The 61,173-nt window shown below is 45.8% G+C and overlaps 1 protein-coding gene across 1 annotated transcript; it reads right to left on the reverse strand.

Annotated features, from left to right (window-relative positions):
* Positions 1 to 5,241: 5,241 nt before the first annotated feature.
* On the reverse strand, positions 5,242 to 48,550 carry LOC142214315 (uncharacterized). Its single transcript, XM_075283237.1, has 6 exons — positions 48,485 to 48,550; positions 29,645 to 29,730; positions 11,270 to 11,593; positions 10,846 to 11,148; positions 7,722 to 7,802; positions 5,242 to 5,814 (listed from the first exon to the last, which is right to left on the reverse strand). The coding sequence occupies exons 2-5, from the start codon at positions 29,691 to 29,693 to the stop codon at positions 7,723 to 7,725; spliced, it is 756 nt and encodes a 251-aa protein (XP_075139338.1). The 5' UTR covers positions 29,694 to 29,730; positions 48,485 to 48,550; the 3' UTR covers positions 5,242 to 5,814; position 7,722.
* Between the last annotated feature and the right edge of the window lie 12,623 nt (positions 48,551 to 61,173).

The following is a 61,173-nucleotide window of genomic DNA, read 5'->3' on the forward strand; positions in this document are numbered from 1 at the left end:
ATCCTGAAAACAATAAGGACATCATGGCTGGTTATCAGGAGGACACTACATGTATGAGAAGATACCCGACCACAATAAGGACATCATGGCTGGTTATCAGGAGGACACTACATGTATGAGAAGATAACCTGACCACAACAAGGACATCATGGATGGTTATGAGGAGGACACTATATGTATGAGAAGATAACCTGGACACAATAAGGACATTATGGCTTATCAGGAGAGGACACTATATGTATGAGAAAATAACCCGACCACAATAAGGACATTATGGCTGGTTATCAGGAGGACACTATATGTATGAGAAAATAACCCGACCACAATAAGGACATTATGGCTGGTTATCAGGAGGACACTACATGTATGAGAAGATAACTTGGACACAATAAGGACATTATGGCTTGTTATCAGGAGGACACTATATGTATGAGAAAATAACCCGACCACAATAAGGACATCATGGATGGTTATCAGGAGGACACTACATGTATGAGAAGATAACTTGGACACAATAAGGACATTATGGCTTGTTATCAGGAGAGGACACTATATGTATGAGAAGATAACCTGACCACAATAAGGACATCATGGCTAGTTATCAGGAGGACACTACATGTATGAGAAGATAACCCGACCACAATAAGGACATCATGGCTGGTTATCAGGAGGACACTACATGTATGATAGATAACCTGACCACAATAAATACATCATGGCTGGTTATCAGGAGGACACTACATGTATGAGAAGATAACCTGACCACAATAAGGACATCATGGCTGGTTATCAGGAGGACACTACCATACCTCCCAACCGTCCCGATTTCCACGGGACATTCACGATTTCGGTGACATGTCCCATGGTCCCGGTTGGAGGGAGGCATGTCCCGATTTCAACTCAGATCTGCGTCATCAGTGCATAGGTTCTGTAAAACCCCTTTAAATGTAACAATCATGTATCAGCTAATAATTACAATATTATTTTTAAATATATTTTTATTATATGAAGATAAAAAGTAAAGAAAAGGAAAGACACACTACATAATAACAGCAGATCTATGACCAAGAAAAAAAACAAAAAACATAAGCCTTTTATTGAATCCCTCCCTCCTCACTTTCCTTCTCAGATCATGATAGAAACAGTGGTGTAACGATTGTGGTGGCAGAGAGTGTGAGTACAACCAGACCCGGAGGGGTACAGGGATCATTCATTGCCAGTCCAGGGGGGTGAATAAAAACTTAAAAATATAATAATAATAATAATAAATACTTGTGCTCACCTATCCTGGGCTGCATATTTGCCCCAGGCCTCCTTCCTGCGGTATAGGCTAAATCCTACTAATCCTCCTAGCTAAAGGACCTTTGATGAGGTCATCAATGGTCCTTTAGTTCACTGGGATATGATCAGACTTGTGTGGGTGGAGCTAATTGGGATTGTACAGGACAGTATGCAAGCTGCAAGGAAGAGACTGATGGAAAGTAAAGAAGAAGAAAACATGTGAGCAAGAGGGGGACATGGAGGTGCAGGCTGTGTGAGCGCAAGAGGGGGGAATGGGAGTGCAGACTGTATGTGAGCAAGAGCAGGAATGAGGTTGCAGGCTGTGTGGGCAAGAGGGGTATATGGGGGTGTAGGCTGTGTGGGAGCCAGAGGGGTGAGCACATAATACTGTGCATGGGCCAGTATGAGCATTTAATGCTGTGTGGGGGCCACTGTGGAGCATATAATACTGTGTGGGGGCCACTGTGGAGCATATAATACTGTGTGGGGGCCACAGTGGATCACATACTACTGTGTGGGTGATACAGGGAGGCACGTAATACTGTGTGGGGGCCATTATGGAGCATGTAATCTGTCCCAGTATTGTTTACATGCCAGAAGCTGTGCCGCTCACTCACTGTATTCTTGATAACTGTAGTTGTGGGTACTAAAGCTGTACCCCTTTCAAGTATCTGAGATATCGCTTCTGTGCCCGTAACCGCCACTATCAAGAATTCCCTCTACAAAGGGGTAGGGGACCCTGGACAAAAGTTTGCACTTAGGCCAACAAGACTTTAGTTACACCACTGCATGGAAATCATAATTCTAAAAATATAGGAAGAAACAAAGTCATAGGCAGTTATATTGGCTTTATATGGGTTCCCAAGGCTAGATTTTCCCAGCCTATACTGCAGATAGGTTATCAGATTGTGGAGGCATGATGCTCATGTAACACTCAGGAGGGCCAGGGCTGGTATCACGTGTAATATATCAGAGGTGGCCGGCTTTCAGGGGGTCCCTGGGTCCAAAATGTGCACAAAATCTCCTTTTTGATGTCCCCGACTACCCACCCCCACGTGATATCTGACAATGACAACAGACAACCAGGTCTCGGGGGTAGCTGTTGCTCTTTTACTAGCAGGACAAGGTAATACAAATGTACGTATGGAGTGATTCTTCACATACAATACAGCAATCTTTGTAGGTAGTGTCCAATTGAGCAGGTGATGGAGCTTGGAGCAGGAATGCTTTGGATAGTTTAATTAGTAGTTGCTTGGGTAGTTAAACTTGTATATACTTGTAAAGATGGCCTGTATCCAGGGGGTTAGTCCTCAACAAACTGGGTACACATATGTAGAAGAGCAAATAGAATTGTCAGCAGCGGGAGACCCTCAAATTCTGCCAGACTAGCTATGGGCTTCTTAAATATAGATTTTTCCCAAAGACTTACTTGAATAGAGAGATACGTGTAGAAGTCCCAGATGTATGGATAAGACAGGTCCATCAACTTTAGTGCTTGTAAGCTTGGAGCTTCAGAGGGAAACACTCTCTGAGGAGAATCTTGAGTACAGAGGAAAAGACATCTCTGTTTGGAGTGCCCTGAGACTTGGCTGCCATTTTCAGCTCCACATGTCTGAGTCTACATGTCTTCACACAAAAACTCAGAAAAAAGGTCCCCAACCCCCCCTAGAGGGGGCTGTAACTCCTCCTCCTCCAGGCCAGTCAAGGGAGCTTGATTGGTCCTGAAGGTCACCTGATCATAATGGACACACCTTCACATTGGCAACTCAAATTGCAATGGCAAGTATAGGCAGGTGTAGTTCACAAAACATCCACAAGATGGCGCAGTAATAGACCCTTATGTGTGCTGGCACTGGTAAAATAGAGAAGGAATGAAGGGGAGGAAACTCTTTACCTTATATGCAAATGTCCATACCATCTCGGTCTGCAAAGACTATTAAAGGGAATGGGACGAGCAGTGTCGGGACATTACATTCAACACCACAGTCGGCTAAACAGAGTATAGACCTATAAACAGACATGCTTGTACACTGTGTAGTGGCTGTCGGGGTACTACCATATCATGATTTGGTCACTATACAGTGTAAGGAGCCGTCTGTTTCCATCTCTATATGTTATGCAAATCCAGAAGCCACAGAAGCTGCTCTGACGACCTATCTGAAGGATAAGCCTAGTCTTGGACAACTCCTTAAAAGAAACCAGGCCAAGAAATGGTCTAACAAGCATCGTCACACATCAACATAAATAAACGTATTGCAGCACAGGAGATGAAATGTTTGTTTTTTTTTTAATCCCATAAATAAATGTCCTAAAATTGGAATAAAATGCCATTTAGTGAGGTATAGGATAATGACATTGAATCCTTCCAAGGACAGTATCTTTAAGGAGTTTGTATGTTCTCTCCATGTTTGGTGGGTTTACTCCAGATACTCCGGTTTCCTCCCACGCCCCAAAGACATCCTGATAGGGACTGTAGATTGTGAGCCCAATATGGGACAGTGACTGAATGTCTGTACAGGGCTGCGGAATATGATGGCGCTATACAAGTAAACAAAATAAATAATATATCAGCCAGTCTTCTGTTATATAGCAGCTTTATACAGCAAGTCCGATACTCAGGGGAATTGTCAGTGACTATTAGACTGATCCACGTGTGCTGACACTCCATGCACTGATCTGAATCGCACTGTCGAACCTCATTTCTCTAATATCCACCCTAGACACCTTTTGTAAACCATTAACCCCATATCATCTGCACAAGAATAAATATCCAGCTACGACAGTCTCGAGAAACAAACAAATAGAAAAATCGCTCAATGTGAAGTCAAGAACGGGAAGTATATCCAGCTTCCCAGTACAGTGCAACAGTAATGTATGATAATCTCCACGTTATACCGAGTAAAGCGGAGTGAGTACAGTGCACAATATTCTAGTACCTGGCGGGATCTGGAGCCACAGACTGCCAGCAGAGGTTATTGTCCATCTCAGCAGTGTTATAACAGAATGTCATCTATTTCTAACAGATTAGTAAGATTATTAGAACAACATTATTAAATCAGAAGAAACAAACTTTTTTTTTTTTCCTTTGATAAATGAGGGAATGTAACCCATAGCATAGCAGGCAGGTTTGCTCCACCAGATGTCGGATACAGTTCACACTGGTCTGTTTTCTTAAAAGAGATATAAAAGAATAGATTGAAGGTTCTCGTCCATTCACATAAAAACTTTCCATACTGCCCCAGCCACAATACCTGAAATAAAAGTAACTAAAGTGCTCGAGAAAAAAAAAAAACTCTAGCCACAATGCAAGTAAAAACCATTGTGGAGGATACTTACTCGTGATCGCCCTCTGGTGTCTACTTGTGTGTAATGCTTTGCATTTTACAGGTAACTTCCTACACCTACAACTAGCTGTACTATTCTGTATGGCCAGCAGTAACATTACTGCCCATCAAGTCGGAGGGAATTGTGATGCCAGAAGCAATGAATCATCAGAAATGACATCAGAAATCTTCATATTAACGTGTTGGAGGCCTTTTAGGCCCCCATGCGAATGACATGGAAAAACACACTTATATAAAACTTCTACAAGTTTATTTTAAAACTGCTAAATAAAATATGACTAGTAAACAAAATTTTACTAATTTATCACAAATAAAACCAAAAAAATTATTTTTTTCCAAATTTCTCACAAACATATGAAAAAACGCACAAAAAAACGCATAGAATTCTATACTAAACTAGCTGCAGCTACATTTCTATTATGTTTCTTTTCTATTCTATTAGTCTTCCAAACAATTTTGACAAGTTATTTTTTTGGAAGAATGTTCTTTGCAGACATTTTCCTTACAAATTGAACAAAATCTCTCAGTTTTCCTTTCTACGTTTCTTGGACACATGAATCAGCGCTTTCTTTTTCTTTCTCCTGGCCCTGGAATCATCTGAAACTGTATGCCACACCGTTTCATTGCTTCTTTAGTTTGCTTTATCAAGCCTTTCACGTCACTTCGCTGTATCATGTGAGGCATTACAAGCTCATGACAAAGGTCCTTCAAAAATAGGCGTCTCCTGTCTTCCTCTTTTGAGATATTTTTCCAGGACTTATTTTTTGCAGAAGCAATACGTCTTCCTTCTAGGTTTGAACATAAAAGGACCTCTTCTGCCATATTGTCAGGAAAAAAAAGTACAGAATATGTCTTTAGGGGAAAAGTACCTGGGACTTCCCACGGCTCCTTGAGCCTGTCTCACAATATTATGGATTGCAGTACGTCCGACTAATGTAGGTTTACTGTCCCAAAAAATATTCGTTTTGGATGTTCTACTTATCACTTCTTGAGGATCCACTGTATTCACTTCTTCATCATCATCAGAAGAAGAATCACTTGAGGATGTTTGATTCTCTGGTGGCAGGTACTCGTCATCGGACAAAGATAGTTCACTTTCATCATCACTTTGAAACATAATTGCTTCAATCTCTTGGTCAGTCAGATGCTTGGTGGAAGACTGCGCCATTGCTGACTAGATGTTAGCAAACTATAAAAAAAACAATGAACACAATCAAGATTGTCCACTCTTTGCTTGTGTGTGACACACTGTAAGGGTAATGTGCCCCCTCCCTCCTCTCACCCTCAGCATTTTAGGTGGTGTACAATTCTCTGGATGTCTTTAGCTCAATAGCTTTACCATTTGCAGGCTTCTTAGAATCAGAGAAACTGAATCAGTCTTCCTCTCAACATCTTATCTTATCTCAGGTCCTTCACAATTAGCTCACAGTGTATACTGTCGTCATTACTCTATACACAGCTCATTACTGTATTCCAAAGGACCTGAGATGATGTCATGGCCTTACCACTCCCTCCCAAAATCACATGACATCCTCATATGGCATTATCCACACCCTGGCCCTCCCACCAGCATTACTGAGTACAAATAAAGTAACTTGAGACACAAACACTACTGAGAAAATGATAAAATATACATGGGGGCCTAAAAGGCCCCCAACACGTACAGATGTGGTTTTCACCAAAAAAGCATTGTTACACCGAATGCCTATGAAAAAAAATTATATGAACAACTGGATATTACCAAAAACGACATACTTGAGGATTACCTGGAGTTTCAAAATTCTAACTTAAATAATTTTGCAGATAATAGCAAAAAAGTAAGCATGGGGGCCTAAAAGGCCCCCAATACGCATTCTAGGTAAAGAGGACCCACCTGTCAATAATCGCTGCTCCACTGATTCCAGCACAGTTGGAATACTCTCTCTAGCCCCCACCATTCCTGAGTAACAAGCACAGCTAGTTTTGCTGCCTGATGAGCCATTTATGTTCTGTAATGTCAAGCCGGAGGCGTGATTCAGAGATCCAATCAGAGGCAGCCAGTGTCAGAGCTCAGAACCACACCCCTTGCCTGCTCCAGCCTGACACCGCCCTCTTGACAGTACAGAGACTGAATAGTATATCAGGGATCAAAACTATCAGCATAGATTGCTCAGGAATGGTGGGGGCTAGACAAAAAAATTCCAAAAGTGCTGGAATCGGTGGAGCAGCAGTTACTATTATAAAGTGCTGGACTTGTTGGAGGTGGTGAAAGGTTCACGTCTGTAAGCGGCTGACTCTCTAGTCCACTCCCTGTCTCTTGCTTCCAGTGATTTCCATGATGTTCTTTTCATGACATTTACGATTTAACCATCATTTTTTAAGTACACTAGTGGTACACGACCTGCAGCAAGGAATCCCATCCTGTGTGGCCTGAACTATCTGGACAGACACGGATCCATATTAATAGCTTCTAATGGGGCACTGTGTATTTGTCTCTGAGACCCTCATCCATACTTCAGGAGAATGTGGGTCCCTTGAGCTATTTGACACTCCAGAAAGGACAAGACGGGATGATGAGCTGGGTGTGTATACATGTGGCTCTCTAAATTGTAGCGTACCGAGCTGTGGAACACACTCCTGTTTCTGTATTCCGCATAAACGTCAACGTATGGAGTCTCCTCCATTGTAAAGTTCTGAAAGGGCCAGAAAAGGGCCCCACATTCCCCCACAGAGGGGGAGATCCTGAAGTGTATCATGTGCCACAGCTTTTACAAGTGGTAACTAAATTTTTGGATAACTTTTGATTTTCTGGCAGTATTTGTGTTAACACTGTATATCACAAAATGTATCAGTAACACGTTTTGTCTCCTTTCTGTGAAATCCTGCCGGTGTTTGGGCTTTCATTTGCTTCTCATTGTGTACAGTGTATGGGCTTTGTGTCAAGAAGAGACAAACGGCTGTTTCTCAGGCATTATATTGTATGATTTCCAGAGATATCACTGGTGGAAGACAGTCGGAAATTGAAATATTTAGATACATATCCCAATCCTGAAGGTCTGCATGGTTAGAACATCATTGTTAAAAGAAAGAGCTCATAGGAAAGGAGAGATCACATACCCTATGGTAAGGCAGCCATTGCGAAAACTATTCCAGCCGTCACATACTCCGCTACTACCATTTTCACATTGGAAGTGCCACCTGTAATAAAAAGGTTAAATACAAGTATTATAGGGAGTATTATAGGATTACCACCACCTCCACCATACATTGTCATCCAGCATGTGACAAGGGGGCACATGACACAGTGGTAATCCAAATTACTGTAAGTCTACAGTCATGGGCAAAAGTTTTGAGAATGATACAAATATTAATTTTTACAAAGTCTACGGCTTCAGTTTTCCTAATGGCAATTTGCATATACTCCAGAATGTTATAAAGAGTGATCAGCTTAACAGCAATTACTTGCAAAGTCAGTATTTGCCTAGAAAATGAACTTTATCCACCAAAACACATTTCAACATCATTGCAGCCCTGCCTTAAAAGGACCAGCTAACATTGTTTCAGTGATTGCTCCATTAACACAGGTGTGGGTGTTGATGAGGACAGGGCTGGAGATCAATCTATCATGATTAAGTAAGAATGACACCACTGGACACTTTAAAAGGAGGCTGGTGCTTGGCATCATTGTTTCTCTTCTGTTAACCATGGTTATCTCTAAAGAAACACGTGCAGTCATCATTGCACTGCACAAAAACGGCCTAACAGGGAAGAGTATCGCAGCTAGAAAGATTGCACCTCAGTCAACAATCTATCGCATCATCAAGAACTTCAAGGAGAGAGGTTCCATTGTTGGCAAAAAGGCTCCAGGGTGCCCAAGAAAGACCAGCAAGCGCCAGGACCGTCTCTTAAAAGTGTTTCAGCTGCAGGATCGGGCTACCAGCAGTGCAGAGCTTGCTCAGGAATGGCAGCAGGCAGGTGTGAGTGCATCTGCACGCACTGTGAGGCGGAGACTCTTGGAGCAAGGCCTGGTCTCAAGGAGGGCAGCAAAGAAGCCACTTCTCTCCAGAAAAAACATCAGGGACAGACTGATATTCTGCAAAAGGTAGAGGGAGTGGACTGCTGAGGACTGGGGTAAAGTCATTTTCTCTGATGAATCCCCTTTTCGATTGTTTAGGACATCTGGAAAACAGCTTATTGGGAGAAGACGAGGTGAGCGCTACCACCAGTCTTGTCTCATGCCAACTGTAAAGCATCCTGAAACCATTCATGTGTGGGGTTGCTTCTCAGCCAAGGGATCGGCTCTCTCACAGTCTTGCCTAAAAACACAGCCATGAATAAAGAATGGTACCAGAATGTCCTCCAAGATCAACTTCTCCCAACTGTCCAAGAGCAGTTTGGTGATCAACAATGCCTTTTCCAGCATGATGGAGCACCTTGCCATAAAGCAAAAGTGATAACTAAATGGCTCAGGGAACAAAACATAGAGATTTTGGGTCCATGGCCTGGAAACTTCCCAGATCTTAATCCCATTGAGAACTTGTGGTCAATCATCAAGAGACGGATGGACAAACAAAAACCTACAAATTCTGACAAAATGCAAGCATTGATTGTGCAAGAATGGACTGCTATCAGTCAGGATTTGGTCCAGAAGTTGATTGAGAGCATGCCAGGGAGAATTGCAGAGGTCCTGAAGAAGAAGGGTCAACACTGCAAATATTGCAACGCTGCATTAACTCATTCTAACTGTCAATATAAGCTTTTGTTACTCATAATATGATTGCAATTCTATTTCTGTATGTGATAAAAACATCTGACAAACACACATAAAAACCAGAGGGAGCAGATCATGTGAAAATATAATATTTGTGTCATTCTCAAAACTTTTGGCCATGACTGTACAGCCATCTTATCAACCAGAGAATAATTATGTGGACATTATATACATAGTGCTGAATATACTCCCAAGAATATACACCAAAAATTAGTTTTCTCGCAGCACTGGGGGCGGTCCCCAGCACTCAAACAGTACAAGGGACGCCCCCAATGCTGCTTGAAAACTAATTAGCAAATGGACGAAAAACGGGATATCTAAGGAATGGTGGCACAGAAAAGACTTCTAAAGGTAGGAGGAAGAATAGCCTTTCTTAAGGCTATTCCAATGTGGGTTTAGCTTAAAACGGAATTCTAATGATTTTTTTTTACCACTATTATGTTCTCCATGTGGATTTTTTTTTTTTTTTTTTGTATTTTTATATTTCAGGCATTTTCAGATAGGGGATGATAGGCTGATCATAGAAAGTTCTTACATTTATAGTCGTATCCATTGGCAATTGATCAAGACAACAGATGTCACCACCAAGATGGTTAGAGAAAATCCTTAAACCTCTGCAAAATGTTTAATTATTCCTACTTGCAAAAAGGTTTAAAGGGATTCTACCATTAAAAAACTTTTTTTTTCTAAATAACACATCAGAATAACCTTTAGAAAGGCTATTCGTCTCCTACCTTTAGATGGGATCTCCGCCGCGCCGTTCCTTAGAAATACTGGTTTTTACCGGTATGTAAATTAGCTATCTGGCAGCGATGGGGGTGGGCCCCAGCACTGAAAATGCAATGGGGGTGTCCTCACCACTGCCCGAGAACAGGATCCTGTGCCGCCTCTATCTTCTGCTGGATCCTCCCCTTCTTTCTTCAGCGGCGTCATCTCTGTCGGCTCTGACACTAGTAGAGCCAACTGCGCATGCGCGCAATTGCGGCCTCAGAACTACGGCCGTGCATGCACAGTCGGCTCTACTAGTGTCCCACTGGCAGGAGTCAACTGCGTAGGCGTCCAACATGATGCCGAAAAAAGATGAAGAAGGAAGGGGAGGATCCAGCAGAAGATAGAGGCGTCAGAATCCTGTTCTCGGCCAGCGGTGGGGACGCCCCCATCGCATTTTCAGCACTGGGGCCCGCCCCCATCTCTGCCAGAGAACTAATTTACATACCGGTAAAAAACGGTATTACTAAGGAACGGCGCGGCGGAGATCCCATCTAAAGGTAAGAGACGAATAGCCTTTCTAAAGGCTACTCCGACGTGTTGTCTAAAAAAAAAAGTTTTTTAATGGGAGAATCCCTTTAACTTCTAAAGTTTAATGGGAGAATCCCTTTAAGGTCTTAAAAGCTCAGTGAGCCAACTGTGAGAAGGTCAATGCTAGGAAAATTTACTAAAGAATGACAATTGTATATTTTAAAATCTTACCTGAAATGGAGACATCATACACCCGAGCACAAGCTACTCCATCTGGTGTGAATATGACTGCTCTGTAGTCTCCTTGGTCTTGGCCAAATACATTTCTTATGGTCAAGGAACCATCAGGAGATCCCTGCAGCCTTCCATTATAGTGGTCTTCTCGAAGATCAAGGAATCCTCCTGGTTTTGTTGTGGCAATAATGACCCCAACTGGTCTTTCCCAAATCAGGTTCTTAATGTGATTTTCTTCCACTTGTAGAGTAACATCCCCTCCAACTGGAACCGAGACCCTCTTGGTTGTGCCGCACTTTCCTGTTTTCATAATAACAATACATATTATAGACGGTGTTATTGGACCAATAACTTCATACAATAGTCTTGTCCACCACTGAGGTAAATCCTGTCCCTTTACATAAATGTGATAACACTTCACCTGTGACGCTGAGGTTGTAGGCTTCTGAGCAGTCTTCTCCGTCCAGTAAGTAAATTGTCGCTTTGATAATTCCACCATCTTCCATCTTAAGGTCTTCTATAATCAAAGATCCATCACTGGTCGCTCTCAATCTATCCGCATAATAATCTTCTCGGATCTCAACAAAGCCACCCGGTCGGGACGTACAGATAGCAATCCCATTGAAGGTGACCCACCGGACTTGTCTGATTTGTTCTCTCTGAACCACAGACACTTGTAGAGTCGCCTCTTCTCCATACACGCCAAACACATCTCTTGTCTCCTCACAGACTATTGCAGGTAGAACTGCCAATAGAAACATTTTATTAGGAAATCTGAAGAACTAAAAATCTAGATGTGTGGTCAGACTATAAAAGCGTTGGAGCTCATCTCTTATTACAGAAAAAATCCAGATTACTTATAGATGCTAAGCCCTTGGCAGTGTAAATTTAGAATAGATTCCCCCCATCATGTTGATTCATGAGGATGAAACTTTACTTTATTAACCTATCTAACTTTCTTTTCATAGAAAACAGGCTGCAGAGTTCGCATTAGCAATGATCTGACTAAGCACTGTCAGGGTAAGTTGACACAGAGTTTTTTTTGGCCGTATCTGCCTCAAAATCCTGACCAAAAAGACGGCTCCCATTGAAATCAATGGGAGCCGCTCAGGAGTTTTTTCGGCTACTGGAAAAAGAAGTGAGATGCTCATTCTTCAGGCCGTTTCACCTCGCGATTTGGCCTGAAGACACTCCCTCCTCCGGACTAGGTCAATTCATTGGGCCGAATCCGGGGTGGAGTGCACGGCAGGATGACGGTGCAGTGCATCGGCTTTCGGTCGCGGCTACCCGTTTTTTGGATCGGAACCTGAGGAGGCCTCCGCCTCAGGTTCGAACTTACCCTCAGGGAGACTCTGTCTGTACACCTGTACTCAATGTAATACATAGAGCTGAAGTATTTGCAAAGGGATGGGATGGTCACTTTAAATGGCTATATCTTTGGAGTTATACCACTTAGAAAAATGGTTCAGGTATCATAAGAAAGCTGAGATTGAAGTAATTAGCTAGAAAATATGTGATTTCATATGCAACATGAACTGCAACATATTAACCACTTCCGGACCGCCCATAGACTATAAACGTCCGGGAAGTGGTTGCCTTGTTCTGACCGGACGTACCGGTACATCCAGTCAGAACACAGTAGCTGCATGGAGATCGTGCAGCTGCTTTCACTGGGAGCCGGCTGTAACTTCAGCCGGAGCTCCCAGAGAGATGGCAGGGAAGGTTTATTCCCTTCCTTGCCATCTCGATCGCTGTGTATACAGCACTCAATGAGCGCTGTATACACAGCTATGGTCGCCGCCATGATGTGGCCATCCTCTGACCCGGCGGTCACGTGATCCATCAGGAGCCGCAAATTACAAGAGCTGCTGGACCCTACAGGACCCAGATCAGCTCTGTATACTGTGTATACAGTGTGCAGGAGGCTGTATTCCTCCTGCAACTGAGGCTAAATGTACCAGCCCCAGTTATAGGAGGAATCAGCCTCCAGTACAAAAAAAAAGTGATCAGATGTCCCCAAAGGTCTCTTATCACCTTATGGGGACACAATCTGGAAAAGAAAAAAAAAAAAAAAAAAAAAAAAAATATATATATATATATATATATATATATATATATATATATATATATGTATATATAATAAAAAAGTTAAAAAAAAGTAAATAAAATAATAAAATAAATAAATAATAATACACTATTAAAATGCCATTATTAAAGGTGATAGCCCCACCCCCGACGACACCATACAAAATAAAAATTACCGTAACGGAGAGGAAAAACTATTTTATAAGGTTTTTCAGTGACACTTTGTGTTATTAAATAAAAAAAATAATAATAATCGAAAACCAGACACAATTTCCCTCCTATTTTGTTTATATTTTGCCGGATATAAAAAAAATTAAAACACATTTGAAAAAAAAAACCAACATAAAAATAAAGCCCTATGTGTCCCCGGAGAAAGACGCAAAAATGTAACAGCCCTCAAAACCGCACATACAAAATAAACCTAAAATGTGTCTGGTCCTGGACCACAAATTGTCCCGGTATTGAAGCGGTTAAGTTCAAATTCTGACTGTGCTTAGAAACTAGTGAGATCACAGATTCTTTTATAACAGAAGTTAAATCCGATAAGCTCAGCTTTCTTATGATGCCAGAACCATTTTCAAGGTGGTATAAAACCGGAGATACAACCATCTGAAGTGATCACCCCACTTTGGTAAATGTTTCAGCTCTCTGACAGGTTTTCTTTAACCCCTTCCAGCTTCAGGCATGTTTTGATTTTTGTTTTTGACTCCCCTAAAACCCCATAACTGTATTATTTCTCCACTCTCAGAGCCATATGAGGTCTTAATGTTTGTGGGACAATCTCATCGCTATCTTCGGGTTCACCTATCTCCTTCCTACTCCACCCTTTACTCAGTCAACTATCCTCGTTTGTTCAGTGATCTTCGTGCCCTCTTAGATAGATGGCGCCCCCTCCATATCTCCCTTATTGGCTGTATTAATGTGGTTAAAATGACCCTCCTCCCGAAACTGCATTATTTTTTAGAAACCCTCCCAGTTCCTGTCCCATGGTCTGATCTGCGCGCTCTTCAAAAAGCAATCTTCCAGTTTATCTGGAATAAAAAAACGTCATCGTATCCCTCGTTCAGTAATGCTATCAGGCAGGGAGGAGGGGGGGTTGGCGGCTCCACACATTTTGCATTATTATTTGGCTTCCCACCTCTGGTGTATTCCGTTTTGGGCTGCCTCAAAGGCCTATACGAAGTGGGTTGAAATTGAAAAGCTTTGGCTAACACCCATCCATACCAACTCGTTTTTGTGGTCCCGCTCCCCTCCCTCCCCCCGGACCCCCTCCTAGGTCCCATTCGCTTTACACGAGCTATATGGCTCGAGTGTTCTAAGCGTTTTCCCTTAGCCTCCCCCCATTGCTCCATGATCTCCTTCCTTTACAACCCGTTTCTCCCCTGGGGACTCACTGCATCTATGGTACGGCCTTGGCGTTCCCTGGGCCTCTTCCATATAGCGGATTTGGTTGACCCACTGACCTTGGAGCTCAGGCCCTTCGACTATTTTACTTCTACACTAAAGTTGCCATCCACGGAGTGGTTCCACTACCAGCAAATTGCCCACTTTGCTCTCTCCCAGTTTGGATCCCTCACTGTCTCACAGCCTACTATCTTTGAGAGCGTGTGTAGAGCAGGCACCTCTACTGCAGGCCTCATTTCAATCATCTATAGATTACTCTCCTCTCCTGAGGGGCGTCCTTCTATTCCCCATCGTTCTATGACCAAATGGTCTGATGCATTGGGTAGGCAGATCTCACCCGGTCAATGGCGGATTATCTGGTTCCCTGCTACTAAGTCATCCACATGTATCTCATTTTGTGAAACCCAGTACAAGTTCCTTATGCACTGGTACCATACTCCTGCCCTACTCCATTCCCTTAAACCCAGCATTTTACCCCTGTGTTGGCGCTGTCAAAAAGGTATTGGTTGTTTATGCCATATTTTTTGGGACTGTCCTGACATACGACCCTTTTGGTTGGAAGTCCAATCTCTTTCTGCAGCGGTTTTTATACAGGGTGTCCCACTAGATCCCTTTACTAGAGATGAGCGAACACTAAAGTGTCCGAGGTTCGAAATCCGATTCGAACAGCTGCACACTGTTCGACTGTTCGAACGGATTTTGAACCCCATTATAGTCTATGGGGGGAAATGCTCGTTTCAGGGGTACACAAAATTCGATAAAATTATACTTACCAAGTCCATGAGTGACGGTCGGGCTGGATTCTCCTTGAAGTCTTCTCCCAGTGCAGCGCCCCCGCGTTCTCTTCCGACTGGAATTCACTCTGCCAGGCATCGGGGCCTAGGCGGAGCTGACTGCGCATGCGTGGGTATGCCCGCGCATGCGCAGTCGGCTCTGCCTAGGCCGGATGCCTGGCAGAGTGAATTCCAGCCGGAAGATGCCGTGGGGACGCTGCACGGAGAAGACTTCTAAAGGTAAGAGAAGAACCAGCGTTGATTGGCAGAATGTATAGCATTCTGCCAATCAACGCTGGTTCTGCATCAAACCTTAAACTTCGAACAGCTAGTAGTGTTCGATCGAGTACGAGTATTTCAAATACCGTAGTATTCAATCGAACACCTACTCGATCGAGTACTACTCGCTCATCTCTACCCTTTACTTATCTGCTCAACTTCCCTCCTCCTCACTTAGGTAAGCAGTCCTCCAAATTATTCCTATATATTTGCACAGCGGCCAAAACACGTATAGTAGAGATGAGCGAACAGTGTTCTATTGAACTCATGTTCGATCGGATATTAGGCTGTTCGGCATGTTCGAATCGAATCGAACACCGCGTGGTAAAGTGCGCCATTACTCGATTCCCCTCCCACCTTCCCTGGCGCCTTTTTTGCTCCAATAACAGCGCAGGGTAGGTGGGACAGGAACTACGACACCGGTGACGTTGAGAAAAGTAGGCAAAACCCATTGGCTGCCGAAAACATGTGACCTCTAATTTAAAAGAACAGCGACGCCCAGCTTCGCGTCATTCTGAGCTTGCAATTCACCGAGGACGGAGGTTTCCGTCCAGCTAGCTAGGGCTTAGATTCTGGGTAGGCAGGGACAGGCTAGGATAGGAAGGAGAAGACAACCAACAGCTCTTATAAGAGCTAAATTCCAGGGAGAAGCTTGTCAGTGTAACGTGGCACTGACGGGCTCAATCGCCGCAACCCAGCTTTCCCAGGATCCTGAATGGAATACACTGACAGTGTATTCCCGTATACCCGATATATACACCCAATCCCCATTCCAACGGTGTGCCCCCCCACCTTCACCCCAGAAATACCCTGCAAGTCCCCTAGCAATAGAATTGGGGCTATATACACCCACTATTTTTGCTACTGCCATATAGTGCCATTGTCTGACTGGGAATTCAAAGAATATATTGGGCTTACATATAACTTCAATTCCAGGGAGAAGCTTGTCAGTGTAACGTGGCACTGACTGGCTCAATCGCCGCAACCCAGCTTTCCCAGGATCCTGAATGGAACACACTGACAGTGTATTCCCGTATACCCCATATATACACCCCAAATCCCCGTTCCAACGGTGTGCCCCCCCACCTTCACCTCAGAAATACCCTGCAAGTCCCCTAGCAATAGAATTGGGGCTATATACACCCACTATTTTTACTACTGGTATACAGTGCCATTGTCTGACTGGGAATTCAAAGAATATATTGGGAATACAAATACCCTAATTTCTTGCTACTGCCATATAGTGCCAGTTTCTGACTGGTAATTCAAAGAATATATTGGGGTTACAAATACCCTCATTTCTTGCTACTGGTATATAGTGCCATTGTCTGACTGGGAATTCAAAGAATATATTGGGGTTACGTGCACCCACAATTTTTGCTACTGGTATATAGTGCCATTGTCTGACTGGGAATTCAAAGAATATATGGGGGTTACGTGCACCCACAATTTTTGCTACTGCTATACAGTGCCATTGTCTCACTGGGAATTCAAAGAATATATTGGGGTTACGTGCACCCACAATTTTTGCTACTGGTATACAGTGCCATTGTCTGACTGGGAATTCAAAGAATATATTGGGGTTATGTGCACCCACAATTTTTGCTACTGGTATATAGTGCCATTGTCTGACTGGGAATTCAAAGAATATATTGGGGTTACAAATACCCTCATTTCTTGCTACTGCCATATAGTGCCAGTTTCTGACTGGTAATTCAAAGAATATATTGGGGTTATGTGCACCCACAATTTTTGCTACTGCTATATAGTGCCATTGTCTCACTGGGAATTCAAAGAATATATTGGGGTTACGTGCATCCACAATTTTTGCTACTGCTATACAGTGCCATTGTCTCACTGGGAATTCAAAGAATATATTGGGGTTATGTGCACCCACAATTTTTGCTACTGGTATATAGTGCCATTGTCTCACTGGGAATTCCACAAATAATTTGGGGATTCATTCACCCTACATCTCAGGCTCTTGCCATATTCACCCAGGTTGTCAGTGCTGCACCAGCTCGTTCCAAGACAGCTTGGCCCGAAAAACATGTTACCTATATAGAGGATTTGGACAATGAAGACAACATGTTCTAAATCTAATGTCTGCACCTTCTCCAGAATTAAAATAAAGGCAGCGTTTAACTTTCAAATAGCACTGCACAAAGGAAGAGCTTATCAGCTTGTCTCATGACATGCTACTGAAAAGTGTCATTTGTGTATCTTAATGTAAATATAGTTGTATAAGCTTTTTGGGTTTTAGGCACTGCCAAGTTATTTATTACCACCCGCTCCCTTATAATGATGATGACGCCAAAGTCACTGTGGGTGTTCAGAGCTCACAGCTTTGGGTGACATTTGTCTTGCTCTCTGTCGGTACCAGCTGTCTTTTTGGATACCGTAAAGTTATGTTGACTTTATTAACAGCTATAGAAGCTTTAGCCAGGTTGTGACGGTGTGTAACCCTAACAACACTAAGTGGGATACACATTAATAGTCAGTCTATGTACGCTAAACGTATCACTGAAGTAATTTTTTTTCCCTCTCCCCTAATATAAGAAAGGAACAGACATTAGACCTAGACCGGGGTTCGAGGCTTGTAAAAATACAGTATTATTTGTTCTTCATGATGTGAAATATGTGTTGAAAAGCAACCCAAGATGAAGTCAGCCATGTGTGCCAGTGTGTTACTTGGCATGCCTTTGCTGGCCCCAACTGTAAGGGTCACTCTCCATTTCCTCCATTTTCCACTCCCCTTCACACCATTTGTGGTGAAGCAATGGGATTCACTGAAGTGCACCCTCTAGCCTCGTGTGGGACAGGGACATCAGATGCCACTCCAACCCCCTCGTCTTCCTCCGCCAGCCAACGGTGCGAAGATGAGAGGAGTGTGCTCTGAATGTTTTCTGCCTAGCAGAGGCTAGTTCTCACTTACGAAAATGGCCCCACTTTGACCTGTATATCAGGCACAATGGTGTAGGTTTCAAAGAAACATGGCACCAACAAGTTGGAAAACGTGGGCCATGCGTGGACCGTGTTTGAGTCTGGCAAGCTCCAGATATGCTACCAGGTTCCAGCCATTATCACAGGCGCAAAAATGCCAGGCCCCAGGTGTAGCAGGGAAAAAAAAATGCCATCTCAGCCAGGATGGCATCCCTGACCTCGGAGGCACTGTGCTGTCTGTCCCCCAAGCTGATCAGTTTCAGCACGGCCTGCTGACATCTCCCCATGCCAGTGTTACAGTGTTTTCCGCTAGTAGCTGGGGTGGAGGTTGCAGCATCGTAGGGTTTTAGTCTACTCCTGCCATGAATTTTGGCCTGGGAGAGGAGATAGGCCACCCCAGTTTGCACCCGGGGAACAGACTCCACCACATTCACCCTGCCTGTCATTAAAGATAAGCACTGCAGCATCCCTGACCACAGGCGCTTGTCCATGTGTCGGTGGTCAAGTGGGCCTTTGCAGCAAAGCGCAGAGCTCTGGGCCCGACTGATGTTATGGGACACATGCAGGCGCAAGGCAGGGACAGCACACCAAGAGAAGTAGTAACGGCTAGGCCCAGCATAGGGAGCTGCCATCTGCTGACGGAAGGCCTGGGTCTCCAGAAGCATAAACAAACACCAACATCTCCAGGGCCAGCAGTTTATCGATGAGGCTGTTAAAGGCTTGGGCATGGGGGTGGGTTGTGTTGTACTTCTGCCTGCAATGAAAAGCTTGGGAAATGTGGAGTGGCTGGGAAGAGGCGCATGATGGTGCAGGCCAAAAGGGCGCATGAGGGTGAACTCCCCAATGTGTCAGAGATAGGTGTGTAGGTGTCCTTGCATCATATACTTGCACCATATTTGGCTTTGGAAGTTAATTTTGTGCCAAAAAGTAGTTAAGACAGCGATCCCTCAGCTACTCCCGTTACACTGTCTAGTGAAATTACCATCTTTGGAAGTGGACCACCACTTGTAAGATCCCAAAGGAAGCAGGCAAGAGATGTGCAGTGCAGAAAAAAAGATGAGAAAATAAGTGTAGGCTGTAGAGCACAGAGGGATCGGAGAGGACAGAGCTGGTGTCGGCCAGGTATTCCCACAACATGCGCCTATACTTGTCCCTCCTGGTGACACTAGGCCCCTGAGTGGCAGTAATTTGTCCAGGGGGGCCATTAACGTGTTCCAGACCTAGGAATAAGTCTTCCAACAGGGTAGAGTTTTGCATGCCTTTGCTTCTACCCACTGTTTTTGCTGCTTAGCTTCCCTCCACATCTACTCTGCTTTCACCCCTAAACATCACCCCAGTTTATGCCTTTGTTTCTACCCTGTTTTTTTTGTTGAATTAGCTTCCCTCCACATCTACACTGCTTTAGCCCCTAAACATCACCCCAGTTTATGCCTTTGCTTCTACCCTGTTTTTTTTGTTGAATTAGCTTCCCTCCACATCTACACTGCTTTAGCCCCTAAACATCACCCCAGTTTATGCCTTTACTTCTACCCAGGTTTTTTGTTGATTTAGCTTCCCTCTACATCTACACTGCTTTAGCCCCTAGACATCACCCCTGTCCATGTGGGGTCGGTGGCCTCGTCATCCACCAACTCCTCTTCCAATTGCGCACTGGCCCCTTACTGCAAACCGCACATGACCACAGCTTTCCCTGATGGCAACTGTGTCTCATGATCCCCACTTAGGTCCAGACAAGTCGGTGGCGGGTCCAAAACCCCAAAATTGGAAGGAAATGGCGGATGCTGCAGTATTTCTAACACCTGTTCCTGGTGCTCGGGCCTGGTCTGTGTTGTACCCTGCACCCTGCTTAACGCAGCTGCCATATCCGAAGTTGTGCTGAGCGCATGCTAATGTTTCGTGTCCAGTGCAATGGATGGGATGGGATTTCACATAAGTCTGCCACCCATGGCCACTCATGGTTGAGCAACTGAGGGAGTTGACTTTGACGAACCCGAGGGTTTTGGAGTTGGAACTACATCAAAGGTCTGTGCTGCTCACACACTCTGCTCAACACATGATATGTTTAGTGCCAGCAGTGTGGAGACGTCGCACAACAGCCGTTGTTCCAGCAGGTACAGGCGTTGTAGGAGTGCATAGAGGCTAGCAGCGGCAACTATAGACTTTAAAAACTATCCGCACAAGCGCCACACTTTCACCAGTAGCTCAGGAACATTGGGGTACCTTTTTAAAATGATTAGCAGCAATGAGTTAAAAACGTGGCCCAGGCATGGAATATGTTGCAGGCTGCCAAGCTACAGAGCCAATCCCAGGTTACGGCCATTATCACACATGACAACATGCCTGGGCCCAGGTGCAGTGGCAAAAACCACATTGCCGTCTCATCGAGGATGGCATGACTCACTTTGTAGGCAGTGTGCTGTCTGGCCCCCAAGCTGATGAGCTTCAGCACAGCCCGCTGACGTCTCCCCACACCAGTGTTGCAGCGTTTCCAGCTCGTAGCTGGGGTCAATTTAACAGCGGAGGAGGGTGGTGTTTCAGCCCTCCTCCCAGGAATGTTGTGTGGGGAGACAAGTCAGGCCACCACATTTTGCGACCCGGTCCACGCCTCAACTACATTCAACCACTGTGCCCAAATTGAAAGGTAGCGTCCCTGTCCGCATGCACTTGTCCATTCGTAACTGGTCACATGGAACTTTAGGGCTAAGTGCTGAATTTAGGGACCGCCTCATGTTTGGGGGAAAGTGCTGGTGTGGACGGCACAGTGCGGTGGCGCAGTAGACACTCTGCCCAAAAAGGGCAGAGTGTCCCCCAGCCGGGATTCCAACATCTCCTGGGCCAGATTTCTTGAGATGAGGCCGTTGAAGCCTTGGGCATGTGGGTGGGTTGCGCTGTACTTTAGCATGAAATGAAAGGCTTGGGAGATGGGGAGTTGCTGGGAAGAGGCGCATGATGGCGCAGGCAAAAGGAGAAATGGCAGGAAAAGGTGAGGATAAGGGTGAACTCCCCAAAGTGTCAGAGGCAGATGTGGAGGTGTCCTGGCTGCTGGTCTGGACTGCAGCGCCAGCCCTGTCAACAGTGGGAGAGGCAGTGGCCGCCAGGCCAAACGACGATTATCCTGCGCTTGCTCTCACCCACTGAGCCCAGGGCTTGCCTTCCAAATGATGGCACCCGCAAGAGGTGGTGAGATTCCTCTCCGCAGATCTCCAACCCATCTTGGACTTGCAAATTGCACTAAATTTGTCATGTAACTGACATGTATATGATGAGTCTATCCATTGTCTGTTCATTTTGGTGAAAGTCAGCCTGTCAGCTGACAGACAGCTGTGCTTGTCAGTGATGATGTCACCGGCTGCTTGTACCCCCAGTTTTTGCTGCTTAGCTTGCCTCCACATCCACACTGCTTTTGCCCCTACACATCACCCCTATCCATGCCTGTGCCTCTAGCCATAAGTCTGCCACCCATGGAAACTCATGGTGCAGAAAGTGAGGGAGCTGACTCTGAGGAACCCTTGGGTTTTGTAGCTGGTACTCCATCAAAGGTCTCTGCTGCTCACACACTCTGCTGAACATACGGTATCTAGGGTTAGAGCGTGTGGTGACCTCGCACAACAGTAGGTGCTTCAGGCAGATGTAGGCCTTGCTGGAGTGTATTGCGGCTAGCTCCAGGTACTGTAGACTTGGGAAAGTGGGTGTCCAAGTGCCGCACTTTCACCCTTAGCTCAGCTAATTTGGGGTATGTTTTTAAAAATCATTGCACCACTACATTGAACACGTGGGCCAGGCATGGAACGTGTTGGAGGCTGGCAAGCTCCAGAGCCCTCCAACAAGACAAAAAAGCCTGGCCCCAGGGGCAGCGGGGATAAACAAATTGCCATCTCATCCAGGATGGCATCCCTGACCTCAGAGGCAGTGTGCTGTCCGTCTCCCAAGCTGATGAGCTTCAGCCCAGCCTGCTGACGTCTCCCCACACCAGTGTTGAAGCGTTTTCAGCTCGTAGCTGGGGTCAATCTAACAGCGGAGGAGGAGGAGGGTGGTGTTTCAGCCCTCCTCCCAGGAATGTTTTGTGGGGAGACAAGTCAGGAAAATTCTTGAAACAGGGGAGAGTTTTGCATCTTTGCCCTTGCTGCCTATGGACATCCCTTTGCCTCTAGCCACCATTTTCCCTGCTTTGCTTGCCTCCACATCCACACTGCTTTTGCCCCTAGACATCACCCCAGTCCATGCCTTAGCGTGTACCCCCAGTTTTTCCTGCTTAGCTTGCCTCCACATCCACACTGCTTTTGCCCTTAGACATCACCCCAGTCCATGCCTTAGCTTGTACCCCCAGTTTTTCCTGCTTAGCTTGCCTCCACATCCACACTGCTTTTGCCCCTAGACATCACCCCAGTCCATGCCTTAGCTTGTACCCCCAGTTTTTCCTGCTTAGCTTGCCTCCACATCCACACTGCTTTTGCCCCTAGACATCACCCCAGTCCATGCCTTAGCTTGTACCCCCAGTTTTTCCTGCTTAGCTTGCCTCCACATCCACACTGCTTTTGCCCCTAGACATCATCCCTATCCATGCCTCTGCCCCTAGCCATAACTCTGCCACCCCTGGAAACTCATGGTGCAGAAACTTTGGGAGCTGACTTTGAGGAACCCTTGGGTTTTGTAGATGGAACTCCATCAAAGGTCTGTGCAGCTCACACACCCTGGTCAAGATATGGTATTGTAGGGTTTCAGCGTGTGTGAATGACGGACAACAGCCTGTGTTTGGACAGATGTAGGCCTTGCTAGAGTGTTTTTAGGCTAGCAGCGACTCCTGTGCACTTGCAAAAGTGGGCGCACAAGCGCCGCATTTTCAACAGTAGCTTCGGTATATTTGGGTATGTTTTCAAAAAACTTTGCACCACTAGGTTAGACGTGGGCCAAACATGGAACGTGTTGGAGGCTGGCAAGCTCCAGAGCCGCTACCAGGTTCCAGCCATTATCACAGGCGTAAAAATGCCAGGCCCCAGGTGTAGCAGGGAAAAAAAAATGCCATTTCAGCCAGGATGGCATCCCTGACCTCGGAGGCACTGTGCTGTCTGTCCCCCAAGCTGATGAGCTTCAGCACCGCCTGCTGACGTCTCCCCACACCAGTGTTTTAGCGTTTGCCGCTAGTAGCTGTGGTGGAGGTTGCAGCGTCGTAGGGTTTCAGTCTACTCCTGCCATGAATTTTGGCCTGGGAGAGGAGATAGGGTACCTCAGTTTGCACCCCGGGACCAGACTCCACCACATTCACCCTGCCTGTCCTTAAAGATAAGCAGCATCCCTGACCACAGGCGCTTGTCCAAGTGTCGGTGGTCAAGTGGACCTTGCAGCAAAGCGCGGAACTAAGGGCCCACCTGATGTTGAGTGACACGTGCTGGTGCAAGGCGGGGACGCCACACCGAGAGAAGTTGAGACGGCTAGGGACGGCATAGTGAGGTGCCACAGTTGCCATCAGGTCCGGGAAGGCGGGAGTTTCAACAAGCCGGAACGCCAACCTCTCCTGGGCCAGCAGTTTAGCGATGTTGGCGTTCTAGGCTTGCGTGGGTGGGTGGTTAGCGGTGTATTTCTGCCGGCGCTCCAATGTCTGAGAGATGGTGGGTTGTTGTAAAGAAGCGCCTGATGGTGCCTTTGATGGTGCAGGAGAAGGAGATAAGACAGAAACAGGGGAGGATGAGGGAGAAGTCAACAAAGTGGCGGAGGCAGATGAAGTGATGTCCTGGCTCGTCCTCTGGAGTGCATCGCCAGCACTGTGAGCAGAGGCAGTGGCATGAACGGCGGGCGACGTTTGTCCTGCCGTTGCTGCCTGTCACTGATTCCATTGCTTGGATTCCAAATGACGGTGCATTGAAGTGGTGGACAGGTTGCTCTTCTCAGGGCCCCTACTCGATTTCGAGAGGCAAATTGTGTAGACGACACTATATCTGTCCTCGGCGCATTCCTTGAAAAAACTCTACACCTTCAAGAAACGTGCCCTCGATGGGGGAGTTTTTCTGGGCTGGGTACAAAAGGGAACATCTTCGGACATTCCGGGTCTGGCCTGGCTTCGGCAAAGCAGCTGACCTCTGCCTCTGGACATGTCTCTGCCTCTAGCTACCCTTTTTGGTGCTGCACCTGCCTCAACATCCACACTACTTTCCCAGCTTCACATCCGCCTTGTCCAGGTGGGGTCGGTGTCCTCGTCGTCCACCACCTCCTCTTCCAACTCCTGTCTCGCCTCCTCCTCCTGCACAATGCGCATGTCAACTGGCTGCCATGACAGCAACTGCATCTCATCGTCGTCGATGAGGGTGGGTTGCTGGTCATCCGCCACCAAATCGACCGGAGATGGAGGAGACTCTAGTGTTTGAGCATCTGGACACAGATACTCGTCTGTTAGGTCCGTGGAATCGCGAAATGGAGGGGCAGGTTGCGGTACAGTCAAAGGAAGGGAGAACAGCTCTGGGGAGCAGGGACAGTTGGGGTTATTGTTCTGGGAAGATTGGGAATTTTGGGTGGAAGGAGGACAAGACTGTTGGGTAAGAGGAGGTAGAGGCTGACTGGCTGGTGGACAATGTGCTTTAAGCGTTATCCGACAGCCATTGCAAGACCTGTTCCTGGTTCTCGGGCCTACTAATCTTTGTACCATTCAGCCTAGTTAATGTGGAACTTTTGTGCAAAGCGCAGAACTTAGGGCCCGCCTGATGTTAAGGGACACACGCTGGTACAAGGCTCAACTCACCCTAAGTGCCAAAAACACTGCTGGTGCAAGGCTCTACTCATGCCAAGGGCCTCAATCTCTGCTGGTAGCTCAGCTTAAGGTCCTGTAACTTTGTTTGGAAGGGCTCATGTTAAGGGCTAGAAAAGTGAATTTTGGAAGGTCTTACCACATCACACACACACACACACACACACACACACACACACACACACTCAAAATGACAGTTAAGGGTGAGGGCTTTTGGAATTCCCATTGCCTATTCCATTTGTGGTTGTCATGGGGAACGTGATTTAAAGGGGTGGTTGTTACTGTTTGTTGAGCTTAAATTGGGGTCTGTGTCCATCCATTTGGGGAGTAAAGAAGGTTTCCAGGTATTTTCCCACTTTGATAGAGGTTTTTTTGAATGTGGAAAGTGTGTAGTTGTTAGGCAGTGATGTTGGGGTAATAGAGGGTCTTTGGTGTGTTAGATGCCCCCAGACATGCTTCCCCTGCTGTCCTAGTGTTATTCCAGAGGTGTTGGCATCATTTCCTGGGGTGTCATAGTGGACTTGGTGACCCTCCAGACACGGATTTGGGTTTCCCCCTTAACGAGTATCTGTTCCCCATAGACTATAATGGGGTTCGAAACCCGTTCGAACACACGAACATTGAGCGGCTGTTCGAATCGAATTTCGAACCTCGAACATTTTAGTGTTCGCTCATCTCTAACGTATAGCCCTTCACTCGAGGAGATCCTCCCCCCTACTGGTCCGGACTTGGTGGCCAGGGTGAAAGACATTCGAAGCATGGAATATTTGACTGCCTCCCTTAACCACACCTTAGACGCCTTCCAAGCAGTATGGTCATCTTGGGACTCCTACTGTATCCTTAATGGTCCGTGACTCCCTGCCCTTATCCCTTCCTCCTCCCCACCCCCTTCTTTCTCTGGTTTGATATATCCCATTGTTGATAGGTTTTATATCTGTTTTTATATGTGTTTATCTGTTTGTACCACACTTCTTGTTAAAAACTTCAATAAAAATTACAGTTAAAAAAAATAAATAAATTGCGGGACAAATTTTTCTTCATGATGCCGCCATTAATTATTCTGTACAATGTACTGGGAAGCTGGAAAAAAAATTCAGAATGGGGTGGATTTGAAGAAAAAATGCATTTGTGCGACTTTCTTACGGACTCCGTTTTTACGGCGTTCACTGTGCAGCCAAAATAACATGTCCCCTGTATACTGTGTTTTGGTACGATTCTGGAGATACCTAATTTATATGGTTTTATTTACATTTTAACCCCTTAACAAAAAAACAAAACTGTGCCAAAAAGTTTTTCTCTAGTAGCCATATTCTGACACCTGTAACTTTTTTATACTTCCGTGCACAGGGATGTATAGGGCGTCTTTTTTTTTGCGGGGCTGGGTGTACTTTTTATTTCTACCATTTTGGGGAATTGCTTTTGCTTTGATCATTTTTTATTCACATTTTTATCAGAGGCAAAACAGTGAATAACTGGCGGTTTGGCACTTTTTTTCCCTGGTACAGCATTTACCGTACAGGAAAAATATTTTATAGATTTGTACAGCGGGCAATTTTGGACACCTAATGTGAAGGTGTTTCAGAGCGTTTAAGTACTTTTATATGTGTTCTAGGGAAAGGGGGGTGATTTGAATTTTTAATACTTTCTATTTTTTTTTTTTTATATATTTTTTTATTATTATTATTTATTTATTTTTTTTGCATTTATTAGACCCCTAGGTTTACAATGTTAATGCATTACGAAAATCTGGCATTTCTATTGCAGGCTACATAGAGTAGCCTGCAATAGAAAGTATAGATTGACAGGTTGGGGATCCTTCACAAGGCTCCCAGCTGTTATAGAAATGGGACGCAGGGTGCCCCTGGGTGCCTGCAATCAGGGGTGAACGTAGTCTTTGTGCCGCCTGAGGCGGCCATCAGAAAGCCGCCCCCCCTTCCCCCGCAGGAGGGGGCGGGGCCAAGCGGAGCGGAGCAAACGCCGTTAGCAGGCAGAGAGCAGGCAGGGAGAGGACCTGCTCTCTGCCTGACCGTGAGGGGCGGCCGCTGGAGCAGCGCTGCGTCCACCGCTCGGTGACGCTAAGCCAGTCCAGGACAGCTTGTCTTGGACTGGCTTAGGTCAGCAAAAATGCCACTCTCCCCCGAGGCCCTGGCATAGCCTGCGATCCCCAGGAAAATGGCGCTTCAGTCAGCTTTGCTGAAGCGCCAGAGGGGTTAATGCCCACGATCTGTGTGGGCACCAATCGCGGGCATTAGCGCCAGGTGTCTGCTGTATAAAACAGCAGATACTGTGCAGCTATGGCAGCCGCCATAGTTAAACACCCGGCAAATGTAATAGTATGGTGGATGTCGGGAAGGGGTTAAAAAAGAATTAAAGGGATCCTATCATTCAAATGCAATTTTTTCTAGGTACCACGTCAGACAGCTTGTGCTCGACTCCTTGGCACTAAGGCACAGGTATCTAACTCACTGACAGATGCTGGTTTTTGGCATATCTGAGAGATGACAGTGCGATTCAGTGCATGGAGTGTCAGCACACGTGGGTCAGTCTAATAGTCACTGACAATCCCCCTGAGCATCGGACTTACTTAACCCTTTAACAAAAATCCAGATCTGTGCCAAATTTTTTTTTTGCTAAAGCCGTAACTTTTTTATACTTCCATGCACAGGGATGTATAGGGCGTCTTTTTTTTTGCAGGGCCGGGTATAATTTTTAGTTACACCATTGTGGGGAATTGCTTTTGCTTTGATCACTTTCTATTCAAATTTTTATCAGAGGCAAAACAGTGAAAAAATGGCGGTTTAGCACTTTTGATTTTTTTTTTCCTGCTACGGCGTTAACCGTACCGGAAAAATATTTTTATAGATTTGTAGAGCGGGTGTTTTTGGACACAGAGATATCTAATGTGCATATGTTTCTAGGCCCTCAGTATGTGAGAGCCCAGGACTGTGTGTCTGACACTGATCTGTAGTACGGGGGCACCACAAGGTCCAGTTCTTGCCCCATTTCTCTTCACACTGTACACTGCTGACTTTAGGCACAACTCCTCCAGCTGTTACTTACAGAAGTTCTCCGATGACTCTGCTATAGTCGGCCTTATCACTGACGGTGACGATAGGGAATACAGAGACTTAAACCGGGACTTTGTTGAATGGTGCCAGCAGAACCAGCTCCGGATTAATGCTGGGAAGACCAAGGAGATGGTGGTGGACTTTAGTAAACGGAGAAGTGCTCCGACCCCGGTGGAGATCCAGGGGACATGTATTGAGATAGTCAGGACCTATAAGTATCTGGGTGTGATCCTCAATAATAAACTAGACTGGGCTGATCACCTGGAGGCGCTGCACAGAAAGGGCCACAGCAGACTCTACCTGCTCAGGAGGCTGAGGGCCTTCGGAGTCCAGGGGCCACTTCTTAGGGCCTTCTTCAACTCTGTGGTTGCCTCAGTCATCTTTTTCAGTGTAGCCTGCTGGGGGAGCAGTATATCAACCAGGGACAGAAATAGACTTGACAGGCTGATCAGGAGGGCCAGCTCTGTCCTGGGGAGCCCCCCTGGACCCAGTACAGGTGGTGGGTGACAGAAGGATACTGTCTGTGGTGACCTCCATGCGGGAGAACAAATCCCACCCAATGTATGGGACCTTGATGGGACTTGGCAGCACTGTAAGTGACTGTCTGCTTCACCCCAAGTGTGAGAAGGAGCTATCGCAAGTCCTTCCTCCCAATCGCGATCAGGCTATAGAAAACTAATGATTATGACCATGAAGTCTTCCTTCTTTCTTCTTCTCTTCCTTAGCTGCTATGGACTCCTAGTATATCTTCTCTTCTCAGCATATGTGTGCCTACGTCTGTAATATATTACTGTGTATTATCCTGTATCTGTATTACTATGCTGCTGTAACATGCTGAAATTTCCCCACTGTGGGACTATTAAAGGATTATCTTATCTTATCTTATGTGTACTAGGGAAAGGGGGTGATTTGAAATTTTAATTATTTTTTTTCCACTTTTTTTTTTAAAAAATGTATGCATTAATTCGACCCCTAGTGATCTTGAACACCAGGGGCTCTGATCACTAATGCATTGCAAAATACCAGTATTTCTATTGCAGGCTACATAGAGTAGAAAGCATAGAATAACAGGCCGGGGAACCTTCATAAGACCAGTAAAACGGCACCTTGGTCAGCTTTGACTGTGATGCCAGAGGGGTTAATAACCACAATCAATGCAGTCACTGATCGCGGACCTTGGCGCTGGTGTCTGCTATATAAAACAGCAGACACCCGGAGGCTATGATGGCTGCCCGACTCCCGAGCGGCCTCCAACTTTAAACACCCGACAACTGCCGTACTAGTACGGCATATGTTGGGAAGGGGTTAAAAAAGTACAGCAAAATCCACTATTTCCTTCCCACCGCCCCCTATTTTTCTCAAGTCCATTGCATGCCCACTCACCTACTCATTTACACGGTGTAGGGTAGTGCTGGGATTACTTTTATTCACATGGCCATATTTTTGGTACATTACGACAAGATATCTGTTCGGTCTTAAAGGTGTTTGGAAACTTTGATACTACTCACCGCTAAGGAGCGAGAGAAATAGAATTACCCCGCAATAAAAGATCTTCATATCTCAGAAGGTAGGAACGTTCTAACATGGGCTTAGGCTGAAAAAGACCAAAAAATAAAATACCTTTATTAAAGGGGATTTCAGAAGAAATTAAATTGATGACCTCTCCTTAATACAGGTCATAAATGAGATTGGTGGGGGACTGACCCTAGACGGGATAAGCTTTACTACTAATATAGACTGCAGTGTCCCAGAGCTCTGAAGTTGCCTTGGCGGAGGACAGATGGGGAGGTCCTTGCTGATGCTCCAACTTACAGCCATGTGATTCACTCCATTTAAAGGGATCCTATCATTAAGATCAAGTTTTTTCTCGCTAACACGTAGGAATACCCTTAAGAAAGGCTATCCGTCTCCTTCCTTTAGATGTCTTCTCCGCACTGCCGTTCCCTAGAAATCCTAGTTTTCAGTTTGCAAATGAGTACTCTCGTAGCACTGGAGGCGTCTCCAATGCTGCGAGAGAATTCTCCAGCGCCGCCTCCATCTTCTTCAGGAACGGGGTCTTCTTTGTGTCTTCTTCCAGGGGTTGGCTTCAAACTTCTAGGCTTTGGGCCTAGGGCAAAGCCGACTGCGCATGCCGCCGGCCACAAAAAAAAGGCCGCTTACACAGTCAGCTTTGCCCGAGGCCTAGAAGTTTGAAGCCACTGCCGGAAGAAGACATAGGGACAGGGCATTCCAGAAGAAGATGGAGGCAGCGCTGGAGAGTTCTCTGGCAGCATTGGGGACGCCCCCAGTGCTGCGAGAGAACTCATTTGCATAGTGGCGAAAAATGGGATTTCTACGGAATAGTGGCATGGGGAGAAGACAGGGGAGACACGGGGAGACGAATAGCCTTTCTTAAGGCTATTCCAACGTGTTAGGAACAAAAAAAAAATTGATTTTAATGATAGGATCCCTTTAATGGGTTTGTAGAGGGGAGTTGGTGATGTCAGTGAGAGCTGGAGCAGCTACAGGAAGGAGAGATCAGGCCTCCCCACCTTCCCTCCACAGAGGCAACTTTGGAGCTCCAGGGGTGTATATTCGTAATAAAGCCTATCAATACTGCACACAGTATTATCCCCCATAGTGGCCCCTGCACACAGTATTATGTCCCATAGTGTCCCCTGCACACAGTATTATCCCCCATAGTGGCCCCTGCACACAGTATTATGTCCCATAGTGTCCCCTGCACACAGTATTATCCCCCATAGTGGCCCCTGCACACAGTATTATGTCCCATAGTGTCCCCTGCACACAGTATTATACCCCATAGTGGCCCCTGCACACAGTATTATGTCTCATAGTGGCCCCTGCACACAGTATTATACCCCATAGTGGCCCCTGCACACAGTATTATCCCCCATAGTGGCCCCTGCACACAGTATTATCCCCCATAGTGGCCCCTGCACACAGTATTATCCCCCATAGTGGCCCCTGCACACAGTATTATACCCCATAGTGGCCCCTGCACACAGTATTATCCCCCATAGTGGCCCCTACACACAGTATTATCCCCCATAGTGGCCCCTGCACACAGTATTATGTCCCATAGTGGCCCCTGCACACAGTATTATACCCCATAGTGGCTCCTGCACACAGTATTATGTCCCATAGTGGCCCCTGCACACAGTATTATCCCCCATAGTGGCCCCTGCACACAGTATTATGCCCCATAGTGGCCCCTGCACACAGTATTATACCCCATAGTGGCCCCTGCACACAGTATTATGCCCCATAGTGGCCCCTGCACACAGTATTATACCCCATAGTGGCCCCTGCACACAGTATTATGCCCCATAGTGGCCCCTGCACACAGTATTATACCCCATAGTGGCCCCTGCACACAGTATTATGCCCCATAGTGGCCCCTGCACACAGTATTATGTCCCATAGTGGCCCCTGCACACAGTATTATACCCCATAGTGGCCCCTGCATACAGTATTATGCCCCATAGTGGCCCCTGCACACAGTATTATCCCCCATAGTGGCCCCTGCACACAGTATTATCCCCCATAGTGGCCCCTGCACACAGTATTATGTCCCATAGTGTCCCCTGCACACAGTATTATCCCCCATAGTGGCCCCTGCACACAGTATTATCCGCCATAGTGGCCCCTGCACACAGTATTATGTCCCATAGTGTCCCCTGCACACAGTATTATCCCCCATAGTGGCCCCTGCACACAGTATTATGTCCCATAGTGTCCCCTGCACACAGTATTATCCCCCATAGTGGCCCCTGCACACAGTATTATGTCCCATAGTGTCCCCTGCACACAGTATTATACCCCATAGTGGCCCCTGCACACAGTATTATGTCCCATAGTGTCCCCTGCACACAGTATTATACCCCATAGTGGCCCCTGCACACAGTATTATGTCCCATAGTGTCCCCTGCACACAGTATTATACCCCATAGTGGCCCCTGCACACAGTATTATGTCTCATAGTGGCCCCTGCACACAGTATTATACCCCATAGTGGCCCCTGCACACAGTATTATCCCCCATAGTGGCCCCTGCACACAGTATTATCCCCCATAGTGGCCCCTGCACACAGTATTATCCCCCATAGTGGCCCCTGCACACAGTATTATACCCCATAGTGGCCCCTGCACACAGTATTATCCCCCATAGTGGCCCCTACACACAGTATTATCCCCCATAGTGGCCCCTGCACACAGTATTATGTCCCATAGTGGCCCCTGCACACAGTATTATACCCCATAGTGGCTCCTGCACACAGTATTATGTCCCATAGTGGCCCCTGCACACAGTATTATCCCCCATAGTGGCCCCTGCACACAGTATTATGCCCCATAGTGGCCCCTGCACACAGTATTATACCCCATAGTGGCCCCTGCACACAGTATTATGCCCCATAGTGGCCCCTGCACACAGTATTATACCCCATAGTGGCCCCTGCACACAGTATTATGCCCCATAGTGGCCCCTGCACACAGTATTATACCCCATAGTGGCCCCTGCACACAGTATTATGCCCCATAGTGGCCCCTGCACACAGTATTATGTCCCATAGTGGCCCCTGCACACAGTATTATACCCCATAGTGGCCCCTGCATACAGTATTATGCCCCATAGTGGCCCCTGCACACAGTATTATCCCCATAGTGGCCCCTGCACACAGTATTATACCCCATAGTGGCCCCTGCATACAGTATTATGCCCCATAGTGGCCCCTGCACACAGTATTATCCCCATAGTGGCCCCTGCACACAGTATTATGCCCCATAGTGGCCCCTGCACACAGTATTATGCCCCATAGTGACCCCTGTACACAGTATTATTCTCCATAGTGGCCCCTGCACACAGTATTATGCCCCATAGTGTCCCCTGCACACAGTATTATGTCCCATAATGGCCCCTGCACACAGTATTATCCCCCATAGTGGCCCCTGCACACAGTATTATGTCCCTTACTGGCCCCTGCACACAGTATTATCCACCATAGTGGCCCCTGCACACAGTATTATGTCCCATAGTGGCCCCTGCACACAGTATTATGTCCATTAGTGGCCCCTGCACACAGTATTATGTCCATTAGTGGCCCCTGCACACAGTATTATGCCCCATAGTGTCCCCTGCACACAGTATTATGTCCCATAGTGGCCCCTGCTGACAGTATTATCCACCATAGTGGGCCCTGCACACAGTATTATGTCCCATAGTGGCCCCTGCACACAGTATTATGTCCATTAGTGGCCCCTGCACACAGTATTATGCCCCATAGTGTCCCCTGCACACAGTATTATCCACCATAGTGGCCCCTGCACACAGTATTATCCCCCATAGTGGCCCCTGCACACAGTATTATGTCCCTTACTGGCCCCTGCACACAGTATTATGTCCCATAGTGGCCCCTGCACACAGTATTATGTCCCATAGTGGCCCCTGCACACAGTATTATGTCCCATAGTGGCCCCTGCACACAGTATTATCCCCCATAGTGGCCCCTGCACACAGTATTATGTCCCTTACTGGCCCCTGCACACAGTATTATGTCCCATAGTGGCCCCTGTACACAGTATTTTGTCCGCATAGTGGCCCCTGCACACAGTATTATGTCCATTAGTGGCCCCTGCACACAGTATTATCCCCCATAGTGGCCCCTGCACACAGTATTATCCCCCATAGTGGCCCCTGCACACAGTATTATGCATATAGTGGCCCCAGTACACAGTATAATGTCTCATAGTGGCCCCTGCACACAGTATTATCCCCCATAGTGGCCCCTGCACACAGTATTATCCCCCATAGTGGCCCCTGCACACAGTATTATGTCCCATAGTGGTCCCTGCACACAGTATTATCCACCATAGTGGCCCCTGCACACAGTATTATGTCCCTTACTGGCCCCTGCACACAGTATTATGTCCCATAGTGGCCCCTGCACACAGTATTATGTCCCATAGTGGCCCCTGCACACAGTATTATGTCCCATAGTGGCCCCTGCACACAGTATTATGTCCCATAGTGGCCCCTGCACACAGTATTATGCACCATAGTGGCCCCTGCACACAGTATTATGTCCATTAGTGGCCCCTGCACACAGTATTATGCATATAGTGGCCCCAGTACACAGTATAATGTCTCATAGTGGCCCCTGCACACAGTATTATCCCCCATAGTGGCCCCTGCACACAGTATTATCCCCCATAGTGGCCCCTGCACACAGTATTATGCATATAGTGGCCCCTGCACACAGTATTATGTCCCTTACTGGCCCCTGCACACAGTATTATGTCCAATAGTGTCCCCTGCACACAGTATTATCCACCATAGTGGCCCCTGCACACAGTATTATGCCCCATAGTGGCCCCAGTACACAGTATTATGCCCCACAGTGGCCCCTGCACACAGTATTATGTCCCATAGTGGCCCCTGCACACAGTATTATGTCTCATAGTGGACCCTGCACACAGTATTATGTCCATTAGTGGCCCCTGCACACAGTATTATGCACCATAGTGGCCCCTGCACACAGTATTATGCATATAGTGGCCCCTGCACACAGTATTATGCCCCATAGCGGCCCCTGCACACAGTATTATCCCCCATAGCGGCCCCTGCACACAGTATTATGTCCCATAGTGGCCCCTACACACAGTATTATGTCCCATAGTGTCCCCTGCACACAGTATTATGCCCCATAGTGGCCCCTGCACACAGTATTATGTCCCATAGTGTCCCCTGCACACAGTATTATGCCCCATAGTGGCCCCTGCACACAGTATTATGTCCCATAGTGGCCCCTGTACACAGTATTATGTCCCCATAGTGGCCCCTGCACACAGTATTATGTCCCATAGTGTCCCCTGCATACAGTATTATCCACCATAGTGGCCCCTGCACACAGTATTATGCCCCATAGTGGCCCCTGCACACAGTATTATCCCCCATAGTGGCCCCTGCACACAGTATTATGTCCATTAGTGGCCCCTGCACACAGTATTATGCACCATAGTGGCTCCTGCACACAGTATTATGTCCCATAGTGGCCCCTGCACACAGTATTATCCCCCATAGTGGCCCCTGCACACAGTATTATGCCCCATAGTGGCCCCTGCACACAGTATTATGTCCATTAGTGGCCCCTGCACACAGTATTATCCCCCATAGTGGCCCCTGCACACAGTATTATGTCCCATAGTGGCCCCTGCACACAGTATTATGTCCCATAGTGGCCCCTGCACACAGTATTATCCCCCATAGTGGCCCCTGCACACAGTATTATGTCCCTTACTGGCCCCTGCACACAGTATTATGTCCCATAGTGGCCCCTGCACACAGTATTATGTCCCTTACTGGCCCCTGCACACCGTATTATGTCCCATAGTGGCCCCTGCACACAGTATTATGTCCCATAGTGGCCCCTGCACACAGTATTATGTCCCATAGTGGCCCCTGCACACAGTATTATGTCCCATAGTGGCCCCTGCACACAGTATTATCCCCCATAGTGGCCCCTGCACACAGTATTATGTCCCTTACTGGCCCCTGCACACAGTATTATGTCCCATAGTGGCCCCTGTACACAGTATTTTGTCCCCATAGTGGCCCCTGCACACAGTATTATGTCCATTAGTGGCCCCTGCACACAGTATTATCCACCATAGTGGCCCCTGCACACAGTATTATCCCCCATAGTGGCCCATGCACACAGTATTATGCATATAGTGGCCCCAGTACACAGTATAATGTCTCATAGTGGCCCCTGCACACAGTATTATCCCCCATAGTGGCCCCTGCACACAGTATTATCCCCCATAGTGGCCCCTGCACACAGTATTATGTCCCTTACTGGCCCCTGCACACAGTATTATGTCCCATAGTGGCCCCTGCACACAGTATTATGTCCCATAGTGGACCCTGCACACAGTATTATGTCCCATAGTGGCCCCTGCACACAGTATTATGCCCCATAGTGGCCCCTGCACACAGTATTATGTCCCCATAGTGGCCCCTGCACACAGTATTATGTCCATTAGTGGCCCCTGCACACAGTATTATCCCCCATAGTGGCCCCTGCACACAGGATTATCCCCCATAGTAGCCCCTGCACACAGTATTATGCATATAGTGGCCCCAGTACACAGTATAATGTCTCATAGTGGCCCCTGCACACAGTATTATCCCCCATAGTGGCCCCTGCACACAGTATTATGCATATAGTGGCCCCTGCACACAGTATTATGTCCAATAGTGTCCCCTGCACACAGTATTATCCCCCATAGTGGCCCCTGCACACAGTATTATGCCCCATAGTGGCCCCTGCACACAGTATTATGTCCATTAGTGGCCCCTGCACACAGTATTATCCCCCATAGTGGCCCCTGCACACAGTATTATCCCCCATAGTGGCCCCTGCACACAGTATTATGCATATAGTTGCCCCAGTACACAGTATAATGTCTCATAGTGGCCCCTGCACACAGTATTATGCCCCATAGTGGCCCCTGCACACAGTATTATGTCCATTAGTGGCCCCTGCACACAGTATTATCCCCCATAGTGGCCCCTGCACACAGTATTATCCCCCATAGTGGCCCCTGCACACAGTATTATGCATATAGTTGCCCCAGTACACAGTATAATGTCTCATAGTGGCCCCTGCACACAGTATTATGTCCATTAGTGGCCCCTGCACACAGTATTATCCCCCATAGTGGTCCCTGCACACAGTATTATCCCCCATAGTGGCCCCTGCACACAGTATTATAGCCCATAGTGGCCCCTGCACACAGTATTATCCCCCATAGTGGCCCCTGCACACAGTATTATGTCCCATAGTGGCCCCTGCACACAGTATTATCCCCCATAGTGGCTCCTGCACACAGTATTATGTCCCTTACTGGCCCCTGCACACAGTATTATGTCCCATAGTGGCCCCTGTACACAGTATTTTGTCCCCATAGTGGCCCCTGCACACAGTATTATGTCCATTAGTGGCCCCTGCACACAGTATTATCCCCCATAGTGGCCCCTGCACACAGTATTATCCCCCATAGTGGCCCCTGCACACAGTATTATGCATATAGTGGCCCCAGTACACAGTATAATGTCTCATAGTGGCCCCTGCACACAGTATTATCCCCCATAGTGGCCCCTGCACACAGTATTATGTCCCTTACTGGCCCCTGCACACAGTATTATGTCCCATAGTGGCCCCTGCACACAGTATTATGTCCCATAGTGGCCCCTGTACACAGTATTATGTCCCCATAGTGGCCCCTGCACACAGTATTATGTCCATTAGTGGCCCCTGCACACAGTATTATCCCCCATAGTGGCCCCTGCACACAGTATTATCCCCCATAGTGGCCCCTGCACACAGTATTATGCATATAGTGGCCCCTGCACACAGTATTATGTCCCTTACTGGCCCCTGCACACAGTATTATGTCCAATAGTGTCCCCTGCACACAGTATTATCCACCATAGTGGCCCCTGCACACAGTATTATGCCCCATAGTGGCCCCAGTACACAGTATTATGTCCCATAGTGGCCCCTGCACACAGTATTATGTCCATTAGTGGCCCCTACACACAGTATTATGCACCATAGTGGCCCCTGCACACAGTATTATGTCCCATAGTGGCCCCTGCACACAGTATTATGTCCCATAGTGTCCCCTGCACACAGTATTATCCACCATAGTGGCCCCTGCACACAGTTTTATGCCCCATAGTGGCCCCAGTACACAGTATTATGCCCCATAGTGGCCCCTGCACACAGTATTATGCCCCATAGTGGCCCCAGTACACAGTATTATCCACCATAGCGGCCCCTGCACACAGTATTATGCATATAGTGGCCCCTGCACACAGTATTATGTCCCATTGTGTCCCCTGCACACAGTATTATACCACATAGTGGCCCCAGTACACAGTATTATGTCCCATAGTGGCCACTGCACACCGTATTATGTCCCATAGTGGCCCCTGTACACAGTATTATGTCCCCATAGTGGCCCCTGCACACAGTATTATGTCCCATAGTGTCCCCTGCACACAGTATTATCCACCATAGTGGCCCCTGCACACAGTATTATGCCCCATAGTGGCCCCTGCACTCAGTATTATCCCCCATAGTGGCCCCTGCACACAGTATTATGTCCATTAGTGGCCCCTGCACACAGTATTATGCCCCATAGTGGCTCCTGCACACAGTATTATCCCCCATAGTGGCCCCTGCACACAGTATTATGCATATAGTGGCCCCAGTACACAGTATAATGTCTCATAGTGGCCCCTGCACACAGTATTATCCCCCATAGTGGCCCCTGCACACAGTATTATCCCCCATAGTGGCCCCTGCACACAGTATTATGTCCCTTACTGGCCCCTGCACACAGTATTATGTCCCATAGTGGCCCCTGCACACAGTATTATGTCCCATAGTGGCCCCTGTACACAGTATTATGTCCCCATAGTGGCCCCTGCACACAGTATTATGTCCATTAGTGGCCCCTGCACACAGTATTATCCCCCATAGTGGCCCCTGCACACAGTATTATCCCCCATAGTGGCCCCTGCACACAGTATTATGCATATAGTGGCCCCTGCACACAGTATTATGTCCCTTACTGGCCCCTGCACACAGTATTATGTCCAATAGTGTCCCCTGCACACAGTATTATCCACCATAGTGGCCCCTGCACACAGTATTATGCCCCATAGTGGCCCCAGTACACAGTATTATGCCCCATAGTGGCCCCTGCACACAGTATTATGTCCCATAGTGGCCCCTGCACACAGTATTATGTCCCATAGTGGCCCCTGCACACAGTATTATGTCCATTAGTGGCCCCTACACACAGTATTATGCACCATAGTGGCCCCTGCACACAGTATTATGTCCCATAGTGGCCCCTGCACACAGTATTATGTCCCATAGTGTCCCCTGCACACAGTATTATCCACCATAGTGGCCCCTGCACACAGTTTTATGCCCCATAGTGGCCCCAGTACACAGTATTATGCCCCATAGTGGCCCCTGCACACAGTATTATGCCCCATAGTGGCCCCTGCACACAGTATTATGCCCCATAGTGTCCCCTGCACACAGTATTATCCACCATAGCGGCCCCTGCACACAGTATTATGCATATAGTGGCCCCTGCACACAGTATTATGTCCCATTGTGTCCCCTGCACACAGTATTATACCCCATAGTGGCCCCAGTACACAGTATTATGTCCCATAGTGGCCACTGCACACAGTATTATGTCCCATAGTGGCCCCTGCACACAGTATTATCCACCATAGCGGCCCCTGCACACAGTATTATGTCCCATAGTGGCCACTGCACACAGTATTATGTCCCATAGTGGCCCCAGTACACAGTATTATGCCCCATAGTGGCCCCTGCACACAGTATTATGCCCCATAGTGGCCCCTGCACACAGTATTATGCCCCATAGTGTCCCCTGCACACAGTATTATCCACCATAGCGGCCCCTGCACACAGTATTATGTCCCATTGTGTCCCCTGCACACAGTATTATACCCCATAGTGGCCCCAGTACACAGTATTATGTCCCATAGTGGCCACTGCACACAGTATTATGTCCCATAGTGGGCCCCTGCACACAGTATTATGTCCCATAGTGGCCCCTGCACACAGTATTATGTCCCATAGTGTCCCCTGCACACAGTATTATCCACCATAGTGGCCCCTGCACACAGTATTATGCCCCATAGTGGCCCCTGCACACAGTATTATCCCCCATAGTGGCCCCTGCACACAGTATTATGTCCATTAGTGGCCCCTGCACACAGTATTATGCCCCATAGTGGCTCCTGCACACAGTATTATCCCCCATAGTGGCCCCTGCACACAGTATTATGCCCCATCGTGGCCCCTGCACACAGTATTATGTCCATTAGTGGCCCCTGCACACAGTATTATCCCCCATAGTGGCCCCTGCACACAGTATTATCCACCATAGTGGCCCCTGCACACAGTATTATCCCCCATAGTGGCCCCAGTACACAGTATTATGTCCATTAGTGGCCCCTGCACACAGTATTATCCCCCATAGTGGTCCCTGCACACAGTATTATGTCCCATTGTGAACCCCCATGAACAATTATTATACTCTGGGGTCTTTTTAGACCCCAGAGTATAATAATCTGAGTCTAAGCGGGATACCAACGTAATGTGCCGTGATCTGAGTACACTGAGGAGAAGGGGGCAGGGTCACAGTATAAACAGCTCACAAGGCTTTGAGGAATGTATAGCTCTAGGGCTTAGTTACACTGTGCGGACACGGCACAATGACTATAACAAGGCAGACTGCCATAGTGACCCAGAGTCCACCACAACAATGCCAGGATATTACCATGGGGCAAGGCCCCACCAGCTTTATATGAGAACTAGCTGTTACCCGCGACTTCGTCTGCGGTGATTGTAGCAGTGGGTATATACAGGCGCGGGTAAGGTTTTCGTACTGTGTATAAGGGATGGGATATGAAATGTAACTTTGTATCTTGTTTTTGCTGTAATTCAGAGAATACGTGAGACTTTTGTGTTGAAGCTAATTTGTATTAGAGCTGCTATATATACGGTGTTGTGAGAAACGTGACATAGTGACTTTGGGACAGAAGTATTTGAAGTTAACCCTTTCCCGCCGATGGCATTTTTTGATTTTCGTTTTTGACTCCCCTCCTTCTAAACCCCATAACTTTTTTATTTCTCCGCTCCCAGAGTCATATGAGGTCTTAATTTTTCCTGGGACAAATATTTCTTCATGATGCCACCATTATTTATTCTATATAATGTACTGGGAAGCCGGGAAAAAATTCAGAATGGGGTGGATTTGAAGAAAAAATGCATTTCTGCGGCTTTCTTACGGGATTTTGTTTTACGGCGTTCACTGTGCAACCAAAATAACATGTCCCCTGTATTCTGTGTTTCGGTACGATTCTGGGGATACCAAATTTATATGGTTTTATTTACAATTTGACCCCTTAAAAAAAATCCAAAACTGTGTTAAAAAATTATTTTTTGAAAAGTCGCCATATTCCGACAGCCGTAACTTTTTTATACGTGCGTGTACGGGGATGTATAGGGCGTCTTTTTTTGCGGGAACGGGTGTACTTTGTAGTTCTACCATTTTCGGGAAATGTTATTGCTTTGATCACTTTTTATTCAAATTTTTAGCAGAATCAAAACAGTGAAAAAATGGCAGTTTGGCACTTTTGACCATTTTTCCCGCTACGGCGTTTACTGAACAGGAAAAATATTTGTATAACTTTGTAGAGCGGGCAATTTTGGACGCGGGGATACCTAACATGTATGTGTTTCACAGTTTTTAACTACTTTTATATGTGTTCTAGGGAAAGGGGGGTGATTTGAATTTTTAATCCTTTTTATTTATTTTTTTATATTTTTTTTTCCTTTTTTTAAACTTTTTTTTTTGCATTTATTAGACCGCCTAGGGGTATTGACATGGGTGGGCGGTGTCGCGGATTGTCAGAGTGGTGGGGGTCGGCAAACATGGCTTCTTCGGAGCGTTAAAGAGCGCCTCCTGGAGTATCGTTAAGGTGAGGGGCAAAGTGGTAAAGTATATGTATATGTGATTGTGTGGGGTTAGGGGCGAGGCTGTAGAGGGCAATATGAATTTTGTGGCTTGCTATGGTCCAAAGTGTGTGAGATTGCAGAGATGGTGGTGTGATTTTGGGATTTGTGGGGGTCCTGGCACAAACGTATGTGCGCTATTGTGACGAAAAGTAGCCTATTGCGCAATGGGGTGTATTAACTATGTTTGTGGAAAATTTCAGCCAAATCGGTGGAGCGGTTTTTGCGTGATTGACCGCCAAACATCCGAACATCCAAAGGGTCCTGGGAAAAACGTATGTGCGCTATTGTGACGAAAAGTAGCCTATTGCGCAATCGAGTGTAGGGACTATGTTTGTGGAAAATTTCAGCCAAATCGAGGTCCAAAGTGTGTGAGATTGCAGAGATGGTGGTGTGAGTTTGGGTTTTGTGGGGGTCCTGGGAAAAACGTATGTGCGCTATTGTGACAAAAAGTAGCCTATTGTTTAATCGGGTGTATTAACTATGTTTGTGGAAAATTTCAGCCAAATCTGTGGAGCGGTTTTTCCGTGATTGAGGAACAAACATCCGAACATGCAAACATCCAAACACACAAACCCACAAACCCACAAACTCACAAACTTTCACATTTATAATATTAATAGGATACAATATGCCATAGCAGTCTGAACTATTTATCACTAAAGTCTGACTTTGCAGGACGTCACCAGGGCAGGTAGGAATGACAGGAATGCGCTAGTGATGGGAATTTCGATCTTTTCAGTGACCTGAATCATTCGGCTTTGCTCACAGAAACTCTTTTAGCCCCCAAACAACTCCCTTTGTAATACAGTGTTATGTCCTGTGCATGCAGCAACCATATGGTTAAAAGGTGTTGCGCTAGTTATTTGCAGAACAAGGAAAGCAGCAAAATGAAGCGGCTCCCAGCAAGGAGCCAATTTATGTCCTTCCCTTGAAAGAGCCAACTCAGTCACGAGCATTGCATCAATAATGGGATCTTCGGCTCTTTTTAATGCACTGGATCATTTGTGGGCAACACTAAAAATAGTCATGGTTTGGGGCTCACAAACACGTCCCTATAAAATACTATAATTCTTGCGTTCTATTCCAATGAGCAGGAAGGAGAGGAACGTTCCTTCATTTTCAAGAGGAGTCATCAAGGCCCTTCATTTTTGAAAGCCAAAAAGGGAAAGGAACATGTACCTTCTGGAAGAGAGAGGGTCCCTGTATTGTTCCCGAGAAACATTTTTGTAGTTCCCAAACTACTAAGAGGATTCATTTCTTGAGGGGTGTACTTTTCAAAATGGGGTCACAATTTGGGGTTTCCGCTGTTTCAGCAAATCCCCTTGTGAAAATGAAAAATTTACAGTTGAAGTGGTATTTTAAAGGGATTTTTTTTTTTTTTTTTTTTTCATTTTATGGCCCAATTCTGTGTAATACTTGTTGGGACTATACTCATTATATGTCTTCTTTAGGGATGAGCCGATCTTGAGATTTCAGGATCGAATTCAAAATCCGATTTCCGATCGTTTTCCAGCCGATCGCGAAATTTGCTCAATCGCCGATCGGGATCCTATCCAGGTCGCTCAACCCTAGTCAATGCAACCCTAGTCAATGCTTCTCTATGGGAAAAGTCACTTTTAGGGTTGAGCCGATCTTGAGATTTCAAAATCCGATTTCCGATCGTTTTCCAGCCGATCCCGATCGCTCAACCCTAGTGTTCATAAAGTGTCCAAAACTGGGGTTATTTGTTGTCTTTCCGCTGCAGTCTTTTCCACTGATTTTTTTTTTTGACTGGGGCTCACTACGTAGGGCTTTAGGGATGTCGTTATGAAAATAGAGTGATTTATGGGGGTTCATAATATGGAGGCCTTTGAAGTCCTTTGAGAACTGAATTAGAACCTTAAAAAATGGGTTTTAGGCTAAGTCCCCGCATTCAATTAATTTCTGTGTCTCTTTTCAGTGACACATAGGGCTTTATTTTATTTTTATTTTTTTTAACGTAGATTGTGAGCCCCATATAGGGATGAAAGCAATGGGATATGTTTTAACGCCGCTGATTCGGAACATTTACACGTTCCAAATCAGCGAGCGTATACTCCGTGTGAAGGGGCCCTTATGGTCATAATAGACCTTTGGGAACATCTGATCTTATTTTTTTTTTTTTTTGTTGGGGAGTCTGTTTTCCCCTATTCATACAGCCCATTTGCAGGAGAAATACAGCCTCCTATTCCCAAAAAAAACTGTAAAAAGTGATCAGAAAGTCTTACATACCAAACATTTGTACCAATGCTGCCCAGTAAATAAAGAGCCCCAACATATCTCCATCAATGGTACAGTAAACATGTTATAGACGTCAGAATAGGGTAACCCCAGGAGCCAAGCATTAACCTGCAGACTACCCTATATACTTATGGTGTCGGCCCACCCTTAGCCTTGATGACGGCTTCCACTCTCACATACGTTCAATCAGGTGCTGGAAGGTTTCTTGGGGAATGGCCGCCCATTCTTCACGGAGTGCTGCACTGAGGAGAGGTATCCATGTAGGTCGGGGAGGCCTGGCAGCAAGTCGGCGTTCCAAAACATCCCAAAGGTGTTCTATAGGATTCAAGTCAGGACTGTGTGCAGGCCGGTCCATTACAGAGGTGTTATTGTTGCGTAACCACTCCGCCACAGGCCGTGCAGTAGGAACAGGGGCTCCATCGTGTTGTAAGATGCAATCACCATCCCCGAATTGCTCTTCAACAGTGGGAAGCAAGAAGGTGTTTAATACATCAATGTAGGCCTGTGCTGTGATAGTGCCACGCAAAACAACAAGGGGTGCAAGGCCCCTCCATTACCGATGGAGGGCGCCACGGACTTGTAAGTCATTTTAAGCCATTTTAAGCCCATAGAAATGAATGGAAGCACCTGGCACGTAGACTTTGCCGCTTAACCCACCGTGTGCCGGCCGCTTCCATTCATTTCTATGGGAGCGTGCTGTGAGTGTGCTGTTCGGAACGGCTGTTCGGAACAGTGTTCGCTCATCTCTAATAAGGATCAAAAGCTGTGCACACTATGCTATGCAGTCGTGTAGGAAAGGAGTCCAGCTTCCACCAGGCGATTAAAATATAACTTAAATTTTCTCATTAAAAATTCGTTCCATAGTAACCCGAGGGTCATAGCAGATGACAAGGCCTTGTAGGTTTTTATGCTACGCGTTTCGGAACTTTAAAAACGTTCCTTCCTCATGGCGTACTAACAAGTAAACTCACACACGTTTATAAACCCCTCCCATGAAATTAACCCACAATGGTAAGTAGACTTCCTACATCTTCAAACCTGTAACAAATATTTCTCATCATCTATTAGAATAACAATAGAACCTCATTCTGTAAACCATGTACGTATAAATAATGCTGCTATATACAGTCCTATGAAAAAGTTTGGGCACCCCTATTAATCTTAATCATTTTTAGTTCTAAATATTTTGGTGTTTGCAACAGCCATTTCAGTTTGATATATCTAATAACTGATGGACACAGTAATATTTCAGGATTGAAATGAGGTTTATTGTACTAACAGAAAATGCGCAATATGCATTAAACCAAAATTTGACCGGTGCAAAAGTATGGGCACCCTTATCATTTTATTGATTTAAATACTCCTAACTACTTTTTACTGACTTACTGAAGCACAAAATTGGTTTTGTAACCTCAGTGAGCTTTGAACTTCATAGCCAGATGTATCCAATCATAAGAAAAGGTATTTAAGGTGGCCAATTGCAAGTTGATCTCCTATTTGAATCTCCTCTTCAGAGTGGCATCATGGGCTACTCAAAACAACTCTCAAATGATCTGAAAACAAAGATTGTTCAACATAGTTGTTCAGCGGAAGGATACAAAAAGCTGTCTCAGAGATTTAACCTGTCAGTTTCCACTGTGAGGAACATAGTAAGGAAATGGAAGACCACAGGGACAGTTCTTGTTAAGCCCAGAAGTGGCAGGCCAAGAAAAATATCAGAAAGGCAGAGAAGAAGAATGGTGAGAACAGTCAAGGACAATCCACAGACACCTCCAAAGAGCTGCAGCATCATCTTGCTGCAGATGGTGTCACTGTGCATCGGTCAACTATACAGCGCACTTTGCACAAATAGAAGCTGTATGGGAGAGTGATGAGAAAGAAGCCGTTTCTGCACGTACGCCACAAATAGAGTTGCCTGAGGTATGAAAAAGCACATTTGGACAAGGCAGCTTCATTTTGGAAACAAAAATTGAGTTGTTTGGTTATAAAAAAAGGCGTTATGCATGGCGTCCAAAAAGAAACAGCATTCCAAGAAAAACACATGCTACCCACTGTAAAATTTGGTGGAGGTTCCATCATGCTTTGGGGCTGTGTGGCCAATGCCGGCACCGGGAATCTTGTTAAAGTTGAGAGTCGCATGGATTCCACTCAGTATCAGCAGATTCTTGAGAATAATGTTCAAGAATCAGTGATGAAGTTGAAGTTACGCCGGGGATGGATATTTCAGCAAGACAATGATCCAAAACACCGCTCCAAATCCTCAGGCATTCATGCAGAGGAACAATTACAATGTTCTGGAATGGCCATCCCAGTCCCCAGACCTGAATATCATTGAACATCTGTGGGATGATTTGAAGTGGGCTGTCCATGCTCGGCGACCATCTAACTTAACTGAACTTGAATTGTTTGTCCAAAATACCTTCATCCAGGATCCAGGAACTGATTAAAAGCTACAGGAAGCGACTAGAGGCTGTTATCTTTGCAAAAGGAGGATCTACTAAATATTAATGTCACTTTTCTGTTGAGGTGCCCATACTTTTGCACCGGTCAAATTTTGGTTTAATGCATATTGCACATTTTCTGTTAGTACAATAAACCTCATTTCAATCCTGAAATATTACTGTGTCCATCAGTTATTAGATATATCAAACTGAAATGGCTGCTGCAAACACCAAAATATTTAGAACTAAAAATGATTAAGATTAATAGGGGTGCCCAAACTTTTTCATAGGACTGTATAACTCAGCCGATCTATTATTAGCTATACATATATCGCAACCTTATATACTCCGTTATATCTACTCCTACCGCATCAAACCCCGATCTATCTTATCCATCGCTCTCTTCTGTACATAAACCTGTATCCTATTAATATTATAAATGTGAAAGTTTGTGGGTTTGTGGGTTTGTGTGTTTGGATGTTTGCATGTTCGGATGTTTGTTCCTCAATCACGGAAAAACCGCTCCACCGATTTGGCTGAAATTTTCCACAAACATAGTCACTACACTCGATTGTGCAATAGGCTACTTTTCGTCACAATAGCGCACATATGTTTTTCCCAGGACCCCCACAAAACCCAAACTCACATCACTATCTCTGCAATCTCACACACTTTGGACCATAGCAAGCCACAAAATTCCTATTGCCCTCTTCAGCCTCGCCCCTAACCCCACACAATCTCATATACATAGACTTTACCACTTTGCCCCTCCCCTTAACGATACTCCAGGAGACTCTCTTTAACGCTCCAGAGCAGCCATGTTTGCCGACCCCCACCACTCTGACAATCCACGACACCGCCCACCCATGTCAATACCCCTAGGCGGTCTAATAAATGCAAAAAAAAAAGTTTAAAAAAAGTAAAAAAAATATAAAAAAATAAATAAAAAGGATTAAAAATTCAAATCACCCCCCTTTCCCTAGAACACATATAAAAGTAGTTAAAAACTGTGAAACACATACATGTTAGGTATCCCCGCGTCCGAAATCGCCCGCTCTACAAAGCTATACAAATATTTTTCCTGTTCAGTAAACACCGTAGCGGGAAAAATGGTCAAAATTGCCAAACCGCCATTTTTTCACTGTTTTGATTCTGCTAAAAATTTGAATAAAAAGTGATCAAAGCAATAACATTTCCCGAAAATGGTAGAACTACAAAGTACACCCAACCCCGCAAAAAAAAGACGCCCTATACATCCCCGTACACGCAAGTATAAAAAAGTTACGGCTGTCGGAATATGGCGACTTTTCAAGAAATCATTTTTTAACACAGTTTTGGATTTTTTTTATGGGGTCAAAATGTAAATAAAACCATATAAATTTGGTATCCCCGGAATCGTAACGAAGCACAGAATACAGGGGACATGTCATTTTGGTTGCACAGTGAACGCCGTAAAACCAAAGCCCGTAAGAAAGTCGCAGAAATGCATTTTTTCTTCAAATCCACCCCATTCTGAATTTTTTCCCGGCTTCCCAGTACATTATATAGAATAAATAATGGAGGCATCATGAAGAAAAATTTGTCCCAGTAAAAATTAAGACCTCATATGACTCTGGGAGCGGAGAAATAAAAAAGTTATGGGGTTTAGAAGGAGGGGAGTCAAAAACGAAAATCAAAAAATGCCAGAGCGGGAAAGGGTTAACTTCAAATACTTCTGTCCCAAAGTCACTATGTAAAGTTTCTCACAACACCGTATATATAGCAGCTCAAATACAAAGTAACTGCAACACAAAAGTCTCACGTATTCTCCGAATTACAGCAACAACAAGATACAAAGTTACATTTCATATCCCATACCTTATACACAGTACGAAAACCTTACCCGCACCTGTATATACCCACTGCTACAATCACCGCAGACGAAGTCGCAGGTACCAGCTAGTGATATATAAATATATAATAAATAAAAAAAAAAACACATAAAACTGTAAATAACATTACATACTTACATAATAACCCTACTTGTGTCTCTTCTTCTTCTACACACATTCTCCGTTTTTCTAACGATTCCTGAGTCCTAGATTTTCCTATTATAACGGCTTTCTGGAGTGACCATTCAGGATATCCTCTAGCTCTTAATCTATCCAACGTAATGTGTTGCTGCTGTTCACAAATAATATCAGAAGAACAAGCATGGCGGTTTCTTATCAACTTGCTGACAGGGATTAACTTCAGCGTCTGACTGGGGTGTCAGCCAACAACAAAGTGCCGTGCTCTTTCTAATACTCGTGCCAATTTTACCAGTCACCACATTGCCTTCTAACAGAACAGCCAAAAAAGATATACTCTTGGAATTTTGACAAAAAGTAAACCTTAAACCCATAACATTAGAATTTAAATCTGAAATAAATTCTGGTACGGACGCCATAGACCCAGCGAGCATAACTATGCGGTTGTATGATTAAACCAGCAATGGGCTTTGCCCTAGAAATAAGGACACTTGTGCGGATGTAAGTATGTAATGTTATTTACATGGCTTATGTACAGAAGAGAGCGATGGATAAGACCCAGGTTTTTATGGGCCCTTGGGCGACAGAGCCTCAGTGGGCCCCCTTGTGGAGGAGGCGGGGGAGTCGGGACACTGTGCGTCGCAGATGAAGCGAGTGACGTCACGCAGGAGTGTGGCGTCACCAACGCCATACCTCCCAACTTTTGAAGAGTAGAAAGAGGGGCAAAATGTGCGGCGCACTATGCGCTCCGTGGCAAATTTAGCTCCACCAACTTTTATGCTGACTCCGCCTATTCTCATTCATTTTTCATGTGCCCGCACACAGTATAATCCCCCTACAGTCACCCGTAAATTATATGTCCCCCCTCTATCTCTCCCACAGTTTCATATACACCCTTCCTCTGCCCCTGGTTTCATGTCCCCTCCATCTCTGCCCCCAGATTCATGCCCCCTCCATCTCTGTCCCCAGATTCATGCCCCCTCCATCTCTGTCCCCAGATTCATGTCCCCTCCATCTCTGCCCCCATATTCATGCCCCCTCCATCTCTGCCCCCATATTCATGCCCCCTCCATCTCTGTCCCCAGATTCATGTCCCCTCCATCTCTGCCCCCATATTCATGCCCCCTCCATCTATGTCCCTATATTCATGTCCCCTCCATCTCTGCCCCCAGATTCATGTCCCCCCATCTCTGCCCCCATATTCATGCCCCCTCCATCTCTGCCCCCAGATTCATGTCCCCACATCTCTGCCCCCAGATTCATGCCCCCTCCATCTATGTCCCTAGATTCATGTCCCCTCCATCTCTGCCCCCAGATTCATGTCCCCCCATCTCTGCCCCCATATTCATGCCCCCTCCATCTCTGTCCCCAGATTCATGTCCCCTCCATCTCTGCCCCCAGATTCATGTCCCCACATCTCTGCCCCCAGATTCATGCCCCCTCCATCTATGTCCCCAGATTCATGTCCCCTCCATCTCTGCCCCCAGATTCATGTCCCCCATCTCTGCCCCCAGATTCATGTTCCCCCATCTCTGCCCCCAGAATCATGTCCTCCATCTCTGCCCCCAGATTCATGTCCCTCCATCTCTGCCCCCAGAATCATGTCCTCCATCTCTGCCCCCAGATTCATGTGCCCCCTCCATCTCTGCCCTCAGATTCATGTCCCCCCATCTCTGCCCCCAGAATCATGTCCTCCATCTCTGCCCCCAGATTCATGAGCCCACATCTCTGCCCCCAGATTCATGTCCCTCCATCTGTGCCCCAGAATCATGTCCCCCATCTCTGCCCCCAGATTCATGTCCCCCATCTCTGCCCCAGATTCATTTCTTCACATCTCTGCCCCCAGATTCATGTCCCCCATCTCTGCCCCCAGATTCATGTCCCTTCCACCTATGTCCCAGATTCATGTCCCGCCATCTCTGCCCCCATATTCATGTCCCCCTTCATCTGCCCCCAGTTTCATGTTCCAATACACACATTAAACTTACCTTCTCCTCGCTCCCCCGCCGCTCTCTCTCTCTCGCTAGCACAGTTGTAGGCGCGATGTGACGTCATCACATCGCGTCTATACAGCAACTAGCCGGAGTGCACCGGCAAAGCAAGGAGCTGTCACAGCTCAGCTCCTTTCTTTAGTCGCGTCTGTATTCAACTCAGAGTTGAAATCAGGACATACCTCCCTCCAACTGGGACCACGGGACATGTCACCGAAATCGTGAATGTCCCGTGGAAATTGGGACGGTTGGGAGGTATGGTAAAGAGATATTTTAAGCGGACATCTGCCTCAGAGTTCTCTTCATTCTCTGCCACCCAGTGGTGGATATAAGCATCAGCAGGCCCTTGCGGCTTTCCACCGCTGATTAGGCCCAAATGAGTCTAACCAGTGGTAAGTCTCCAAATCTTCTGCAGAATCCGGAGCAAGATTTTTAATTTTTTTTTTTATTTTCAGCGTCCTGCATTAATTGTTTTCAATGAGAGTCAGAATGAGGGAAGAATCTGCCGCTGATTTGGGGGCGAAATCCGCTGCAAAATCATCACCAGATTCCACCGTGTCAACAGGGCCTTATGCTGTTAACAGTTTAGTGAATGCTTTCATCTGTACTAATGGAAGTGCTCAATGCAGAGACTGAGCAGGCCCACGCAGACTGGGTATAAATATGTATATACAGTCCTATGAAAAAGTTTGGGCACCCCTATTAATCTTAATCATTTTTAGTTCTAAATATTTTGGTGTTTGCAACAGCCATTTCAGTTTGATATATCTAATAACTGATGGACACAGTAATATTTCAGGATTGAAATGAGGTTTATTGTACTAACAGAAAATGTGCAATATGCATTAAACCAAAATTTGACCGGTGCAAAAGTATGGGCACCTCAACAGAAAAGTGACATTAATATTTAGTAGATCCTCCTTTTGCAAAGATAACAGCCTCTAGTCGCTTCCTGTAGCTTTTAATCAGTTCCTGGATCCTGGATAAAGGGATTTTGGACAAACAATTCAAGTTCAGTTAAGTTAGATGGTCGCCGAGCATGGACAGCCCGCTTCAAATCATCCCACAGATGTTCAATGATATTCAGGTCTGGGGACTGGGATGGCCATTCCAGAACATTGTAATTGTTCCTCTGCATGAATGCCTGAGGATTTGGAGCGGTGTTTTGGATCATTGTCTTGCTGAAATATCCATCCCCGGCGTAACTTCAACTTCGTCACTGATTCTTGAACATTATTCTCAAGAATCTGCTGATACTGAGTGGAATCCATGCGACTCTCAACTTTAACAAGATTCCCGGTGCCGGCATTGGCCACACAGCCCCAAAGCATGATGGAACCTCCACCAAATTTTACAGTGGGTAGCATGTGTTTTTCTTGGAATGCTGTTTCTTTTTGGACGCCATGCATAACGCCTTTTTTTATAACCAAACAACTCAATTTTTGTTTCCAAAATGAAGCTGCCTTGTCCAAATGTGCTTTTTCATACCTCAGGCAACTCTATTTGTGGCGTACGTGCAGAAACGGCTTCTTTCTCATCACTCTCCCATACAGCTTCTCCTTGTGCAAAGTGCGCTGTATAGTTGACCGATGCACAGTGACACCATCTGCAGCAAGATGATGCTGCAGCTCTTTGGAGGTGGTCTGTGGATTGTCCTTGACTGTTCTCACCATTCTTCTTCTCTGCCTTTCTGATATTTTTCTTGGCCTGCCACTTCTGGGCTTAACAAGAACTGTCCCTGTGGTCTTCCATTTCCTTACTATGTTCCTCACAGTGGAAACTGACAGGTTAAATCTCTGAGACAACGTTTTGTATCCTTCCCCTGAACAACTATGTTGAACAATCTTTGTTTTCAGATCATTTGAGAGCGGGCTGTCCATGTTCGGCGACCATCAAACTTAACTGAACTTGAATTGTTTTGAAAAGAGGAATGGTCCAAAATACCTTTCTCCAGGATCCAGGAACTGATTAAAAGCTACAGGAAGCGACTAGAGGCTGTTATCTCTGCAAAAGGAGGATGTACTAAATATTAATGTCACTTTTCTGTTGAGGTGCCCATATTTTTGCACCGGTCAAATTTTGGTTTAATGCATATTGCGCATTTTCTGTTAGTACAATAAACCTCATTTCAATCCTGAAATATTACTGTGTCCATCAGTTATTAGATATATCAAACTGAAATGGCTGTTGCAAACACCAAAATATTTAGAACTAAAAATGATTAAGATTAATAGGGGTGCCCAAACTTTTTCATAGGACTGTATATATATATATATATATATATATATATATATATATATATATATATAGTGGCCATAATATAACCTCAGGTGTTTGGAGTCGTGTGCAGGCTGACCCAATGGACGGAATTGCCTGAAAATTTGTATATGTGCTAATCAGGGCATGGGGAAACAGACGGCATGAAAAAAAAATTTAATACGAAAAAAAAATTTAACACGAAAACTCCCCATCAGGGGATAATGTGGCGCTGTACAGTGAGCGCGCGGCGCAAAACCCGTCTGTCGATACTTGGGGATGTCCCATTTGGACCACTGACTAGCATGACTGTTCAATGTGGCCGCCATCATGCATGGTGAGCATGGTCATCCTATGCAGAACGTGTTCGACGCTTGCGTGTAACATCTCTGGTGAGATGCTGATCTCTTCCAACGTGATGCGGTCTTTGAGGTCAGGCAGGGTTTCGACATTCCCCCGATAAACATGCTCCTTCAAGTGTCCCCACAACCAGAAATCACAAGGAGTGAGATCCGGAGAGTGCAGTGGCTGGTTTTTAGAACGTGCGACTCACTGAGCACCTCTTGTGACATTCCTAGAACACAATTCTTCAGATATCTTCAGATCTGGCACGCGCGCTCTTCACGGTTTCCTTTCCAGCCAAATAACATTCCCTGGAGGTTTATTACTCACACTTGATTCAAGTGAAGGGGTTTTGGCAGAGGCTCCAGCCCTGACGCGATGGATCACTAATATTATGGCTCTCACGAATGAGACGTTTCGTGGACATTCTTGAACCCCCTCAGTATTTCTCACCCTCCACTAAAGCTCATTCAGATTTACATTGTACATCAATGCAACCTTTGGGCTAGTTCACACGTGGTGCGGTAGGGTGGATTTTGACACAGAGAGTAATGAGGCTCCCCGCGTCACTCTCGGGTCAAAACCCACCTGCCACGACTGTCACGGCTTCCCCCTCCAGAGTCAGCTGAACGAGCCTTGGAATCCACCTGAAGAAAGGGCAACATGCTACTTGGGGGGGGGGGGGAAGCCTGGCGGTTTCCATAGACCACCATTGTATGGGGTGAGGATTATGATGTGGATTACGCACCATAATCCGCCCCCTCTGTGCTCATGTGAACGAGCCCTAACCCCTTCTTGCCTACATAAATTGGGACAACTGCTCCATCTGGGTCGGGGTTGCCTCAGGTGTCCCTGTTCAGTCGGACTTTTGGCATACGATTTGGGTTTGTCCGATCATACATGATTTCTGGAAAGGGGTTGTGGATCTCCTGGTGGAAGTTCTGGCTACGCCTATTGCATTTACCCCAGAGGTTTGCCTCTCTAGCATACTAGATGAATTATGGCAGCACCATGTTAAAAATCTTCTTAATTTTATGTTAGAAAGGCCATCACATTGCGATGGATGGTTCCAAGACCCCTCATCAGTATATCTATGGAGGAAATGAGTTAACTCGGTTCTTCCATTTCATAAAATAGTGTATAAAGGGAGGGGCTGCAATTCCTCTGTAACTCAATATACAGCCCCCTCACTGCAAACTGCCCATGAGGGGCGAGAGGACACCAGGAATATCCGCAGTCTCAATTTTGTGCTGTCTTCTTGCCTATGCCTTTATTAGCATGCTCTCCATTTCATTGACTGTACTGTTCTTTTTCTTTCCTATGTTCTGCATCTTTGTCCCCTTTTTATTGTACCTACTTGTTGGGTTACCTTGTGCTGTCCACGTGGCGGGTGGGTTACGACCGGTTTATATATTCGATTGCTTTGTGTGCACATTGTTGCATGTTTTGCATTTTATTTGAAATATAATCTACACAGCAGCCTGGAGAGTCAGAAACTGCACAGTGTGAATTAGAGATAATGGGGGTTGAGCCGATCTTGAGACTTCAGGATCGATTTTAAAATCCAATTTCCGATCATTTTCCAGTCGATCCCGATATTTGCTCGATCGCCGATCGGAATCCAATCTTTTCCGATCCCGAGCCGATCTTGAGATTTCAAAATCCGTTTTCTGATAATTTTCCAGCCGATCCCGATCGCAATCGTGAAATTTGCTAGATCGCCAATCGGCATCTGATCTTTTCCGATCCTGATTGCTGAACCCTAGAGATAACCCAGCAGCAGAACATCTTAGGGGAGATTGTATGCCAGCGAGGGCAAAGCGTCAATGTTACCTCCTCACTATGCACCATTCTTCCGTCAGAGGCTCACATCTACATTCCTCTTCTTCTCATTCCAGTTCATCGATTTCCACCCACCTGGAGACACAATATTAAACAGTGAGGACATCTTGGCCAAGGCCACATAACAATCTGCTAAGGTGATAAACCAAGGTCTCTCTGTACAAGGATACTGTCTCTCTCAGTTTCTGACAGGTGGTGATAACGGTCACGTCGGTGAACAGGAGACTTCACGCCATCGTCCCACAACACTTTGTCCGATTCTTGAGGTTTTATGAGTTTTTATGCTCCACATGTCACAGATTAGATTCAGATGCCTGAGGTGTGATCATTTGCAGATCTTAGTGACACTGGCTACTTCCTCGATTTGCAGAACCTCACAGCACGTCCTTGGTGTTGCAGTTTCGGTGTGAGGAGGGAACGTGTATGATGACATCATAGGTGACATGGATGGACTCTTCACATCTTCACCTCTTATATGCTTAGAGGTGTTTTGCATCTTAGACTTCTGATGGATCAGACCTTTTGATACAAATTTGAGTTTCTATTAAATAAAATCCTTAAAGGGGTTATCCATCTATTCAAAATGGATAAAGGGGACCAAAATTCTAAATGGCATACATCATTTGAAGGGTATTGTGAACCTGAATAGTTTTCTGTATCGTTTCCACTGCTACAAGAAATGTCCAAAAACTGTGGGTAGCTGAAGGGTTAACAACCTTTTCCTGTCCCTTGTTCTGTCTTTACTTTGCTGCATGAACCGGAATTGTCACCTCGGTCGTCTTCTCACTGGTAGAATCGAAGACTATTCACAGCATTCTCAGGTTCTTATATGTATATCATGAGCTCAATGACACAGGAAAGAGAAGAATCGCAAGGTGATGGAGAGGATCTACATGTGCGTCTTAATCTTACTTTATTTCCAAGATGGTAAGTCCTATCCCCTTTATTCTTGATTCATCACCCCTTATTTCCCATTCACACACCTTTAAAGGGGTCAAAGCGAGTGCAGTGTTCCGGCAAACGTCCATATTGTTACGGTACAAGTACAAGAGTGACACCCGTATGATATGGACACCTAAGAACCATTGGAGATGACTAAGATCTCGGCTGTTGAACCCCTTGGAGACCACAGCACCTAAAAAGTTTAACGGCAAACCCCTTCACAGAATGATATTTTTTTATCATAATAATATTAATTTGTATGTACAGTGAAAACTCTTGAGACACGACCACCAAAGAAGATGGCTAGTATGGAAAACTGAGTCCCAGAAAATGTGGTCCGGTAAGGGGATGGTCTTCTCCGAGAGGTGGACTTTTTGCTATAGGTACAAATGTAGCTTTGTTTAGGTTCTGCAGGTTGCAGCACTACAGTACAAGATGTAGAATACAGTATATATGATAATCCACCAGACTCAATGTTAGTCCAGACTCAATGTTAGTCCACCAGACTCAATATTTTTGAAATATTTTGATATAGTTTTTGAAGTCAGTTTTGTTGGAGTCTTCACTGGTGTCATTTGCAACAACTTTATTACTTGACACACAATGGTTGGCAGATTTGATGAATCTATAAGTCAAAGGGGCAACAGGGTGGCTCCTTGGTTAGCACTGAAGTCTTGCAGCGCTGGAGTCCTGGGTTTGAATCCCGCCAAGAACAAAATCTGCAAGGAGTTTATATGCTCTCCCCGTGTTTCTGTGAATTTCCTCCCATTCTACAAAAGACATACTGATAGGGAAAAATAAGTACATTGTGATCCCTATATGGGGCTCACAATCTACATTTAAAAAAACTATAAGTCCAAGCACTTACCGTATATACTCGAGTATAAGCCGACCTGAATATAAGCCGAGGCCCCTAATTTTACCACAAAAAACTGGGAAAACTTATTGACTCGAGTATAAGCCGAGGGGGGGAAATGCAGCAGCTACTGGAAGATTTCAAAAATTAAAATGGCTGGGTGCTGGGGAAGGGGAGAGGGTGTTTTGGTTGTCTGTCTGCCCCTTTGCTGAGCTTTGAGGACTGTTTTTTTTCCCCCACTGTGAATTCAGCCTGGCTGAATATAGGGGATCTGCAGTGCTCCTATTAACCCCTTCCCGATGGAAGAGGAGCACTGCAGATCCCCTAGTAGGCTTATACTAGAGTATATACGGTATTCACACAACCGTATCATGCACTCAGTCTCTTCATGGCCGAGTGTAGCCCATTTTCATAGATCCCTCCTAGATTTTAGCATTGAGGGATCCATGAAAACAGACTGATCTATGACAAGTTCTAAGATTTCACGGGTCGTTCACACGGACTGGTAAAGCAACAGTCGTGTGACTAGATCCAATATTTCCAATGGGGCGTAAAAATGGCCAGCCCCTAGCCGTGAAGCCCTGTTGTGTGGATAAACTCTAACACATCTGTCCTGAGATGTGACTCCACTTTCTATGCCAAACTTTACTGGAATGAGAGAGCAACATGTTTTGTGACTTTTTAAAAAGTTGCATAGATAAGTCTAAGGTTGAGGGGATATTGTCACTCCATAGGGAGAGACCACCATATAGGTATGCGGAGTCTTATTAAGCCATGAGCGCTCCACTGTGCAAAGGAACATGGGAAGAATATGCAAATCTGACTTCCATGATGGAATTAGGATGCCAGTGCCTCAAGAAGCTTCCTAAATATATCAGATTTGCATATTCTACCCATGTAGATAAGTCTAAGACATTTTCACACTTTTCAAAAGTCGGAGGAGTGGTGTGAAAATGTTGCAAAAGTTTGGCGCTGCAGATGTTGTAAAAAACCAACAAATATACATCATTTCCTTTACAATTCCACACTGAGTGGAACGTAGAAAAAGGTATCGATGTATTTGTATCTCCACATCAACCACATAGTAAAGTCAAACTGTGGCAAATAATGTAAGAAAAATCCAACCACAAAACACAATGGCAAAATTTGTATTTTTTTTTTCACCCATTACTCCCCTTTAAAAAAAAAAAGCAACCACTTACTGGTATATTTTTTTCCTTCCTGACCTTCAAGTCTCTTACATACAGATAAAGATACAGACACAATCCCTGATACACAAACAGGTGTAGCAAAGGTAACCGCAACTTCTGTAATTGGTTAAACTGCTGCAAAGACAGCAAAAAACAATGACAAGTCTTTGAAAAAAAGTTTTTCTAATTACCTTGCATTGGTTTCTGTTATCCTCTGTGGTAAGATAGTGTATGACCCTGCAGAAGTTTAACCAATTGTAGAAGTCTCCTACATGTGTTTCTGTTTCTGTATCGGGGATTGTTTTTTGCAGGATAACATGTATTTTCTTAATGGCACCATGTAATGTTTCATATAGTCTGGTTATCGGAAACATTTGCAATTAAGTTTTACAGAATAAGGTAAAATAATATGTTAGCCTTATATCGTGGGTCAGTACAGTTATGAAGACACCAAATTGGTTTAGTTTTTATGTTTTTCTATTTTTTAAATTACTTTGTATGACCCCATTCTGGCACTAATAACTCTTTGATATTTTCCTCTACGGAGCTGGGCAGTGTCTTCTTAATAGGCCCTTTTGGGGTAAAGAGGGGAGAAAGCAGAGGTTGGAAGGAGCCCAACCCCCCTGACTAATCACTCAGATTCTGTGGTCACTATTGACACCAATATTTCAGGAGCTATGGGAGCTACACAAACAGTGGAACGCTGAGGCCCCACGTTGCAGAAATGCAGCTTTTTTTGATGCAGGTTTTGTTCCTTTCTGCTTAAAGGGGCTCTATCAGCAAAATCATGCTGATAGAGCCCCACATACACTCATCGGCCACTTTATTAGGTACACCTGTCCAACTGCTCGTCAACACTTAATTTCTAATCAGCCAATCACATGGCGGCAACTCAGTGCATTTAGGCATGTAGACATGGTCAAGACAATCTCCTGCAGTTCAAACCGAGCATCAGTATGGGGAAGAAAGGTGATTTGAGTGCCTTTGAACGTGGCATGGTTGTTGGTGCCAGAAGGGCTGGTCTGAGTATTTCAGAAACTGCTGATCTACTGGGATTTTCACGCACAACCATCTCTCGGGTTTACAGAGAATGGTCCGAAAAAGAAAAAACATCAAGTGAGCGGCAGTTCTGTGGGCGGAAATGCGTTGTTGATGCCAGAGGTCAGAGGAGAATGGCCAGACTGGTTCGAGCTGATAGAAAGGCAACAGTGACTCAAATAGCCACCCGTTACAACCAAGGTAGCCAGAAGAGCATCTCTGAACGCACAGTACGTCGAACTTTGAGGCAGATGGGCTACAGCAGCAGAAGACCACACCGGGTGCCACTCCTTTCAGCTAAGAACAGGAAACTGAGGCTACAATTTGCACAAGCTCATCGAAATTGGACAATTGAAGATTGGAAAAACGTTGCCTGGTCTGATGAGTCTCGATTTCTGCTGCGACATTCGGATGGTAGGGTCAGAATTTGGCGTCAACAACATGAAAGCATGGATCCATCCTGCCTTGTATCGGTAACGGTTCAGGCTGGTGGTGGCGGTGTCATGGTGTGGGGAATATTTTCTTGGCACTCTTTGGGCCCCTTGGTACTAATTGAGCATCATTGCAACGCCAAAGCCTACCTGAGTATTGTTGTTGACCATGTCCATCCCTTTATGACCACAATGTACCCAACATCTGATGGCTACTTTCAGCAGGATAATGCAATGCCATGTCATAAAGCTGGAATCATCTCAGACTGGTTTCTTGAACATGACAATGAGTTCACTGTACTCCAATGGCCTCCACAGTCACCAGATCTCAATCCAATAGAGGAGCATCTTTGGGATGTGGTGGAACGGGAGATTCACATCATGGATGTGCAGCCGACAAATCTGCGGCAACTGTGTGATGCCATCATGTCAATATGGACCAAAATCTCTGAGGAATGCTTCCAGCACCTTGTTGAATCTATGCCACGAAGAATTGAGGCAGTTCTGAAGGCATAAGGGGGTCCAACCCGTTACTAGCATGGTGTACCTAATAAAGTGGCCGGTGAGTGTATGTGTGAATAGCCTTTAAAAAGGCTATTCAGGCACTGTAAATGTTATATTAAACTACCCCCCGTTTTAAAATAAAACCCTAAAACAGAATGTGATAAACTTACCGAACATGCACAGGGGGCGGGCATTCAGGGTGCGCCGTCTTCTTCATCCACGCCTCCTCTTCCTCCGATGTCCTCAGGTCCCATCCTCCTCCGGCGCTCACGAACTGACATTGCTTAAAAAAAATGGCCTGGGCGCATGCGCAGTAGCCGTAGTAGAAGCCGCATGCTACTGCGCATGCGCCCAGGCCATTTTTTTAAGCAATGTCAGTTCGTGAGCGCCAGAGGAGGATGGGACCTGAGGACATCGGAGGAAGAGGAGGCGTGGATGAAGAAGACGGCGTACCCTGAATGCCCGCCCCCTGTGCATGTTCGGTAAGTTTATCACATTCTGTTTTAGGGTTTTATTTTAAAACGGGGGGGGGGGGGGGGTGCCTGAATAGCCTTTTTAAAGGCTATTCACGCATATGTGGGGCTCTATCAGCATGATTTTGCTGATAGAGCCCCTTTAACTCACTCCTGACTTTGGCTCAGAAAACTGCAACGAAAAAGCTGTGTTTTGGAAACGTAGGGGTCTCAGCCTAATCCAACTCTTCTCAGCTGGTTCTGTAAGTCCCACCCTGGTAGTCAGGACTGTCACGCAACTATTCCCATCTAGGCGCCAATGGACTGTTTGAAATATCCCTTTAAATTATAATGTAAAAATTCAGTCGTAATAGGATATCAATATTTTTCGGCCAGCAAAAAATATACTACAAATACATTGACATAACTGCAATGCCACCATGTCCGCTGATATACGACACCCTCTGTAGAGTAATGTGTTACCTGAAGGTAGATCAAGTAGGGCACTGGCAAGAGAAAAGTCCAAGTGCCAAAATGCATTAAGTGCGCATGCGCGATTGGAGGGTAGTCTTTTCTATGAATGGGGCACAATCCTGCCACTTATCAGGGGTCAGGTCTGTAAGTTGCAATGTGATTAGTGGATGCAAGTACCCATCCACATGACGGTTACTGAGCTTTGAAAAGCTCTGGACACAAACAACAAAGAATATTCATTTTACAAAATGATGGTTTCCTCCAACCCTTGTGGTTTCTGACCGGCCCATACATGCCCAAAATACACAAATCACCCACAGTCTGCCAGTTAAGCCCATACACCAACAATTACTGCCAACAGATGGGCAGAA

This window comes from Leptodactylus fuscus, chromosome 7, assembly GCF_031893055.1.
Source record: "Leptodactylus fuscus isolate aLepFus1 chromosome 7, aLepFus1.hap2, whole genome shotgun sequence".
Classification (NCBI taxonomy): domain Eukaryota; kingdom Metazoa; phylum Chordata; class Amphibia; order Anura; family Leptodactylidae; genus Leptodactylus; species Leptodactylus fuscus.

Excerpts from the sequence above, each read along its gene's own strand:
- LOC142214315 (XM_075283237.1), bottom strand. The coding sequence starts at position 29,693 with ATGAAGATCTTTTATTGCGGGGTAATTCTATTTCTCTCGCTCCTTAGC. Across the intron at positions 11,594-29,644 it reads ATTTCTCTCGCTCCTTAGCG|TTCTACCTGCAATAGTCTGT; the intron begins GTGAGTAGTATC and ends TTCTATTGGCAG. Across the intron at positions 7,803-10,845 it reads GTATGATGTCTCCATTTCAG|GTGGCACTTCCAATGTGAAA; the intron begins GTAAGATTTTAA and ends TTTTTATTACAG.